At 37.3% G+C, this 60,948-nt stretch overlaps 5 protein-coding genes and 1 pseudogene across 8 annotated transcripts in view; 3 read left to right on the top strand and 3 right to left on the bottom strand.

Moving 5' to 3' along the window:
- Positions 1-1,160: 1,160 nt before the first annotated feature.
- On the top strand, positions 1,161-3,653 carry LOC131299764 (endonuclease 2-like; annotated as a pseudogene).
- Positions 3,654-4,741: 1,088 nt separating this feature from the next.
- Positions 4,742-7,948, top strand: LOC131300771 (endonuclease 2-like). Its single transcript, XM_058326751.1, has 9 exons — positions 4,742-4,899; positions 4,985-5,159; positions 5,806-5,907; positions 6,382-6,437; positions 6,530-6,613; positions 6,691-6,783; positions 6,887-6,954; positions 7,517-7,590; positions 7,684-7,948. Exons 1-9 carry the CDS (start codon positions 4,789-4,791, stop codon positions 7,776-7,778), a joined length of 858 nt encoding a protein of 285 aa, XP_058182734.1. The 5' UTR covers positions 4,742-4,788; the 3' UTR covers positions 7,779-7,948.
- LOC131300772 (universal stress protein A-like protein) lies at positions 7,945-12,335 on the bottom strand. 4 transcript variants are annotated; one of them, XM_058326756.1, is made up of 5 exons: positions 11,906-12,281; positions 11,212-11,303; positions 9,577-9,695; positions 8,762-8,808; positions 8,270-8,339 (listed from the first exon to the last, which is right to left on the bottom strand). In XM_058326756.1, the coding sequence occupies exons 1-4, from the start codon at positions 12,123-12,125 to the stop codon at positions 8,772-8,774; spliced, it is 468 nt and encodes a 155-aa protein (XP_058182739.1). In that variant the 5' UTR covers positions 12,126-12,281; the 3' UTR covers positions 8,270-8,339; positions 8,762-8,771. The 4 variants fall into 4 exon arrangements, with proteins under 4 accessions (XP_058182738.1, XP_058182740.1, XP_058182737.1 ...); XM_058326755.1 differs by lacking the exon at positions 8,762-8,808 and having other exon boundaries at positions 7,945-8,350; positions 11,906-12,335; XM_058326757.1 differs by lacking the exon at positions 8,762-8,808 and having other exon boundaries at positions 7,945-8,339; positions 9,567-9,695.
- Positions 12,336-27,273: 14,938 nt separating this feature from the next.
- Positions 27,274-33,302, bottom strand: LOC131301643 (acyl-acyl carrier protein thioesterase TE3, chloroplastic-like). The gene is made up of 5 exons (XM_058328018.1): positions 33,051-33,302; positions 32,499-32,599; positions 30,023-30,132; positions 28,057-28,152; positions 27,274-27,961 (listed from the first exon to the last, which is right to left on the bottom strand). The coding sequence occupies exons 1-5, from the start codon at positions 33,260-33,262 to the stop codon at positions 27,848-27,850; spliced, it is 633 nt and encodes a 210-aa protein (XP_058184001.1). The 5' UTR covers positions 33,263-33,302; the 3' UTR covers positions 27,274-27,847.
- Positions 33,303-42,059: 8,757 nt separating this feature from the next.
- Positions 42,060-45,675, bottom strand: LOC131300870 (transcription factor BEE 3-like). Its single transcript, XM_058326880.1, has 6 exons — positions 45,227-45,675; positions 44,970-45,089; positions 44,694-44,759; positions 44,493-44,561; positions 44,138-44,215; positions 42,060-42,513 (listed from the first exon to the last, which is right to left on the bottom strand). The coding sequence occupies exons 1-6, from the start codon at positions 45,575-45,577 to the stop codon at positions 42,361-42,363; spliced, it is 837 nt and encodes a 278-aa protein (XP_058182863.1). The 5' UTR covers positions 45,578-45,675; the 3' UTR covers positions 42,060-42,360.
- A 14,041-nt stretch (positions 45,676-59,716) lies between these two features.
- Positions 59,717-60,948, top strand: part of LOC131301710 (transcription factor MYB62-like) — a 5,134-nt gene continuing 3,902 nt past the window's right edge. Inside the window, exon 1 of the mRNA XM_058328099.1 lies at positions 59,717-59,878. The gene's annotated coding sequence lies outside the window, so the exon portion shown is untranslated. The remainder of the gene's footprint in view (positions 59,879-60,948) is intronic.

Genomic DNA, 60,948 nt, shown 5'->3' with positions numbered 1-60,948 from the left:
AGTTTTGATCTATAGGCCTTTATTCGATAGGCCACGTATGTCCAACATGATCCGTTTCTGGTATCAATTGATTGCCCAATTGAGTTGGGGGCATAAATCTTTACACCGTAAAAGGTTATTACCCGTCGATATCGACAGAGGGGTGATTTAAAACTAGTTAAATTATTCACTTGGGTTATGTTAGCCCTTCACCCAAATGAATAAGGGGGGCATTGTTTACACCATATTTCACCGCCTGTCGATGATCGACCAAAATGTGGCAATTATGAGAATGCTTCATATTTTATTATTATTAAGTATTCATATTAATATTAGAACTAATATTAGTATTCCTTTTATTATTTTTATTTGCATGCAGGACACTTGGCTTGCTCCTACACATGTGAAAGTTAAAAGGACACTTGTCATGCTTCTACACATTTGAAAGGAAGTGGGAAGTTATTTTGACAAGTGGAAGCAAAAGATTGAATGAAGACTAGTGGAGAAGTTAGGAAGTTATTTCCTACGTTTGTTGTTTTCTATAAATAGTCTTTTAAGACTTCATTGTAATTCCTCTCCAACAAATCAAAGTCTATCTTTATTTGTCTTAATTTTTGGCACTACTAACCCATTCGGGCTATAATTAGGCGCAGGAGTAGAATTTCATATTCTAAGTTTAACTTAGGATCTTCGATGTGTCGCTCACGGCGATGGATTAATCGTTGAAGATTAATGGAAGTCTCTTCCATTTGTCTTCAATTTCGTTCTTAATCTCACATTTGACTCGACTACCATTTCTCTTTCGGTGAAGTCCTGAAATATGGCGTGGAACCACGGATCCGTCTTGTGGAGACATAGCCGCATTCGCCTTTATTTTTGTTGTTGGCATTGTTTCCCGAAATCTTTGTCGATTTCGATCGAGGGAAAAATTGGTAAACAATTGGGCAAGATGGATTTGTGACATATATGTACCGTACTATATATTGACCGAAAGAAAGCTAAATCATCAACTAAATATGTAAACGGTTGGAAAAAGTCCTGTATATTGGCTAGCTTAGTTAAGGTAACTATAGAATGCAAGATTGCAATATAAGATGGTTTGCTCATTCAAACATGAAAATATATACTATAAACGGAGTCCGTCTCCTCTCCAATCATTGGAGAGAAAACTCAACGTACCCATGAATGCTTTGGGTTTACCGGTACTATTCTATAATGTTATAGTTGATCATTAAATTAAATCATACCGTTGTGGTATATTCTTCTCCTTTTTAAGAATAATAAAACAGCCGTAATAACCACCAACGCCGTCGGTTGAGCTAATATTATGCCATTTTAAGTTCCTTCCTTTCGCAAACTCCTACCCAGAAAGCCTGTGATTGGTTTTTAAAAGAACCGTTCTGTTCAAACAGTTCACACCAACCATTTCATATTATGGTCGTTCATGTGGCTTGCCAATGTTGCCTATAAGTAGTAACTCAAAAAAACCTCTAGCTAGGTACTTGAGACAAGCCAAATGGAGTCCAACAAAGTTCACATTGCAATAGCCATTGTTTCAATGTTAGTCTTCTCTCCAGTTGCTCATAGTTGGGGTGTTGATGCGCATCTCGCTATTTGCAGGATTGCCCAGGTGATGATCTCTCTCTCTCTCTCTCTCTCTCTCTCTCTCTCAATTTGTTATTCGTGTGCGTGTGATTGTGGTTGTTAACTTGCAGTCACGGTTAAGTGAAGCCGCTGCAGCTGCTGTGAACGCGCTTCTGCCAGAGTCGGCAAACGGTGATTTAGGAAGCGAATGTTCATGGGCAGACGATGTCCGGTATCGATATCCATGGTCACCTCCCCTTCATTTCATCAATAACCCCAATGGTCTCTGCTCCTACGATTACAACAGTTAGTACCTTACCCCCATTACCATCTCTAAATACCTAACAGTACATTCATCAAAATACATCGATCCGAATCTCGTTAAAAATCACTATAGCCCCAATGATAATGATGAGATTATGCCGTCTTAATAAGTTGGAATTCTGATGAACTGAGGATTGCATGGATGAAAATGGAGTCATGGACAGGTGTTCCGCAGGGCCATCAACAATTACACTAGCCAGCTCCTCACCTATGGCTCTTCTTCCTCTCAATGTAAAAACCCTTGTAACCAAACATTCCACTACCCTCCTTTTTTTTGTCTGCATATCTATTCAATTTTCGCTACCCCCGAATTTGAATTCTGGCTCTATCCTCTGTGTGTGTGTATATTGTGTCTAATATGTGCCTTTCAGATATTTTTAACGCTAGGTGATCTAATAAACGTTGAACACATGAATATCAGATAATCTCACAGACGCACTGCTTTTCCTTTCTCATTTCATGGGAGATATTCATCAGGTATACTATATCGGATGTGTGCGCGTTTGTGTGCATGTTGTACTTGTATATACAGTAAAGTCTATTTTCTGATCACATCACTAAATTTATCTTCTTGTTTTAACGTTTCTTTTGAATGAAGCCTCTACATACGGGATTTACTTCAGACTTGGGAGGCAACACAATTGACATCTATTGGTACGACACGAAAACAGTTCTGCACCATGTAAGTTTACATTATGAAATCAGTGGGCTAGTTAATTTCACATAAGAGACGGTGTTCTCATGTTTTAAAAGCATGCAGGCCTGGGATACCAACATTATCGAGACCGCCGAAACAACACTGTTCAACTCAACCCCAGAAGGATTGATTGCTGCAATCCAAGCGAATATTACGGTAATACTTGCATCTGCAACTACACGATAACATGAACATAACTAGTCTTTTTTGATGTTCTTTCGCCTTCGTTTCTGAAAATTTTCCCTTTTCTCTCACGACAGGGTGAATGGGCAGATCAAATCACGGCATGGGAGACATGCAGCAATAACATGACAGCGTGCCCGGACACGTATGTTTACTGCTAAACAAGAAAAACTTTATGTCCAGAAAAACTAAGAAAATAGTACCTGAAGACAATTAAATGGCGGCTACTTATGCAAACCGTGTTCCAAAAACATCCCATTTACTACTAATCTTCTCACTCTTAGTCCAATGAGATTAATTTGTCTACGAGATTATATAACGTACCCTTACTATACTTGTCCACAAACAATTGTAGCTTAAACCAAATTGGACTCCTCTCTTTAAAATTCTTGCAGATATGCATCTGAGGGAATTCAAGCAGCCTGTGATTGGGCATACAAGGGTGTAAGTGAACATTCAGACCTAGGAGGCAAGTGACAAAAATTGCTTTTCTTATGTCGATACTCATGCAATGAATTTTCAAAATTTCAAACATGATTTTTTAGTAGCCTGATCAAATTTGCTTTACAGATGACTACTTCTAGTCTCGTATACCAATTGTAACGTGGCGGTTAGCTCAAGGAGGAGTTCGGTTGGCAGCCACTCTTAACCGTATATTAGATTGAATACCGTTCCACTTCATGTTTCCAGGAAAAAGTAGAGACATCTCGAGGCTGCAAACATGGTTGAAGTGTGGATTGTAACCATATACTTTCTGATATATAGGTGCTCTGTGTGTTTCTACTGAAAGGCATTTGTCCTGTACTATGGTATTGTGTAACATGTGTTGTGTTAAAATTTATTGGCGTTTCTCGCTTGTGTACTTGAAATAGTATTTGAGATCTTTAAATTGTGCCAGAAAATTAAACATTACTGAAAGATATAAAACATTATTGAAACAATGTTCGAGATCTCTAAATTGGATTCGGAAACCACAATATAACCGTTCCGTTTTTTTTTTTTTCTTTCTCCAACCATAAAAATATGGACAAAGTCCACTTTGACCCCACGTGACTTGGGTCATCTGCGGATACATGCACCCCCTATGGTGTAAAAGTATTCAGTAACACCCATGTGGTTTGAGAATTATCTAGCTAATTGCGATGTACATGATTTACTAACCCATTAAAGACCCAACTCATGTACACCTTGTGAAACTCACCCAAATCCACCACACCACAACCTTTTTGTCGGAAGGTAATGGTAACAAACGGTACTTCAATTCGGTCATTTCTTAGTTCAAGCGATTTTGAAAGGAAATTGACGAACTTTATTATCGGCCAACTTAAAATATGTAGGGACAAGTCAAATAAAACACTAATGCTTTGGTAATCATGTCTGAGTATCACATTTTTCGGCACCACCACTGTATTCGTAGAATGTGCCTCATTTGTTATGTAGTAGAGCACATTCTACCAATGCACTGATAACACTTCACATGGTATCCAAAATATGATACACATTATCAGCATAGCATTACTCCAGATAAAAGAAGGAAATCCTTGCACAAGCATTGATGTTATGATAGCTTTCGTAAAAAAAAGGTAAATTCATTAAGGAATTAGTAACTTTTAGATTTCCTTCTCAATAACATCTAGATTGTCATCAAGCAAACTAATAGACGTTACAAATTAACAACGCCGTTTGAGCTGTATTACCCCATAATCAAGTTCCTTTCCTTTACAATCAAGTACCAAAAAAGCAAAAATTGCAAGTCACTTTTTGGAAGGAAAAAAAAAAAAAAAAGATCCCCGAATTATCCTTGTCCTATGCAGCTTCTCATTACAAAATTCGGAGTAACAAAATGTGGATGTGGCCAAATCATGCCCACCCTGTGATTGGATATTCACAGAACCGTTTTCTTCAAACAGTTCACAGCAACCCAGCGTCAAATGTTAAAGGTACCTTGTCCATTTCCTAATTCGGCTGTTCCCACGCCTTATATAATGAGATGCATTATTGTTACTTGAGAGAGCCACAAAATGGAGGGCTACAGAGTATGTGTTCTTGCAGTTGTTTCGGTGCTAATATTCTCTCCGGTTGCTCATACTTGGGGGGTTGATGGGCATCTCACAGTTTGCAGGATTGCCCAGGTGATGGTCTCAACTTGCTCTCTCTCTCTCTCTCTCTCTCTCTCTCTCTACAAGTTTGTGTTCTTGTGGTTATGGGTTGTTGCAGTCGCGGTTGAGCGAAGCAGCGGCAGATGCTGTGACGAAGCTGTTGCCGGAGTCGGCGGAGGGTGATCTAGGGAGTGAATGTTCATGGGCAGACCGTGTCAAGTTCCGGTATCACTGGTCATCTGCTCTTCATTACATTGATACCCCTGATGATCTCTGCACCTTCCAGTACAATAGTTAGTACCTATTTCCCTTTGTATCTCCATTACTCTGTCCTTCCCGTGCCAATGCTACGAAAATGCGTATAATTTTGGGTATAAAGAAATTTAAAAAAAAATGCACGAAAGTGTTATCTTTTATCCGGAACCTGTACTATTTTCGCGGAGGACTAACTATGCCGGACGGGTGAGTAATACCTATGTTTCCTCTAGTTTTTGAGAGAAATTGAATTAATGCTTTAATTTTCCCCTAAATCAGTCCACACAATACAACATCAAGAGATTCAGTGGTACATGTTCCATTCACATGAAAACTGGTTAGGCTAGAAAAGGTGGAAAATAGTTCCAATGTATTTAAGTCTTTAAAAAGCAACTGCATTTATTCAAGGATTTTATAGCCTAAATAACCAAAGGGCTTTTCAAGTTTTAAGATTGCGTTTTATAAAAATTTCGGCTATTTCAGGTTTGAAATATCCGGAGAGATCTTCATCATCAATGTAAATTTCCATTTTATTTGCCGGGGTTATGAACCCAAACAACTTAATTAGATGGAACGCAGAAAATAAAGAGAAAGTATAATTGTCTCTTTATCCAAACATCAATGTAGCTAGTAGTCAGCATAGGCCCAATAATGATGATTAGATTATGTTTCCTTTGTTGACAGGGGATTGCAAGGATGAAGATGGAGTGATGGACAGGTGTGTAGCAGGGGCAATCAACAATTACACTAGCCAGCTGCTCACCTATGGGAATGCTCCCTCCGAATGTAAAAAAATACCCTTTAAATCAAACAATCATCATAGTATCTGCAGTCTTAATTTCGTTGTTATGTTGATTTAGTTTTCTTGTTTTGTATTTTTCATTTGGGCATGTACCTCTTAACTGCTTCATCTTTGCTTTGCATATACATTTTGATCAAAGGTTTTGAATCCCATACCGTACTGGCCGTACGTACGTACCGGTTTGACCAAATTCAGTACCCTACGCTTCTAATTTCGTTCCGGCTCAAATACCGGCCGATACCAGGCTTACCAGTGAATACCGAACAGCACCGCTAAATACCGAACAGCACCAGACTACGTCTTTGTTTTTTCCTTCTAGCACCGGTCACCATCTTTTATCCATGCATACACTATAGCTATGCACAGATGGGTAGATATATACTACCAGAACACTATGCCTCGCATATTCTTCTAAGGTTCAATGATCTAATGAACAAACACTGAACTTGTACATACAGATAACCTCACAGAAGCTTTGCTCTTCCTTTCTCACTTCATGGGAGATATTCATCAGGTATATATGGGATGCATGTCTAAGATGAAGCTTTGTTGTATTTTCCTCTGATCAAAATCAGTGAAATTCTTATCCTTTTTCTGTGAATGAAGCCACTGCATGTAGGATTTACTTCCGACAGGGGAGGCAACACAATTGACATCCATTGGTATCGAACGAAAACGGTTCTTCACCATGTAAGGACTTATTTAATGAATCAACCGGCTAGTTTTTTATAACAAACAGACGGTTTTCTCATATGTTAAGCATACAGGTCTGGGATACCAGCATGATTGAGACCTCCGAAACGCGATCATACGATTCAAACCCAGATGGACTCATAGCAGCAATCCAAGCAAATATTACGGTATGCATATGTCTACAACTATTCAATGACTTAGATATACTTGGCCTCTTTTATATTTGTTCGCATTCATGTCTTATGATGCGCCCCTTTTCTCTCATGACAGGGTGAATGGGCAGATCAAGTCAAGGCATGGGAGACCTGCGGCAGTAATGTCACAACATGTCCAAAAACGTATGATTCCTACTAGTACATAAGAAAATTTTGAGCAACTTCACTGGTGATTTCATTTTCAAAAACTGTTGTATGTCAAGAAAAACAGAGAATACAGTAACTTAAATACAATTGATACAAATTTAAAACCTCATGCAAACAGTGTTCGAAAACATCCCATTTTTTTAGGAAGCACCGATTTCTTTTTGGGCCAGATGATAGAATGTTAAGGGTTAGTTGTTAGTGGTTATAACAGGAGTCCAACACTCCTCCATGAGGACTTGACTCCCATTGTAATGAACCAATCACACTAAGTGTGGTGTTCCAGGAAGGACCGTCAAGATGTTTCTTTTCGATTTACAAGTTCAAGATCAAATGTCGAAACAAACCCCTTCAGATACTTGACTTGCAAACTACAAAACCAAGAAGAATGGTAGAACCATTTCGGTTAGGATTTGGTTAGAATCATCTCAATTTTAATTCGATGAAGATCAATTCTACGGGATTATATACGCTTTACTATTTGTCCAGCAAACAGTTGTGACCTAAACCAAATAGGATCATCCCTTTCAAATCCTTGCAGATATGCATCTGAGGGAATTAAAGCAGCCTGTGATTGGGCATACAAGGGTGTTAGTGAAGATTCAGTACTACAAGGCAAGTAATAACTTCACTTTTCTTTTGTTGACAGTCTTGAAAGAAATTTCAAATCTCTTAAACAGGATTAGTAACCTCAAACTTGCTTCACAGATGACTACTTTGACTCTCGTATACCAATCGTCACGTGGCGGTTAGCTCAAGGAGGAGTTCGGTTGGCAGCGACTCTTAACCGTATATTCGGTTGAATAACAGATTCAGTTCTCGCATCGAGGGAAAACTCGAGAAATCCTAAGGCTGTAAACATCATTAAACTATGGATTCATTGGATTGTAAGCATTACTGTGATCTACATTTAAAGTTCTTGAATTACTTTTAATAGAGAAATTTTTGCTCCTCTGGCAAACCAAAATCTCAGGAAAAATATACTGACATAAGGAAACTTTCATTCGCTCCATATTTACAGATAGACACACAGTGATATGACTTGCCACGGAAAACTGCAATATAAGCAGTTCCCTTGCTATTCACAGAAAAAACTGGCTTGGTGATAATAAAAGCAAGCCAAATTCAGCATTACATAAAACACCTTGTATATGTATGTATACATCTATTGATCATGCAAACATCTTTTTTCCTACACAATTTACAATTTGAACTTCATCAAACAACAGCTAATTGTCTGAACCAAACCTGTCACATACACCAATAATACTTGGTAGTAGTTATATTGTTGTACTTTCACTCTGGTTTCTTCACAACGAGAACGGGGCACTTGGCATTACGAACACAATAGTTGCTCATGCTCCCTAAGAAAAACCTGCATCAAGAGATTCGGATTAGGAATTTCTGGGATTGTTGTATCGGACTACAACAATAAATAGCACGCCATGCACAAAATGTTCATCTTGGAAACAAGTATAAAAGAGTGCATCTGAATGCTAACGTCCTTAGTATTCACATACAAGTTCAGACAGCCAACAGGAAGAGTGAGGAATATATTGCAGAAGTGAAGCAGCAAAACATATAGGAATATATAAGCAAGCAAATTTTTCAGAGACAGTAGCAAGGCGAAGAAAGCTTCGGTAGTTTTCTCAATCGCACATCTATTATTGCTGAATTCCAACTTCCAATTGTTGGATCGTTTAAGTTATCTATCTGCTGAAGCTAGTGTACACAACTTCCACAAGGCAAGTTGTAGTATGAATTCCATTCGTTTAAGCATTTTCACCTCCAATATCCTACGTCTGTAAAATCGTAGTCAGCTCAGCTACTTTTCTTTTGTCAGTGGATAGAGCATAGATGAATACATTAGTGAATACGTCTGAAAATACTACAACCGTAAAGGACTTAATGAAAACCAACGGTGATTCTAATCTTATGTATGAAGATTCTCGGAAAGAATATTCTATACATACGCCTATGTATCAGAGTACCACAAAGACTAGCCAATGTCACTTGTGAGCCCTTGGTCCACATAAAGGTGAGGTCATATCAAGCATCCACATCTTACTTTCTGAGTGAAGTTAAAGTAAACTAGAACGCCATCCATTTGTCATCTTAATTGTCCGATCAAGCTAATTATCAAAAAAGTCAAACTGGGGCCTGCAACGGGCCCACGAAGACAAACTGGACTGTCCAAGAGCCTGTGACGGGCCCACAAAGACAAACTGGACTGTCCAATCTACTGAGCTCGATTATCATATGGATTCAGCTTCTCTGTAGTCAACTGTAGAGAAGGATGTGCGGTTCAATTTAAACCGTTCATATCGACAATCAATTGTTCAAATTCGTTGAATCTTTTACCGGTAAAAGATTGAAAACAAATCTGAACTATTAAAAACACTGTCAGACAGTTGCGATCACTTGCACTGCACCTCTACAATCCAAACCTGATTCTTATCGTATCACAACTTCCTCAAGCAAACTTCTAGCGAGGACTGTGAAGTATTGATAATGCACATGCAACAGACTGTAGGTGCAAGCGGCAGGAGTGATATACATATCACATTTTTTTTTCTAAAAAGTCGAAGAACAGAAATGAACCTTTGGATCTTTCCAAGCTCGGTATCACCTAAAACCAGGAGGTCAATATTGTGCTTTTGAGCTGCATCGCATATGGCCTGTTTAGGATCTCCAAGCTGTGCAATTGTCTCTGCATTTACCTGTCGAAAAGAAGACAATGAAAGTATGCTAAGGAAAAACAAAGCAGTAATTGAAAGTAATGTAGATAAAGCCAGCAATCGCAGAGTTGTGATCGTTTAGCACCTTAGGGTGTGAATAGGCCAAACTCAAAACTAAATACCTACTTTAAATTGCCAATGGATTATTTAAGTTCAATTTGACATATCAATGATGATGTAAGAATGGACAATTCATGTAAATGGGAATTCTAAAGAATCGAGGAGAAACCTCCCCAAGGGCAAAAGAACATGCTCCCAACAGCCCAAAGAGATCTACTGTTGAATCAGAAGTTGCAAAACTAAAGACACGAGGAATAACAACCCTTGTCCGGTATTACCATAAACTGAAATCCTTCTTCACATGCCCACCAGTTTGACATCCATGATCCACCCCCAAGTCACTCTGAAGAAGTTAACCTCCTTTAGCAGAATCACACCGCAAAGTTAGTTGCCTCGATCTCCATTCTTCAACAACCCTTTTTCAAATGACCGTTTTTGGGGGATGATACAATTCATGCGTGGGGTTTTAAAACAAAAAGTTAAAAAATCTTATTAAACAAAGCTCCCGAAAATTTATTCCTAGATTGAAAAGAACTTGAACTCCTTGAACAGAAAGACAAACCAACTCTAGAGCACTCAAGAAAGCTTACAAAGGTTGTTTATGTAATACTTGAACCTCATGAAAAGTGGAACCAGTTTATACATGCATTAGGAATTGCAAGTAGATCATAAAACCAGATACTGCAAATACTCTCACTCACTTAGTCCAGTCTACCACGTCCACTGCAATTTATAACAGATGCCAATGAGACACGGTCATAAACCGTACAAAGTGAGTTGAGGCTCACAGTTTCTGTTGCCTATCAGCCTATGAAATAACACATGCAGAAAGTATGATTAAAAGGTCACTATGGCACTAGTGAAATTGGAAGTTCATGAAAAGGTAGTTATGAATAGATCTAAAAGCGTACTAATTGCAAGAACATGGATTCCACTCAATAAGCAACTCAAGAAAAGCAGCTTGGTACGTGGATTCCACTCGATAAGCAACTCAAGAAAAGCAGCTTGGTTGGCCACCCTTGCACAATTCCAAATGGGAGGTTAGGGATCAACCTAGCTGAAAGCAAAGATTGATTATTTCTTCTCCTCAAAGGGGGTTCTTTGTTTACTTGTCCCCTTAACGAGGGGCTATTAGTACGACTTACTATGATTGTGGGCTTTGATGTAATTTAGATACTTGTATTCTCCACCGTTTGTAATTGTAAAACAAAAAAAGAAAACAAGAACTTGAGACTCTTTAAGGCTAGACCTTATGGGATTTCTCTTTGCATCTATAACGCCAAAAAAAAAAATTGTAAATGCTATAAATATATGGATGAAATTGCATGTACCATGACTAATAAAACCGACTAAGCTCCTTAAAAAAAAAAAAAAAAAAAAAGAGATAAAATAGAGTAAGCAAATACTCTGTCAAATAAAGATGGAAAAATGTTCATACCCCATGAGTGGTACAGATGCTCTTAGCTTTCTCCAAAATCCCCATTTGAACCACCTTGTTTTGTTCTTGGACACAATACGCGTACTCTGAAGCTGACATTGAAGATTTGTGTGAGTAGAAATTCTCATTTCCCAACAGTTACATATTCCTAATAAAATTAAGCCGAACCAATGGAAAGGGATAGACCAATAGTAGATTTCATGTATCGATCAGTCATAGTTTTGTCATAAACAGCCTAATTTTTTTGTTTTCACTTTAGGCTCCCAAAAAGTCACGTATCAATTACAAAAGTCACAAAAACAAAAACAAAGAGAAATGATTTTGCCACATCTATTTTTGTTTGTTAACGTCACTCTCCTGTAAACTCCCCCCATGCGTATTTTTACCAAAAATATATTTGCAGAAAAGTGGCTTTAACAAAAAAAATGAGTGGCAAAATCCAAAACAAACCACCAATCATCTCAAAATTAGGAGGATGGGGAAAAAAAATCTTCCAAATTAGGTAATCACATCAGTCACATATTCCTTTACACTTTGATTCGTACGCCTATCATATAAAGACCCAAACCCAATTGGCCCTTTGGATTAAATCAAGAATTTCAACACGTGTATATGCATATGCACACGTACCTATATCTGGAGAGAGAGAGAGAGAGAGAGAGAGAGAGAGAGAGAGAGAGAGAGAGGGCATTACTGGCTGAGACGGGGCAGTAAACGCGAGCAGAGCCAAGAGAGGCAGCAAACACATTGCTGGTCACCGGAAAGGGATGGGCCATGAATATGAGGAGGGGGCTGCCGGAGGCGGCGATCGAGTCCCTGAGATTCTTGAGGACCCACATGAGGGCGTGGTAACTGGACTCGCTCTCGTCAATCGCCACCATCACCTTCTTCCCATTCTCCGCCGGTACTGCCATTTTCCCCCAGCAGTTTCTTTTCGATTCAAAGCTGTCTGCTACTCTGCTTTCAAAACAAAAAACAAAACACAGAAATCAATTAGTTAGACGCTCACAAGGACGAGAGTATGTGAGTACTGATGAGTTTTCTGGTCCAACGTTAACATCTAGATTCAGACGAAAGAACAACGATACCTAACTGTTTCGAGACAACTAACAGATATCGCACATAACTGCTTCTTTGAAAAGCGAAACCTTTTTTATAGACCACTGACACGAGTGAGGTTATGTAACTAGGGTTAGGTCAACAGTAACGAGTGAGGTTAAGTAACCCGGGGTATCTACAAATTGATATTCGCGCTCTACCCACTCTCTTTATGAAGTTACTAGTACTTTTATGTTAAAATTGGAGCGTCGTCATCAGTAAAAAGTGTAGCGCTAAAATCAGTTTCTATTTTATATTCGGGGTTTTATGAGATAAGTAGGCAAATTTATAAAAATGATCCTCCTAGTTTTATCCAAGTCTTATTTTCATTCTCCAAGTATCAATTACAATTCTTTTGACATTCAAGTTTGGTTTTCGTACTAAATTGGTCCAATTGATAACTTCTATTAGCCAAACTGGACGAAAAAAATCATATTGATAGCAGTTTGGATGTTGCAGTTCGTACCAAGTTGGTCCAATTGATGATTTCTGCTCTCAATTTGATTTTTTCGGTCCAGTTTGACTGACTGACGTTATCAATTGGACAAACTTGGAACTAAAACCAAACTTGAAGGTCAAAAGGATTACAATTGATATTTTGGAGGACAAAAATGAGACTAGGATGAAATTAGGAAGATCATTTTTATAAATTTTTCATATGTCCGATTAAGCTAATTTTTTTACGTAGACATATAACTTTTCAGGCCCTATAAGATGAACGGTTCAAATTAGTGTAATGAATGCTCAATAAGGCCCACAATAGGTGGCATAATTTGAAAAGAATTTAATTCTCTTATTTGATTAACTAATCGTTATTGTTAACGCCACTTATATATATATATATATATATATAGCAAAACAAAACCAAAAAAAAAAGAAGAAAAAGAAAAAGAAGATTATGATGATGATGATGATTAGAAGAAGATTCGAAGAAGTAGAATCTCGAAATATCCCTTTTAAAATGGTAAATACGCCCTTCGTCCCAATAAATTTGGCACTTTAACTATTCCAGCCTTTTAAAAAAAATTAACTATATTTTTTAATTCGTAATATTTTTTATAAGCAATACAAATCTTATTTGATATATTTTAATTTGTTTTATTAAACAAAGTTTAAAAAATCGCCTAAAACATTATGGATTGAAAAATGTGTGCAATTTAAAAATGACACGTATTCCTGAAAATATCAAACCTTATGAGACGGAGGGAGTATAAAAAATTAAAAATATATATGATAAGAGTAAATTCTTTTGGTTGCTTGCTCCCTTAGGTTTTGACATTTGAACCACTATGTGCTTCTGGTAGTTGTGGAAAAATACCGGCCAGTCAAAAGCCTCCGCATTAAGCAACTGTCGGGTTCCCTGCTAGTGCTGGGGGAGACTAACACTTATATTTTATTCCTTTTTCTAAACCAAAAAATTATGAAAATGCCAAAGACAGCGGATAAGGTGTCCAGGAACTCTTTTTTCGAACTGCGAAAAAAAAAGAAATGTACTATCAATCAAATGCAAAGATATACTACTTAGGCTCCGTTCCAGAAAGCAGAATAAGTACTTATTTTTTAATAAAACAATTTCAAGCTCAAAAATAATGGGCTTATTAAAATCTAAAACTATGTAATATGAATCTTGTTTAAGAGATCTCAATTAGATCTTTAATACGGTGCAAAAAAAATTAAAAATTTATTTTTCGTTTACATTATTTTTTAGTTTGAAAATATAAAATAAGTACTTATTTTTTAAGAAGGTGTTCTGGAACGGGCTCTTAATACTAGATTACAGGGACAAGAGCGTAATAGCGTATAAGCATCATGACAGGATAATAACCTCCCAACTATGTGACGCCCTAACTCCGTGACAATTATATGATACTCAAGTCCGGAAAGGTTAGTTATACATGGTTGTCAAATAATCAGGCTCCGTTCCGGAATAAAAAATAAGTCCTTATTTTTTAAAAAGGCAATTTCAAGCTTAAAAATTATGAGCTTATTGAAATATAAAAATATGTAATATGGATCTTATTTGAAAGATCTCGATGAGATCTTTTATACGATGCAAAAAAAAAATTAAAAAAATATTTTTCATTTATTTTATTTTTAAATTTGAAAATATGAAATAAGCTGTTTATTTTTTAAGAAGATTTATGGGATGGGGTCTCAATCAAACAACCAGAAGAAAAACAGAACTCACAAAATGAACCGACAGAGATTAATTTGTCCAGCCCTGAACAAAACAAAACAAAATTGCCCCACAACAATTTCCGCCTAAACCAAAAGAGTTCTGCTACACACACAGCAGATCTGTGCATAAATTGTGCACAAATTTCGTTGTGGGGCATACTATGGGTCCCACACAAATCATCCGAGTCGTTCATTAAATGTAAAATATTTTTTCAAGGGTCCACGTAAAAAATAAGTTCAATCCGATACCTATAGATACTTCATCCAACCATCTAACTTTTCATTAGCTTATTTTTTACGTGGACCCTTGAAAAAATGTTTTACATTTAATGAACGGCTCGGATGATTTTTGTGAGATCCGTGGTGGGCTCCACAATAAAATCTGTGCACAGATCTACTGTGTGGGTAGACTTTCTGAAACCAAAACTGCCCCTAGCTAGCACGGCAGAAACAGGCCAAAATATTGCTGCAAATAAAACAGCAACAGGAGGAGGATTCAACTGTTCTGGAACCATAACTTCGTCACACACCACCATCTCATAAGCAGCAGCAGAATCACATTGCAGTGAACAAGATATGACCAAATCTGTGTGATAGATATGAGAATACGAAAATGCTAACTCCGCACTCACTTACACACTCCTATTCATAATAGAAGTGGGGTCAATACACATTGAATGTGTAGTGTATGCTGATTCTATTCCTATTATGAATGAAAATATGTAAATGGGTATATATTTAGACGTGGAGGTTGAATGATTGGTGGGAATAATGACCGGCATCCACCACCATCTGCAAGACAGAGAGAAACCTATACGGCACAGGAAGGAAGTGACCGAAAAGCCAAAAACGACAGAAGCCCCCAATGACATACCACCCAACCAACTCTCTCCGTTCCGCAACTTTAAATAAGTACTTATTTTTTAAAAAAATAATTTTAAGCTCAAAAATAATATATTTTTCATAAATAATTTTTCTATCAATATGGATCTTATTTGATAGATCTCATCAAGATCTTTTATACAGTGCAAAAAAAATTAAAAAATTATTTTTCATTTACATTATTTTTTAATTTGAAAATGTAAAATAAGTTACTTATTTTTTAAGAAAGTTTCTGGAACGAGGTCTTAAGGAGATCACTTTTACACGTGAACCGTGGGCCCACAAGGAGCATTGTGTTTGCTTCTTTTTTTTTGAAAGCATTTTTCAAAATATTTTTCATATTTTCAATAATTTCTCTCCCTATTTCTTTTCATTTACTATTCCTACTACTTTTTCTAAGAATGTTCCAAACAAAGCACAAGCTTCATTTTTTCAAAGAAAAATTAGCTCCTTTTCAGCATAAGTAACTGGTACGTTGCATAATTCAGTAACATTGACTTTATTCACTTGGGTTGGTTGGGTTTCTAAGAATGGAAAATCCTATATGTACCGACCAAAAGTGCAGGGAAACCGTACCGACGGCCGTGCGTGGCCGTCTCCGGCCACCGGACGACCGATCCGAGCCGTCCAAAATTTAAAAAAAAAAAACGAGGGGCCCAACGTGAGAATCAACGGCATCCGATGTGTGTAAGGTGCTTGATCTAGACACCCTATTTTTCGTGTATATATACTCGGATCGGCCGTCCGGTGGTCGGAGACGGCCGCGCACGGCCGTCGGTATGTAAATATCGGTGCAAATAGCACCACTCTTCTAGAATCACTCCTTCTCTCTCACATATTCTAATAGATCTTCACTTATTACTTTAATCTCCCTATTGATCTATATATTTTCTCATAGAAAACTAATTTTTGCATTCTAATTTTTTATTGATAGCACTCTACTTTTAAAATAAAGTTATTAATAACTTCATGAACTAAGTGGAACGCCATTAATAAAAAAGTAGAGCGCGAAAATCAAAATCTTTTCTCATATTGTTAAAAAACCTATTTCAAAAGCTAGCTTTACCAGACAACCTCTATATTTTGTTGACATAGCAGCGGCAGTGTGCACGGATACCAAATTCATAACATTATGTTCTGTTGACATAGTTCAGCGGCAGTGTGCACGGTCTGATGCGTGTGTGTCTAGTCCAAACTTTTTCATGACGATTTTTTAAAATATTAAAAAAAAAAACAGTTTTCCTTCAAGCATTAATTGGTGTTTCCTTGTACGTTTTCAAACTCCAACCCAAACCACGAAGTAAACATATAAAAAATTCTTGACCAAAAAAAAAAAAAAAAAACATATAAAAAATTCGGTGGCTTTATCGATTTTGTTTCCTGGTATTGCAACTTTATTTCTTTTCCCTACATTTTTTAAGCTCGATATATAACATTTAAAATATATATATATATATATATATATATATATATATATATATATATTATATTTGATCTTGCAATTATTCCAAGTCGGGAAGAACCTTATCTTGTTATTTCCCTTTGCATTAATTTGCTTATAAACACATGTAGGCGCCCATGCTTTTTATGACTCAATTAAGCTGGTGGGACATCGTACGCACACCTCAACTAATTTCGTGAATTTCTTTAATCAATTCCATCATATATTAGCATGACGTCCATTTAAAACCGGAGCAAAGCTCTCATGTTTCAATCAAAGTCAAACAAATATTTAGGCAGACGTGAAACCAAACTAGATGAGTGAGAAAGCAAAGTTAATTGGTCATAGAACTTTTGGCAAGCAAAGAATAAAAAAGAAAGAAAAGTATAATATTATACTACTACTCCATATTAGAAGGTTGCAACAGAATGAATTTGCTTTATTTTTGTAATAAATAAATATTTTTCTGGGCTTCATTGCGACAGGTTCAGGACCAAACGCTTAATTAGACTCCTTCAAATACTCCAAAATGTAAGTAGTTACTGTAATTGTTTAGGATTATCTCTTTTGAAAAACATACGTAAATGGACGTTGCACTAACAAATAATATTATTTACAAAAGAAATTGAGGTCGATGACTCCTTTGGAAAAATGAGGTGGAAAGCATCGGAGAAGAGAATTGATAATTTTGTTTTCAAGTCTTAGATTATTCAATGACTTCAACATCAACGATCAAGTGTTAAAATAGTGAAATTTGTTTGAACCGAGTACTCCTGAACTGATACTTTTCCCTACCAGAAACTAACGGAATCTTACGGCAAGGACACATTGACATTTCACCGGGAATGTGAGGGCTGGAAAGGTGAAATTGAAAGTGTAAGGGACAAAGTGACACTACATTTAAAGTGCAGGGGTGCAAAATGAACAAAAAATGAATAGGCTCGATCCATATTTCGTGCAAGTTATCCACCGTACTTCCTTTCAAGCCTTTATTTTCATGAAACTATGAAAGTAATGTGTGGCCTTGGTCCCCTGAGATTTAGGTTGTGCTATCGGATTCAATTGTGGTTCGACTATATGGCTGTTACTCGGTTATAAAAAAAAAAGAAGAAGTGTGGCCTCATAACATTTCTTATCCCCATACTTTATATTTGTAATTTTAATTTTAAGTATATGAATCCATAACGTCCAGATTTTGGAAAATTCCCCTTGATCCCTCAATCCAGACATAGTTTCTGTGGATTAACGGTTGCATGTAATGAGAGAAAGATTCAACAATGGCTTGACTTCATCTCTTTTTTCTTTTTCCTACAGCCAACTTGGCTGTTCAGGTCAACTTATGCGCACCCCGATTATCCCCTCTGATGCAGGGAAGCGTATGATCAAACAGAACTATTTGCACAAGCAAACCATGGACAAATATGGACAAGAGGTATTCCCTCTATGAACACACAATATGAAATAAATCTCGATTTTCTTTATTTCAATAACAACCACCCTGCCTTAATTAAGGCTTACAATGATACTAATCGGGCAAAGAAACCCTAAACCAACTAGAAAACTAATAAACTTGCTAATCGAGTCTAAATTAAAGAAATTTAAAAAATTACCAAAAATTAAAAATAAATTGCAGAATCAAATACTAGTTGAAATAAGAAAACTGCAAAAACAAGCGGCAACCAATTAAAATGGAGTTTCCTACTCAATGTTATAAGCAAATCAATTATTTTATACATCACTCTCTTCAATTCCTTCAATTCGGTTAAAGACAAAACACCCACGTCAGGACTAAGAAAATTTAGAAGATCAAATTTCTCTCTTGTAGCTTGACTTGAAGAGGTTGCTTCAGATGTCCGGGTTTAACTTTATCCCTTTTAATTGCTACTTGAATTACACCTCTTAGCGTTAAAGTCGTGACTTCTGAGGCCCGCATTCACCTCCAATAAGAAAGCTTTGTCGGTGTCAATGGGTTGGAGTTGATTAGAGTTTTTTATACTGTGTTAATTAAGCTCTTTAATTAATTTTTCAAAAGCGGTCGCAATCAGGGGAATTGAAAAAATAACCACCACCGTACCCTTTCAACCAACTGTATTTTCTTTCGTTTTCTTCATTGCGGGGTCCACACCATTATCTTTTTTTTTCTTTTTTTATAACCGAGGAATAGTCTTACAGTCAAATCACAATTGGACCCGACTGCGCAATCCAAACCTCGGGGGAGCTAACGCGGCCACACCAGTCACGGTCCCCCACTTACTATCAGGATACTCACCCGGTAGAAAATCTAACCCCTGACCAAATGGAGTACTTCCAAAGTCAATTATTCACCCTTACCACTGGGGCAACTCCTGAGTGTGTTCCGCACCATTATCTTACTCTTAAAGTCCACTCTCAAACAGTATTACTAGTAGTTTAAGCCCTCACACTTTAGTCTTTTTCCAAAGTGTAACGTTTCAGTTACCACTGAATTAACTACTCTATCTTTTTCTGGTGAATGCTTAATTAACTATGGTTGCTCTACTAACAAGAAAAAGAAAAGAGGTTGCTTCTTTAGTTGGGGATGGAATCAATTTTGACAGGCATTTGATTGGACAAGTCACGAGTGCAAGTTTGATATGAAAGGAGGGGTCTAGTCTAGTGGGAAAATATCAAAGGGGTGGTTAGAGATTTGGAGGTGTACGTTTGGCTCTAGGATTACCATAGTCCATAGATATCAAATCAAGGTTAACCAGTGATGAATTCATCCGCATTCCCTACCACACTTGTGTTGGTGCAAAAATTGGAACCTTCAAAATCTGGAGCCTTCTGAAACTTGAACAAACTGATGGAAACCGCTTCGAGTCACGTTACGTCGTCGCTTTCCGAAAACAGTATTCGCCTCCACCAATAGGTGTGCACCGGGTTACAGCGAATCTGTTCTGAGGATAAAACGAAACCCGATCAATGATCTTCTGCCTGCGTCCGCACAAACGAAGGACAGACAGAATACCAAGCCTATGAGAATCAATTGAACCAAGTACTGTTAATTCCGTTTCTGCAGAATAACGGAATAACAGTATAGAAAACAACGAGACAGAAAAGCAGGAGAGTTTCTGGATATTTTATTGGTGTGTCAAATGAATTAACCAATGGCCTATTTATAGACTTATAGGCACCCTTACGTGAAAGGTTGTGTCTTTTGTAAACACACATTAGAAAGGGTATGTCTTTTGGAGACAATTAATTATGAGAAAGGATCATGCCTTTTAGTAGGCACCCTTTCATGCAAATAATTAATTAGGAAGAGTCATGCCTCATGGAGGCACCTCCATGTATCACATCCCTTCCTAACAATCACACCCCATTTTAATAGTCACACCCTAAGTTAATAGGTGTAATAACTATTCACGTAAAGTCATACCCCATGTGAAAAGGTGTCGCACCTTTTCACGAATAACCTCCCGCAACCTTTTATTTTGAAAAACTCCAACAATCCCCCACCATTTTCGAAATAGAGAAAAAGTTTTCTTGGTTCCTTTGAAAAGACTTGTGCATCAATGAAGGTGTCTCACGACTTGAACCATTCACCTAGTGAAAACACATCAAAGTTAGTCGGAAAGCATAGTAGACTTGTCTTTGAACTAGCGATCCTTAAATGACCAACCGGACGCGTCTCACGCACGCATCTTGTTTGACTCAAGTATTCAAATTTGCCGACACGTGGTTTGGCCATGTGTCTTTATCCTGAATTTCATGAGCGCTCTAGAGTCCTAGCCCTTGAACCCATAGAAGGCGGCACCACCTTCACACTCATATAGGTAGACTTTGAAAGTGCCCCTGTAACTACAGCACTTGAAACCTAACAAACCGTTAGAAGTCTATTAAAAGCTAAGTAGCTTAACCTCCATGTTTACATTACAGGTACCAAGCATTTACCATGGGATGGATAAAATCGGAAAATGCTTGCAATCACAACTTATGGTGTACTTTGCTCATTGAACCCAAGACTTGATGTTATTCAAGCGTTGAGTCGAGTTTCCACCAAGAGTGATTAAATTTCAATGGGCTTGAGTCTCATCCCCTGTGATGTTCTCCACATCAAATCCCTTGCAAGACCTTTTGTTAAAGGATCAGCCAAGTTTTGACTTGATTTTACATAATCAATGGTTATCACCCCATCTGTAATCAAGTTCCTCACATAGCTATGTCGAAGTCCTATATGCCTGGACTTTCTATTATACACATGGCTATAAGCCCGTGATAGAGTCGACTGACTATCACAATGCAAAGATATAGGTGGCATAGGTTTTGGCCACATGGGTATCTCCCACAACATACTTCTCAGCCACTCTGCCTCTTTGCTCCCTGCTGCTAGTGCTACAAACTCAGCTGCCATAGTTGAGTCTGTAATGAGACTTTGTTTCTTAGATCCCCAAGAAACTGCTCCTCCACCAAGTGTGAAGACCCATCCACTTGTTGACAAGTGATCTTCATTCTCGGCTATCCAACTAGCATCAGTATATCCTTCTAGAACCGAAGGATAACCACTATAAACCATCCCATAGTCTATAGTTTTCTTTAGATACCTCAATACCCGATTAACTGCGTGCCAATGGACATCGCTTGGATTATGTGTGTACCTACTTAGTTTCCCCACAGCGTATGCAATATCTGGTCTTGTGCAAGTCATGGAATACATCAAGCTTCCTATCACTCTAGAATATTCTAGTTGTGAAATTGCTCTACCAGTATTAGGATACAACTTAACATGTGGATCAAATGGTGTAGAAATCGGCGTGCAATCAAAGTGATTAAACTTCTTTAGAACTTTCTCAATGTAATGAGACTGACTAAGGATTAAATTTCCTTTTTGTCTCTTAATTCTGATTCCCAGAATTACATCAGCAACACTCATATCCTTCATACTAAAACTAGATGAAAGGATATCCTTTGTACTTTGAATGCTTTCTAGATCAGTCCCAAAGATAAGCATATCATCCACGTACAAACATATGATTACACCTTGATTACCACTAAATTTACTATATACACATTTATCAGACTGGTGTATCCTAAACCCGTTTGATACAATCACCTTATCAAACTTTTCATGCAACTGTTTAGGTGCTTGTTTAAGTCCGTAAAGAGACTTAACAAGTTTGCATACTTTGTTTTCTTGACCTTGCACAACAAAACCCTCCGGTTGCTCCATATAAATCTCTTCATCCAACTCACCATTTAGGAATGCAGTCTTAACATCCATTTGGTGAATCTCAAGTTTATAAATGGAAGTCAACGCAATTAGTACTCTAATTGTAGAGATCCTTGCCACCGGAGCATAAGTATCGAAATAATCAATACCTTCTTTTTGCGTAAAGCCCTTGGCAACCAACCGTGCCTTGAACTTGTCGATTGTACCATCGACCCTCATTTTCTTCTTGAAAATCCATTTGCAGCCAATGGCTTTGGAACCCGGAGGCAAATCAGCAAGAACCCAGGTATTATTACCCATAATAGAATCCATTTCATCCTGGATTGCTTCTTTCCAGAAAGCATAATCTTGTGATTTCATAGCCTCCCCGATGGTCAAGGGATCCGATTCCACATGAAGCGAAATCATGAAATGATTATCTGCAATCTTTCTAGTTCCTTCAACTAGATAAACTATGAAGTCAGGACCAAATGACTTAGCAACTCGAGCCCTTTTGCTTCTCCTAAGTCCGTCATGTTCCGTAGGTTCCGCCTCTATATCAGACTCCAGAGAGTCTGGCTCATTCTCTTGATTAGGCACCTTTGGAATAGATACGAACCTATTCTCATAAAATACTGCATCACGTGATTCAATAATGGTGTTTACTCCAACTGAATCATTTGGCTCAGAAACCAGAAACCGATATGCTTTACTATGTAAAGCATAACCAATGAATATGCATTCAATTCCTTTTTCACCCAACTTCTTCCTTTTGGGTTTCGGCAATCTAACGATTGCTCTACATCCCCAAGTTTTGAAATAACTTAGGTTCGGTTTCTTTCTTTTCCATAACTCATAAGGAGTTATATTAGACTTTTTGAGAGGCACCCTATTCAAAATATAAGTAGCAGTAAGTATGGCTTCGCCCCACATACCACTACTTAATCCTGAATTGCTAAGCATAGCATTAACCATCTCAGTCAAAGTCCGATTCTTTCTTTCAGCAACTCCATTTTGCTGTGGAGTATAAGGTGCAGTTTTCTCATGAATGATCCCAACTGATTCACAGTAATCAGGGAAATGGTATTCACCACCCCTATCAGACCTTAAACGTTTTATCTTTGTTCCACATTGATTTTCAACTTCGGTTTTAAAAGCAATAAACTTCTCAAGAACTTCATCTTTTGAATGCAATAGATACACATAGCAATATTTGGAATAGTCATCTATGAAAGTTACAAAATATTCCTTACCTCCTCTAGTTGGAGTGCTATGCATGTCACACACATCACTATGAACAAGTTCTAATAGAGTAGTTGTTCTTTCAATTTTAGGAAATGGAACTCTGGTTATTTTAGTAAGTGGACACACTTTGCATTTATCAACCATATCAACATCATATTTAGGTATCAAATCTAATTTAACCATAGTATCCATTTTCCTAGTATTAACATGCCCCAACCGATTATGCCATAAAGAAAGAGAGTCAATCAAGTAAGCAGAAATAGCAACTGTGTTATTAATGTTAAGCTTGAACATGCCCTCGTACAAATAGCCTTTCCCAACAAAAGTACCACTCTTAGACAGAACAAATTTGCCTGACTCAAACACTAACTTGAAACCATGCTTATTAAGCAGGCTTCCAGATACAAGGTTTTTCCTAACTTCTGGTACATAGTAAACATCAGTCAGAGTCAGAATCTTTCCAGAAGTGAACTCTAAGTCCACTTTTCCTTTGCCTTTGATAAGAGCAGTTGATGAATTACCCATGTAAAGAACTGTACCATCTTCAACCTCTTATCATTGCACACATGCTTTGTAGCCCCTGAGTCGATCCACCAGTTATCAGCATCCTCGAGAACATTAATCTCGGATATTACAGCCACAAAGTTATTCTTTGAACTCGATGCCCCTGGATCATTCTTCTTGTTGGACTTGCAGTCCTTCTTAAAGTGCCCTGGCTGACCGCAACGCCAACATACAACTTTTGGCTTTTTCCCTTTTGGTTCATCACCACGGTCATCGCCCTTTCGGGCTTTCTGCTTCTGTTTACCTTTACCCTTGTTGGTACTCTTTCCTCCCTCCACTACATGGATCTTGGAAATATTATCTCCAAGTTCCTCCTTTTCTTGACGCTTTGACTCTTCCTCCACCCGAAGATGGACAGCCAATTGTTCCAGCGTAAGATCTTCAGTTTTGTGTTTAAGAGTTTTCTTATACTCTTTCCAGGAGGGAGGAAGTTTATCAATCACAGATGACACTATGATCGATTCATCCATGTTCATGTTCTTAACCTTAAACTGATTTAAGATATGCTGAATTTCATGCAACTGATCAATCACAGACTTGTTATCAATCATTTTGTAGTTCATAAATTGACTGACCAGAAATTTCTTACTTGTTGCATCTTCAGTCAAATACCTCCCTTCCAAGGAATCCCACATCTCCTTTGCAGTCTCCGTATCCGAATACACATCGAACAAAGCATCCGAAAGTGCATTCAGAATATGACCTTTGCAAATGTAGTCATCACTTTCAAACTTCTTCCTCACACGAGCCTCCTCCAATGTTTCATCTTCATTCTCCTCCGGAAAGGGGTTGGTGAGAACATACACGACTTTGAGGTCGTAAGCAAAAAATGCAACTTCTTTTGCCAACGTCTGAAGTTACCGCCATCAAACTTGTCCAATTTCACGAAATCTTGTGTCAACGCTCGCAACGATTTTGAAGCCATGGTAGAATACTGTTTTCGATTATTGGTGCAAAAATTGGAACCTTCAAAATCTGGAGCCTTCTGAAACTTGAACAAACTGATGGAAACCGCTTCGAGTCACGTTACGTCGTCGCTTTCCGAAAACAGTATTCGCCCCCACCAATAGGTGTGCACTGGGTTACAGCGAATCTGTTCTGAGGATAAAACGAAGCCCGATCAATGATCTTCTGCCTGCGTCCGCACAAACGAAGGACAGACAGAATACCGAGCCTATGAGAATCAATTGAACCAAGAACTGTTAATTCCGTTTCTGCAGAATAACGGAATAACAGTATAGAAAACAACGAGACAGAAAAGCAGGAGAGTTTCTGGATATTTTATTGGTGTGTCAAATGAATTAACCAATGGCCTATTTATAGACTTATAGGCACCCTTACGTGAAAGGTTGTGTCTTTTGTAAACACACATTAGAAAGGGTATGTCTTTTGGAGACAATTAATTATGAGAAAGGATCATGCCTTTTAGTAGGCACCCTTTCATGCAAATAATTAATTAGGAAGAGTCATGCCTCATGGAGGCACCTCCATGTATCACATCCCTTCCTAACAATCACACCCCATTCTAATAGTCACACCCTAAGTTAATAGGTGTAATAACGATTCACGTAAAATCATACCCCATGTGAAAAGGTGTTGCACCTTTTCACGAATAACCTCCCGCAACCTTTTATTTTGAAAAACTCCAACAACTTGTTCAGAATGAACAAATTCATAGATAAATAAAGAGTGAATACAAGAAATAATAGATTACAGCCCCAAATACAGAATACAAAGTCAGCAAGAACTGGAAGATTACAAGGTAAATAACGGAACACAACAAACATAATTGAGATAGGCAACTTTCAAAGCAAAAAAAGAACCATTGAGAAGATTAACTGTTGTCGAATGGATAGGTTATATCTGCTTCAGAATGAATCCCATAAGATACAACAAATCTTACCAAAAATATGCCTGATGGATTCTGATACGATCACATGGAGTTATACTGCAAATGTGGACTGACTAGGCAAGAAAGCAGAAATCGAAAAACAAGGGGGCTGCAATTGCTAGGAACTCCTTAATACTCCTCAACTGTTGGAAAAGAGAAGAATCATTAGTGTGAATGCTTATATGCAACATATGCTTTTTAATAGCCTAACTCACTGCCTCAATTATAGGAATAATAAAAAGCGCAATGCGTGGCCTTTGTGAAATGGAGCTTCTAAGAATAGAGACCACAAGCCTAGAGTTAACCATAAAGGTTACTCCCACACCAAATTTCTTGAGTTGCATATTAAAAGCATTGGCACAAAAAATATCCAAAACAAGCTCTTCACTAGAGCAAGGACATGGATGGGTTTACATGGAATATGAAGGCTGACATATGAGGGGACACATGAGAAGAGCTTGTTGTCCCAGGAGGTGCCACTAGAAAGCGAGCTCGTTAGAGATAAGCTGGCTGGCTTAAGAGATGCAAAGGCTTCAACTATGGATTGACTCAATTATTTTTCATGAATAATGACTTGGTGGGGGGTGAAGATTCGGATTCGAAAGCAGCCTTGTTTCTAGCCAGCAAAATACACCATAAAATGCAAGAGATTTTTGAAAAAAAGTTTGCGATTTTCCAGTGCCATGATGTGACCAATATGATGCAACCATCCTAGCCAAAAGGAAATAAGAGTGGTTAGGAGTTGACAGAATGCAAATCCCTAAATCTGCTCCAAACCAAATAGGCCTCACAACTAGAGTGGTTAGGTCTAGTTAATTTGGGATAATCTAGAAGTTGGATATTCAGAGAAAAAAAATTCCCAATTTTCCAATATTAGCAGTTATTATTACTAGATAAACACATTTAGAAGTGCAAAGCGGCAATATTTTTAAACTTGGGGGCGAGAGTGTACTGGATTATTTCGATTTGGTAGTTAGCCAAGAACGTTGACTATGCCGGAAATTTTGAGAACCATGGGATGAGCTTATTTCAAAGAAGAGATATGGCAGGGGCGCTCAATAGGAGGGAAGTTTAGTTCATTAAGATTTGTTTCATATTATGTTGTCACGGGCAATTACTAGTCCATGCATATGATAGATTTTGATATAACAGATAAATGTGAAGCCACGGTGAATTCTAGTTACGAACCACGATTCTATAAGGCTCTCAAATTGCAACCAAAAAAAAAAAAAAATCAATAAATCGATCGAGCATAGATTTTAGTTACACAAATATTTAAATTATCAAAAGCAATTTATACACGGGGTTAGTGTGTCCAGAATTATATGCATGAGATTCAATAAACATCTTCAATTCATCGTATTTTCTTTTCCATAGTAAGATTGATCATATGATCTTCGCCGTAATTATAAGCCGAAGCCTGTAAATACTTATTATTATTCTTGTGTGATTCAGCTGTGTTTTGTGCTCATTTTCGTAATCTGTCACAAGACACACTCCACAGGGCTCCGGAAATGCAGTTCAATAACTGATTGGATATGAATTTTGGTTCCACAATGTTTCAGCTTCCACCCAACTCAACCACAGAGGGAAAACAATCCAAAACATTGCCTCTCATTATCTGCTACGTCCAGAAAATTACAAGCTTGTAAAGTCAACAAAGTAATACGAGCTATTTCTACAAACTGTTTTTTCTTCCCCCCCCGCTAAGGAAAAAGGATAGATGAGGGGGCCACCAGGCTTAGCTAACCTCCTCGGGCGTGACCGACCGTAGGGACTCCAAACCCGTGGCGGGGACCCTTGAAGGAGACCCGAAACCCATGGTTACACACTGCCCCAAGGGCCAAGGCCGAACAAGACAATAAGCAGATCATAGGATTCAAACGGGAGCGAGGGGCCGTCGGCACACCTGGAACCCATGACCACATGAGAGCCAAACCCAATGGAGTAATCCATATTGCCATCTTGGCTACCACCCGGGGTGGTTGATTTCTATGGGTTCAGTTTTCCAATTAATACCACATCAGACGGTTTTTATATTAAGTCAAACTTAAAGAAAACTGGGGAATCTAGAAGTAACATTTTCTATTTCAATGTAGTTGATTTGAAAGGTATTCCGAGTATTCAGCGAAATACTAGCTCTTTTTGTTGAATTCCCACACCAGAGAAGTCATTCCTCGTGACGAAGAAACTGAACAAACTTTGATCTGATCTCCGGAGGAATACGGACAGGACGGTAGTTCTTGTCGAGCCAAACAGCTGTGCCCCTTGCTTCCAGAATGGGCTGTTGCAACCACAAACATGGAGGCCATTAGCGTTGTCTCGATAAGTTTTTCTTTCGAAAAAAGAAAAACTAAGTATATGACAAGAATAAGAAACCTCTTCATTCGGTAGCTTGAAGATTAAGTGTTCGAAGAATAGTCGAGCAGCCGAAGAGTCGGATATCCTTACCTTGACAACAAACCTGTCTCCACTCTGGTTGCACAAGGAACATGTGAGTCGAAAGAACCAAAAAGACTGCCAAATCCACTAACCCAGGGCTATGAAAATACAAATAAAACAAAAACTGTTCACACAATCTCTCATCACGTACACACGTTTCAAATAAATTGAAAGTTAAAAAAGCTCAAGGAAATAGTCTCCATACATACCTTTTCAACATACGCGTGGGAGAAAGTCAATACTTTATCCTGCTTTTGTGGCAGATCTCACAATTTTTATATGATGTTTAAGCAAATATTACACTAAAATGTATCTTAGAATCAAGTATGGACGCTTATAAGAAGATGGTGTCCTGTGTAGGGCACTCGTCGTGTCTTATTCTTCCATTATATTTTAGGAACCGGGCATTCATTGATACTAGGGGATTTAAGCGTTATTGTTTCACAATCTTGGGTAAAACTCAAACCCAATAGCTAGCTATTGTAGTGAGGGCAGTGGCCGATACACAGTGAGACCACCTTGCAATTTTCAATAATTTCAATCTTAACCCCAATTATAAAGGCCATGACAATTTGTATCCAAAAATTATACACATTTTCCCCACTTGCATCCCTAATATCTTTGTAAAGTTTTTTTTATGTAGTTGTTTTCCATAAAGACTCATTATCTATATGTATATTGTAGCAAATTTTAAGTTTTAAGTTCATTTCTTTCATATTATGGTTTGAAAACTATTAAAGTAAAAGATAGAAAATTCTAAGACCATGAACTAAATTTCTGGCTACGCCATTGAGTAAGGGTGCCTTCATGTTTTTTTACTTCGCATTACTTTGTTACCCAGGAGCATCCTATGGTACCTAACTTTGATAGCATGTTACACGGTCTTGTGTAGAACTGAACTCCAAAAGCTAGCTATTGAAGTGAGGGTGACCTCACACTTATCTACTTCATATTACTTTGGTACCCAGGTGATGTGGGACTTCGCTTCACAGTTACATGGAACTCATTACAAGATACTACTTTGGAATGGAGAGAAGGTGCAACATATGAGTCAACTCGAAGAAGAGGAAACACAAAAACCCTTGCCAAAAGAATATTGGGTAAGGGTTAGGTTAGACCAATATTGTCCCCGACTTTACCTGATTGTGCAATAGACAAGGTCCAACGGCCATGCCGGACAGGGAAGACAAGACAGCTAACTTTGAGAGCTGTGCTACGAGTCACCTAAAGGGATCATGGTTTTGGCCAATAACAAATTGGGACTTGGCCAAAATTAAATGTGACACAATGTTAAAATAAGACCCCATGTATATTCATACCTACTCCTATGCTGTGTCAGATACTTAGATTATGTGTTACCGTATGTGCAATGATTGGTGGAACAACTTCTAAGAAAACATGTTTGTGCTACGTATTTTACTATATTAGTTTGGATGAAAAGCAATTAACTATTTCAATGATGTATTGGTGTAATAGCTTTTTTAAAGTCAACTAGTACTACATTGCATTTTCAACGACTTACTGGTGTAATGACTTTGTAAATGTCAACTAGTAGTACTTCTCATTTTTTGAATCAAGAAGTTCTAGGAACGGCGTACAAAACATACATAACACAGATTATTTCACTTCTCTTAGGTTTGTTGCGTCCTGCATTTTCCGAAAATTGTAGCATGGTTGTGTATGTCGTGTCGCGTGATTGTGTCCGTGCCCATGCTACTTAGTCTTTCACTATTTCAAGTCAAACTGCATGCTTATGGCTATAAGGAGCCATTCATTCAACCTCAATTCAATTGGTTACAAGCATTCACGAGGTATGTTAGACTGGAAATAGATGCAAACCATGGAGTAACAATTTGGATATGATATGAGGCAGCAGTTATGAATGAGAAGATGAACATCATACTCGTAATGGTCCAAGGAACTTGAGTGACAGCTCTGACAGTGCTAAGGCATCACCATTGCGGGCTATTGCATCTGCGCTCACACCAATCTTTTCCAACAGTTCATGGCGACCTGTTGAAATTATTGAACGTTATGATGAATCTATTTCAACCAAGCATCAAGAACAAAATTGACAAGCTCATTCCCATTCCCCTAGCATGTGATTCAACTATGATATCACCGCACTGTGCAATCATGCATATACCAGAAAGAAACCAAACTGAGTGAGAAAAATACGGGATTTACCCTTGGCTATGTTGTAGATCAGTAGATCCAGAACGTACCAAAGAAAGGAGAAAAAACAAAAAAAATAACATAGCAAAGTTTTGCACTGAGACTATTCAGCATACTTTCACTATCAGATTTTAGTCAACAAAGGCTCCACATTTTGGTTCTTTTATTATCTCACGATGGTCTCCAGGGTCTTGTCCAACTAATGACCACATACGTCTAGTCCTCCCTCCCACATATATGAGGTGATTACAAGCTCTAAGCTCTATAGGTAGCCTCTCAAGGTTTAGCGAGGAAACTATATTTCAATCCTTGGCATTTAAACAAACAAAATAAAGGGTTTCAATTTTCTTGGACATGATAACTTCTTGTCCGTTGTGTAGTACTGTCTTGATGCTTTGGATTCTGAAGTAAATACATTTTAAAGAGCACATAAATTCAATCAGGTCTCCAGGTTTGCCCTCTCCTTGATGCATTCTAGCTTTGATTTGAGGGTATGATTCTACGGCATAATATGTCCCTTGAGTTCCTCAACTTTTTAAGGTATAGGAGGGCTGCTATATCAGTGGCAAACTTTTTGAGAGAAACCAACTTGTGCTTATACTGCCAAAAGTTAGGTCTGCCTCCAGCCCTCCCCACCCATACCCCAATTGATTGGGATTTCATGGGTACTGTTATTGTTGTATCACAATCTCTTGTCCCTTAAATAACGATTTTCTTATACAAATAGTCATGCCCACAACACATGGGACTTCTATTCTCATAGGCTCTGCTAAGGCTTCTACCAAGATCCGGAAGAACTTGCTCCAATGGTTGACATCATGTCTCGACTACATAATGCCTTCCTTTCTCTTGAGATGTTCTTCGTAAGTAGATAGACTTATGTAGATATACCAAGATCAAATAAATGTCGATAGGTTTCCAACTAACGTAATATCGATTCATCGAATGATTCATCAAAGTTTTATTTTTTGAAGTCAAATGCATGGCTCGAGTTGAAGTTCTAACCTTTATTTCTCTTGGCCCCAAACACACATGCATGCAGAAGAACATTATAAAATTTTGAAGAAACCAAAAGAAATACATCCATCCATCCTATGACTATGATGCCACACAATTCATTGGAGATAGCAGCAATCATTAATTGAAATACAATTCCAACGACTTACAAAGCTTATCAGTTCGCACTTCGCAGGATGTCCAGAAATTCAAAATGGTAACAAGGGAATATAATGAAGTTTCCTCCATAATACATTTGCAATTAGCAGAGCTTCAGTGCTCAATAATGATAAAGAGAATCAAGAGTAGGGGACAGTGCTAAATCCCGCCAGCCTGGTTAGCATCATTGATACCAGAAAGCGTTGTAGAGTAATGTAACAAGTTCCGCGTAGTTTGGGTCCTAAGCTCCTTTTCAGGAGCTTCGAAAATGGCTGAGGCTAAGGACGGGCTAAGATGCATAGTCCCATTTAGGCTGTAACAAAATTAAATTATGATGTGATTAGATCCACATAGGCTTTAACATGCATTGTGACTATCCACCTTTACTCCTTCAGAGAAGGAGGAGTTGCCTAGAAACTAGATATTGGGTAGGCGTAACTTTTCTCTGTTGTGCATATTTTGTACACTACAAAGTTGGAGCATATGCCATAGATTGACCTTTACCTGATTGAGGTCCATCTAGAGCAACTTGTATGCTCATACTGTAACAAAGATACTAGCGGAATAAAATAATGGGGTACTTGAAGAAGTCGATAAACAAGCAAGCATGATATACGGATCAGGGTAACGCCTCAACACAAGCTCAAAGATAGTAAAAAAAACAAACAGAATTCCAGATTGAGAGAACCTAAGGTTTAAACGTGGCAGATGCCATAAACAAGGTGGAAAAATGGCAGAAAGACATCCCTCAATCCTATCTCGACGGTAATATAGGCGCTAAAATGCGAATAACACCAAGTTTCCAAAGTAGAGGCAAATTACACGAGTTCAACAAGTATCAGTGCACAACAAAAACGGTATAGTTTCCTTCAAAATAACACATAATGCACATCATATAAGGCAAGAGGTTGAGAAAGGCCTGATAATTATTCAAAAAAATAAACACAAATCTCCCCAACAACGATGTTGTTAGCAACAGGATGTTGGGAGGGTTACGTTGGTTGGTTAAATTGAACTATGGCACGACAGCTCAGTACAAACGGTCTCACCATGTTGGCAGTAACTTGCATAGATAGCATTGTTTACAACACCATATTGATCCAATTCGTAATCCCGGACTTTGAGCTCGACATCATGAAATTCTCTCATTCTGCCAAGCAAGAAAATACAAAAGGGCTTATTAAGCTTTAATCTCTGATATTCTCCTAATATCTAATCTACTTCGTACAACTGCACCAAATGATCCTAAAGCTTCCATCAGATCTCCACTGGATACCCAAACACGTGAAGAGATACAAGCCCAAAAGTCCAGTTCATGCTAAAACTGAGGTGCCCAAAAAGACAACAACTGAAATCAAATTTGGGGTATCATAACAGACATACTAGTCCACACAATTCAGCCCAAGATAGAAAGTAGGACCCAAAATGTATTGCCAGTTTGCCACACAGGCACACAGCCTTTATAACACTAACCCACCACGTTATGCAACAAATTGACAAGATATGTCCAATTGAAAACCCAAAACCCCATGAATTTTTCACTAACGATGCAAAAAAAAAATCTCTATAAGAATGGAAATTGGAGAGTTAGACGAGATTACCCTTTGCCAGCTTTGAAGTCGAATGCCAATGAACTACTGATCCTGGAAGAGGGAATGGGTGGCCGGAGGACCAGCGGCAAGAGCGGCCGGCGGTGGTGCAGCGGCGGTGATGGCCGGAAATTTGGTGACGGACGGTGGAGATTGAGCCGAGCAGCCTTGGAAGGTGAGCTTGGAAGAGTCATTTGGGGCCGGCAGACGAGGGTTTGAACCATCTTTGGGAGAGAGCTGCTATTCCCCCCTCCCCTGACACACACCCCCCCTGCCCCCACCTCCCCTTTTCCGGAATTACCCCCGTCTCTCTCTCTCTCTCTCTCTCTCTCTCTCTCTCTCTCTCTCTCTCTCTTTTCTTTCTTTACAGTTTCTTTCTTTCTTTCTTTTTTTTCCTTTTCCAGTTTGATTTTTTTTTTCATTTTATTTCTTTTTCTTTCTTTCTAGTTTGAATTTTTTTTTCTCTTTAATAATAGGTTCAAGTCTAACTCTAGGCTTTATAAAGTAATTATGAAAAAAAAAAGTGTTTCAATTGATCATGTTTATACGACTGTTTTATTTTTCTTTTTTTGTCCTTTATAGATTAAAAAATATAGTTACGAAAATAAGTGTTTCAATTTCCAAATATTTCATCCTAAATGGTCGTAGTAAATTTTTTAATACACTTATTTTTTTAACTATTTTTTAATATATAAACGGTGTAAAAAATAAATGTTTCAATTTTCAATCCATGTTACTAATCAAACTATTATTTCATACATTTAAAAAATTTGTTCTTTCTTTCTTACACAATAGGTTCAAGTCTAATTCTAGATTTTTTAAAGTAATTGAGAGAGAAAAAAAAAGTGTTTCAATTGATCATGTTTATTCGACTATTTTTTTTCTCCTTTATAGATTAAAAAATATAGTTACAAAAATAAGTGTTCCAATTTTCAATCCGTTTGAACCGGTGCAAAGTTGTTATTTTTCTGATCATTTCATCTTAAATGGTCGTAATAAATTTTTGATTCTAAAGCCTTTCAATGGACATCCTAAGAGAGTCTTAGAACTAAAAAATAAGTCTTAGGATGTTTTGTTGAAAGACCTTGAAAAGATATGAGTAATTAAATAAAGAAATAAATTAAAATAATATGATTAGAATAAAAAAATCTTCACACCCGTTCAAACGCATTAAAAATTGAAGCATTTAATTTTTTAACCATATTTTTTAATATATATAAACGGTCTAAAAAATTAAGTGCTTAAATTTTCACTCCGTTTGAATCGGTGCAAAAATCTTGTCAATATAATCAGAATAACAAAATCTTTGCACCGATTCAAACGGAGTGAAAATTTGAGCACTTAATTTTTTTACCCTTTATATATTAAAAAATATGGTTAAAAAATTAAATACTTCAATTTTTAATGCGTTTGAATGGGTGTGAAGATCTTTTTATTTTGATCATATTATTCTAAAGAGACATAATCAAATTTTGTCTCTAAGGCTCTCATAATTACGTTTCTGCTCCATAGGATTGCAAATTGATGGTGAGAATTTTTTTTAACCCAAACGTTGCCGTTTAGGGACTATCAGAGCCCAGGCCAATTAAAATGGCGGAGAGAGGTAATTAAAATGGCGGAGAGAGGTAATTAAAAGGGCTGAGGGAGGGTAAAAGCGGAAAAAGGGCGTGGGACCGGGAGGGGTGTGGTGTCAGGGGGGGTGGGAAAAGCAATTTACTTCATGTTTTGGGTACAGAGTCGACTGAATTTTTTCAGAGCAAAGCGCGCGGGGCCCACTCTCTGACGTACGGATGATAATAATTTAAAAAAATCAAGTAGATTCATGAAAAATAAGCTCATTTAGATATGTATAAGTACTCGATTTATTTTTTTATTTTTTTATTTAAATTTCGGATTTGAAATCTGAATGAAAAAGAAAATTGAATCAAGCACCTACATATATGAAATTGAGCTGATTTTTCTCCGACCCATCCAATTTTTTTTAAATTATTAAACGGATCGAATTATCCGTGCAATACCCAAAGTAGGGTCCGCGTGTCCGCGGATATCTGTCAATATGTGGGTGATCGGTCCCAAGCGTTTTCGAAAACGGATGACCTAAATTTGAGTTTTATATTTATCAATAATTTTAAGTTCGTTTCAGGAATAATAATAATAATATTTAAAAATAATAATGTGATTTTGATACTTCATTTTTAGCTAATAGCACTCCACTTTTTGTTTTGTTTTCTCATATGATCAACACACAAAGTAAAGTGCTAATGGTTAAAACTGAAGTGCCAAAATCAATTTTATTTCAAAAATCCGTAAACTTAATAATCGGATCTTAAATAATTGAGAACTTAGATCAGCTCAATGGTTGTGCATGTAACATTAATTTATAACTAGACTAGAGTTTTCAATTCTAACAGCATCGATACTGGTAACAATCATCGAATTATCCTTCTAACATCAGAATTCTATTAAGAGAAAGGATGACGGCTTATTTGATTGAAGTCTTCGGAATTTATTCTATTGTTTAAGGTATTGTTCGGCTAAATAAGTCAATTTTTTTGTTTTTATTTAAAAAAAATTATATTTTGGTTGTATAATTTTTTACTTTTTAAATTTATTACGTCATGACGAAGCAATAATTCCGAGCAAGAGTCGTATGTTGATGGTTTCCGAAATTTATTCTATCAATTCATTGACCAACCCCTAATTCTCCTTTGTTGATGGTTTACGAAATTTATTCTATCAATTTTTTCCGGAGGAAAAGTCATTAGGCCCCATTCCGGAAACCTTCTTAAAAAATAAATACTTATTTTAAAACTTTTCAAAGAAAAATAAGAAGGGTCATTCCACAAAATCCAAATAAAAAGTTTATTTCACATTTTCAAACTCAAAAATAATGTAAATGAAAAAAAATTCAATTTTTTTGCACCGTATTAAATATCTCAATGAAATCTATCAAACAATATCTATATTGATAAGAAAATTATTTGCGTAAGCACATGATTTTTTAGCTTGAAATTGCCTTCTTAAAAAATAAGGAGTTGTGCTATGAGTAATGGGCGCCGATGAGGAAAATCGTACCGACGGCCGCGCCGGGCCATCTCCGGCCACCGGACGGCTTATCCAAGCCGTCCAAAAATTCTATATAAAAAAAACCGAGGGGGCCTGTGCGAGAATCAACGGCATCTGAGGTGTGTAGGGTGCTTGATCCGAGCATCCATTTTTCGTGTGAAATCATATACCTTCTGATTGGTACCTATATAAATTTTGAAAAAATAAGTACATTCTTCTTATTTTTGTGGAACAAATCTTATTATTGAACAAAAAATAAGTTCTCATTCACGGGCCCTAAGTATATTTTACTTTATGTATGAACCCTGCAAACCACACATACATCTGTGCACAAATTGTGCACAAATTTTGTTGTGTGGTCCATCACGAGTCCCACCCAAATGATTCAAGCAGTTCATTAGATGTAAAATATTTTTTCAAGAGTCTCCATTAAAAATTAGCTCAATCTAATACATATAAATGCTCGATCCAATCATCTAAATTTGTATTCAAATTTTCGAGTAATGAAAAGTTAGATGATTAGATCAAGTACTTATAGGTATTGGATTGAACTGATTTTTAGTGGGGACCCTTGAAAAAATATTTACATTTAATGAACGGCTCGGATCGTTTGTGTGGGACCCGTGGTGAACCTCACAACAAAATCTGTGCACAGAGATTGTCTGCGTGGACAGATTTACGCTTTATGTATTGTACAGATGAATCTGTCTAGATATTAATGAACTTAAAAGCATGTTCAAGTCTGTCGAGTCTATTTGCGAAGAAGTTCTAATCAAGTAGTTCATCACGATATAAACTCAAGTAGTGCCCCACCATAAACAAGCTCAGAAAAAACTAAGGGAAGTTAACAGTATAAAGGGTGTACCATATGCATTTATTTTATGATTTATTTATAACATTTTGGTGTGTTTCGTAATTTTTATTCTAGAATTCATAACCTTTCAGCAGTACAATTTGTAACATTTTCATTATGATTCATAACATTTTGGTGTATCTTGTAACCTTTATACGATTCGTAATTTTTTAACAATACGATTCGTAACATTTTCTCTATAATTCATAACATTTTGGAGGTATATATAATATACACTAAAATAATAGGTGTGTATTATAATCTTTCCCAAAAAAAAGGGTTAAATATCTACTTCCCCCTCAAACTATTCTGATTTTAGTTACTTCCCCCTCCAACTACCAATTGAAGTTACTTCCCCCTCCAACTTCCAAAACGTTAGCCACTACATCCAATCCCCCATTTCCATCCAAGAATTGGACGGAAAACTCAACACTTAACTCCAACCGGTATCATTGAAGGCTATTTATGTCTTTTACCTACCAATATATGTATATGTATGTATACCCTTTCTTCTGCTTTCCCTGTAACTCACAAATTGTTAATAACTCTTTAGATCTTGGTGACCCCATCTTGAAGATCTTCATGGAGGGGATAAAAGGTCAGTTTTTCCTATTCCAGCTGGTCGTGTTGGATCTTTACTTCCTCTGCCTATATTTCCATTTTCTTTTTAGGCTGTGCGTGGATATTGCACTTGTGAAGGGAAATAAAAGATATGGGGTTCTACTTCTTTGTCTTTTTTTTTCTTCTTTTTTTTTTGTTCCGCGTAATGAAGTAGAATCCCTAACCTTCTCTTGCCCCTCTATTCTCTCTCCAAATCAAATGTCCGTATGTAGCCTTAAGCTGTATTTGGATCACCGATTTGTTGAAGGGTTTATGGAAGAAGAAAGATAATTGACAATGAAGTAATAGAACCCAGGTTTTCCTACCCATTTCCCGTTCCTTTCTTGAATCTTTCAAAGAATCCATAATCAAGCACAGACATTGATCGCAATTTTGTTTTCCCTTGTCCTTCTTGTTGAAAATTCTGTTTATGCAGACCCAAGAGAGAGGATGACATTAGAGCCTTCTTCTGCTTCAACACACACACACACACACACACACACACACACACACACACATATATATATATACATATATTGGTAGGTAAAAGACATAAATAGCCTTCAATGATACCAGTTAGGGTTAGGTGTTAGGTTTTCCGTCCAATCCTTGGATAGAAATGGGGGATTGGATGTAGTGGCTAACGTTTTGGAAGTTGGAGGGGAAAGTAACTTTAATTGGTAGTTGGAGGGGGAAGTAACTAAAATCAGAATAGTTTGAGGGGGAAGTAGATATTTAACCCCCAAAAAAACTATCACGTTTTTTTTTATAGCGTGTCAATTGAACATTTCAACACCAAAAAACAAACACACACACACGTTTTGGACGAATATTTCGTCTGCAGATTGAGTTCATTGTTTTTGGCAAGACAATTCATGATGGCTTTCTCAAATTTGTAACTTTTGGAAATTCATTGGTGCATTCATATTTGGTTGGAGTCTATTTGATTATCTAGGTATTCGTTGTATTTTATTTTTAACTAGCACTTTAAGTCTTTTGAGAATACAGATTCTAGGCATGAATCTACGACAAATTATGAGTGTTGATGTTTGCATTGGGCTCAATGTCTTGGCTAGTGATTGATGTAGAGTGGGTCGTGTCCACATTCCTTAAGCGATTGAATCGAGCACAACCCAAAGCAAACTGGAGGCAGAGCGACAGTGGCAGAATGACCCGTGAGCCGTAAGGTTAAAGCGGAACAGTCCAATGATCAATACGCATTTCCTTCGAAAAATGATCAACGATGGTTTTCAGTCGTTTGATGATGTTTAGCCTTCCGAAAGGCCTATTTTGCAATTTATAGTAATATTTGGATTGCTAATATATTTCTTCCTAGTATTTGATTTTCTATTCAAAGTAGAATTTTTCGTTTTTGGTAATTTTCATATTTTCTGCAATTAGGATTTGATTCTCAGTCCTAATTTCTCCTAAGTTGTTTAGGGATTCTATCACCCTATTTATATTCATTGTAAGGCTTAGGGCACAACAGTTGTTTATTGAATTAAAGGAAAATAGAGATTTATCTTTATATCGTTTGTTCAAAGAGGCAGTACATCTGGCTCAAACATTGTTCATGTTTTCTTTTTGCAGTTAATTTTGTAAAAGGAGGTTGCGCTATATCAGTTAGGGTGAAAGACATTCTCATTTTATATTTAGATGATTAGTTTGATTTTGTCCAAAATATTTGTAATGAACTCTGTTATGTGCCTTTGAGTTGTTATTAATATACTCTTCTCCATTTTGTAATAAAAACAATAAGGATGGTAATTTGAACTGAACCGATGGATACCCAAATCGTAACCTAAGTTTTTCCCCGAACTATAACCGAAATTTTACCCGTGGGTATGGATATGGGTGAGGCACAGGATAACCAAATAGGTATCGGTTCGGTTCTGGTTCAGCTTATACCCGAACCAAACCGTAACAAAACCAAACCGAAATAAGTTATTTACAAAAATACCCCTGTATATGTATATATAGATATATACACACACACGCACACATACATACATAAATGTTTTAGGGTTTTGTTTCGTTTCACTCCAGCTCTCCACTTCTCAGAGACAGATTTGTGCAGCGATCTCTCTCTCTCTCTCTCTCTCTCTCTCTCTCTGTAGTCTCAAGTCTGTTCGTTTGAACTCACATTGTGTCCACTCTTGTTTTCGTTTCAGAGAGGCGTCTGGCAAGACTCGAAGCAGCAATCCCGATCTGAGGTCTCTCCTCTCTCTTTCTCTGTTTGTTTGTCTATCTCCCTGTTCGTCTCAAACTTCGTATATCTCTAGACTTTCATCATCTTTGTTTCACAGGTATCGATTTGAAGCAAAAGCAGTTGACTGACTCAACTCTCTCATCCTCATCGACCATCCTCTTTGGATTGAGGTTTTTTTTTTTTTTAAATTATTGGGGTATAAAATGGTAAAATTGATTTTGTTACCAAATTTGGTTACCCATTCAGTTCGGTAATTACCCGATATCCGTTTGGTTCAGATTTGGTTACCCACTTCCCTTCCCATTCGGTCATTGGGGCAGATTCGGGGTGGGTATTCAGTTCGGGTATCGGGAACGGAAAACCCAATATCCAGCCCAAACGTCCCGTATGCCATCCCCAAAAAATTACAACAAAAACACGTCATGGGCCGTCATTTTCCCAACAAAAAAGTTGTATGGGAAAATCATTGACGAAACAGCGGCCCACGACTATCCCTTGAATGACCCATGGGCCTTTCGACAACTCATGGTTGGACAGTGGATTGGATATGATTTGGACCTGTTTACATTGATATCATTTGGGCCCACATGATGTAGTCAACAATGCAATGCTGAACCCTACGTCACAGATTCCTTTGGAGGACTCTCCTCCTCGTACTCTCAGTCTTCGCTTTAGTTTATGTTTTCAATTATCGGTTTCACGATTTCTCAGTAATTTTAGATGTTTTCTAAGGCGGCTTCCATACTCATGTTTCTATTTACATGCATCAATTGTGTGGCTTATATTGAACCTCACGACTATAAAATAGCCTTGGCTGTTTATGTAAAATCGTAGATTAGGTTTATGTACAAATATTTGTATGCAAGAATCGTCCGATGCACGTGAACTCTACAAAAATAATAAAAGGTTCGCAAGTATCGGACAGATTTGAACACATTTGTGTACAAACATCTACTGTAAACCTAAAGTAGCTTAGATCTAATAAGAGGATAAAGATGAATCAACGTTAGACTTTGAATTTCAGAACCGATGAATCTGGCTATATTAATTACCAAATCACGGGGAAGTTGAAACGGCAAAACGGAGGTTTCCTATTTGTTCATATATAGCATGAAGAATAAACATGGTTTTCGTTATGGCTTCCATTTTATCTTATTCTTATATATGGATTTCCATCAACTTTCTTTTTCTTTTCTTTTTTTCAGTTTGTCTCGGAGAAACAAACGATTAATCAATATTAAAAAGTACGACGAAAAACACAACTTGGCGAAGATTAATTTAAGTCAAACACACACTGACATTAGATGTGACCGGCATAAACTCCAAGCTGTGTTAGACAAAAGTCCTACAATTATTTCTTAGCTGTGTTGACGTCGAACGGGCCCTCAATTTTGGACTCCTTAATGCGCATGCATGCATGCATGGAAGAATGAGAGCTTCAAATTGAGGAGAAATTTTTCAGTGCCAGGTGGATAAATCTCACATGCATGGTGCCTGTTCGGCACATTCGGGCTGTTCAACGCATTTTTGAACGATTCAGATTGAAACTTTCTCCCTCCGCTCACCCCACCACTCTCTCTCTCCAAATCGAGCCATCCAAAACCACAATGGATGGCCCGGATATGCAGAGTGGAAACCACGTGGTCCCGACCCGGCACTGAAAAATTACTCGAAATAACGAGTCAATGGTTAAGATTTGGTAATGGAAATGGTCAAATGGCCCCATCATTGTAATATCAAGCTGTCTACAGCTTCTTTAGTAATTGGGCTCCCATCTCAATCATGCAAGGATATATCCATTGCACCTTCCTAATTCAATAGCTACCATGCACTTAATTCTCACTCTTTCAAGATCTGAATGTATCGCCAGCAACACCTCTTGCATATCCAATCTATTCACCGATGATTACTGTGGGACACTTGATTGATTTGAATGCATATATACATATATATAGGCCGATGATCATGAATCAACTTGAAATTATACATATATATAGGTTGATGATCATGAATCTAGTTGAAATGACACCTTATCCACCCCATTTTGTTCTAGTTATAAGACATGAAGAAGAACATCGATCGATCCCACATTACTTATTTGCCCATAGTGTGTTAGTGAGAGTCGAACTCTAGACATGAACCAAGTCATTAGCACTACACTAACCCTACTCGAACGAGACCCCAAATCCAAATTCTAGTCCACTTTGTTGCATAATTTAGAAGCGGAAAGGAAAAAACAAAAAAACTCAAAAGCACGAGACTCGTAACACCTTGTAACATACAGAAGAGTTAAGAAGATAGTTCACAATGAAAACACATATGCAACTACATAAAACCCCAAGAGAATAAATAGTGATTGTAAATAAGTACATTTAATAGTAGATGTTATTTGTATGAGATGTTTGATTGGGGAATTATACATTATCTCCGCATACTTCTTCCTTTTTTTTCTTATATATCGAAAGTAAATAGTTTTCGGTCTTTGTTTTCGGATATGTATATCCGCGTACTTCAATCTATAGGATATATTGGGAATATGTATAAATGTATGGGTATATATAGAAAGTGATGTAGTATAGAATTAGCAAAAAACTTTAGGTCAAAGAAGGCCATGCTGAAGCAGGAAAGTAATTAGAGAAGGCTCCTCCTTCTTCTCCAGCACCTCCACCTCCATACCCTTGATGATGATGATGATGATCTCCTCCTACCACCCGCTCCATCACTTGTGCCTCGTACCCATTTGTCCCCTGCATTAATTCAACATTACCCACCACTCAAACATCACTCTCAATTGAAGTTTTTGTTTCAAATTAGGCGTTGAAAACTCAGACAGGCCCCCCCAAAACTCAGGATGCATATATGCATCTATATAGAATAGCGATCGGTGCACACGCCATGCGTGTGCTTTTGCCATTGCCTCGTAAAATCTCCAATTATTTTTTGGAGCCCTGGAGAATTTGATAAAGAAATGTTTGGTACATGAAACCACAATCTGATAGATATACATTGAAATAGGTAAATCTTATAGAGATAAAAATTAAAATGAATTGAATCTTCAATTCAATTCATTTATTAATATAATTGCATTATTTTGCATTAAGTTATATAAATTATAATTATAAATCTTTGATCTAGAATCAAAAACAGATATTAATAAAAAGGTATTTTATGTTGTGACTTGGAATAGGGAACTGCAGCTGCTTGGGAGTGGAAGGTTACATGGATTATGTCTTTACATTTTTGTCCTTACAATTACTGAAGGCACATGCAAATAGTGTATAAATTTTTGTATTTCTATTGTCCAACTAGGGAAAAGAAAAATGTGAGCCAGTTTTATTATTATTATTTTTTCCATACCAAAGAGGGACTCTCGATCCCTTTGTTGATACATAGAATAGATAATATATCGTAAATACTGGTAGGTCACATGATACCTTCTTACAAATTTTAACTCTCAAAATGCATAGCAACCCCTCAAGCCTGCCTCGATTTTTGAGTATTTGTTACACATTTACCAATGCAAAGAAAGGTAGCAGAAAAAAAGAGAGGAACATTCAAAATGATAGATATATAGTCATGTAACCTTAATTTTGAATTATTAAGGCCCCGTTCCAGAAACCTTCTTAAAAAATAAGCAGTTTATTTCACATTTTCAAACTAAAAAATAATGTAAATGAAAAATAATTTTTTAATTTTTTTTGCATCGTATAAAAGATCTCAATGAGATCTTTCAAACAAGATCCATAGTGCATATTTTTAGATTTCAATAAGCCCCTCATTTTTGAACTTGAAATTGCCTTCTTAAAAAATAAGGGCTTTTTTTGAGTACCGGAACGGGGCCTAAGTAATACACAAGGAAAGAACGAAAAACTTTCAGATGATGTTGATTTAGGTATGTGTCTCAACAATTAACAATCTCTATTTTTCTATCACATGATTGGGTTTTGAACTCTAGCCATGCTGCATCTCATTTCCTAATCAATGGTGCTTTTCCCCTTCTCGATGCCCATTATTGATCGAGTTTCTTCAATGAATGTTTTTTTTCCGATTAATTTTTTTTAAACATCTAAATTGAAAGAAAATAATCTCTAACCATATTTCCCATCATCAATCTGCAGGCGCTCTATCACAATCGCAGTGCGCTTCCTATAATTTTCTTTGTTTGATCTCTTATCATGTTGAAATTACATGTAATATCATCATCTCTTTTTGCGTCCCTAATTGGGGTTTCATATGTTTTATAACTATTTTGCACTTATGATGCCCCCAACATTTTTATATGGTCATGCCAAGTTGCCAACTATTTCTTGATTGGCAAATCAAGAAAACTAAAATCCACAATTTCATTATTACTTTGAGAAGAGTACGTACCTGCATTGTTTCCAGAGCATCCATCTCAGAGTTGAAGTCGTAGAACAAACTTGCTGCTGAAAGCTTCATTGACAGAAACTAAGAGAGAAGGAGTGTGAGTGTAAGCTATGAACCCTACCAAAAAAATATTACTATATTTTTTGTAGCAAGTGTTACAACACCACCACTTTTGTGTTTAAGGTATGAATACTTGTCGCATGAATTCAAACTATAACCACAAACTCTCATTAAAAACAATGGGTTCACGCCCAAAAAGAGAAATGTGGTCACCATAATATTACTGGTTTATTTTAGCATTGCCTTTCTTTAGTGCAAGCTAATTTAAGATAAATTTGTATAATTAATCAGAACTAACCTCAATTTGGTTTTGCAAAGATCTAACATAATTGGTAATCACATCCAACATTACCGCCATTCCCATTGTCTGCAAATCCATAAGAACAACAATAATAACAACAACAATGACAATAACACGAGTATAATAACACCAGAGATCGATGTTAACGACAAGGATTGCTTGAAAAAATTGAAATAAAAGGCATGAGATCAATCTTACCTTGTAACATCCTGGAACCAGGTCTTGCAAGCTCCTCAATTTTTCGTTTATTTTCTCTCTCCTTTGCTAATTAAGAACAAAAGCAATTACAATTTTTAGCAAAGCCAAAGGTTGAATATTGTTTCTAATTTCATGTCCACGAAGGTAGCAATTTTTTCTCTTAAAAGCAAGAAAACTTCTTCTGAAAAAATAACAAGAAATGCCATGGTGATAGGTTGTATTTCATTTCTCAAGTACTTGGGATGGAGGAAAAACATTTGCAATTTACAAACTTACCCTTTCTGCCAGACTGTGACTATCAGTAGCTTGGCCTCTCTTTGCTCTCACATGAACAACTTCTCTAGGGGTCTTCACTTCTCTTTCATTGCTTCTCTTCCTCTTTTTTCCTCCATATCTCTGCAAACATAAATCCAACCAAAAAGATACTATTAGTAAGGGAAAAAGAAAGAATCCCCTATCTATCTCCGTTTGTGTCTCGAACGATTAGATAGAGGCAACGAATATATTTGTTCTCGTAGAACGACATTACGTACGTAGTTTTTCTTGCCCTGATCAGATGTTCCACAAACTTGGCGAGAGGAGATCCCGAGAGCATCCGTTTGAGACAACTCTTTCGCGCTCTTGCCTTGGCGGCTCGGACCTTCGGTTGATGGCATGAAATTGTCGACCGGCTCGTAAAACGCCCCATCGGAGTGGAAAGAGTTTGGAATATTATCACCCATGAAATTACTGGTCATAGGATCCAACAAGCCCGCGTATCCTTGAACATTTGAGTGGAGATTCTCAAATGGGCCCAAGTTGTTCAGCAGTTCCATGTTTGAGTTCATGAGAGAGATGTTATTCGAAGGTTTAGGGTTTTGGAAATCTACATTGAAATCTGCCATGGATCAGGGATGTTGATCACTCGTTCAGAAGCTGCTCTCCTACGCAAATGGGTTTTTTGTAAGTGGCGCAAATGGGTTCTGAGACTAATAAGTTGGTTAGGTTATTATATGTACCTAAAAATCTTTCGAGAAATTATTCGGTAATATGAGAGAACCGACCATTTAACAATCATGCACGCATTCTTATGGAGTTACTTACTAAATATGTGCACTCCATATAAATATGTGTAATTTTGGAGTGGTCCGGAACACCATGACAGTACTCCCGGACTACCACTGAATAATTACTCGAAAGATCTTGGGTTCGGATTTGATGGTTAGGTTATGGTCTTTCAACTTTACATTTGTCGAATTAAATTTTTGGGAGAAAAGTAAGAGTTTGGGACAGACACGTGCCAGTTCCATATTGTGTGGTGGTGAGTACTTGGTGGGTCCACATTCATTTTGATATATCCGGTGGTTGGGACCACCAAGGGCTTTTTGGTTAAAAGTATGGGGTGAAAACTGAGGATATGCATTGAAGAAATGTGTTTGAGATTATGTTGAAGGTTTTGAAATTAATTGAAATGTGTGCAAGTTGTTCCGTTAATTGTTTCATTGATAAAAAAAATGGGAATACACAAGATAATCACCTAGAAGTAACGTCTAGCCAAAGAATACGCCTCTACATTCGCACTTCTATTCTTAAAAAAATAAACACTTACACTGATTAAAAACCCAAAAAACTGTTCCAACGAGGCCAACAAGCCTATCAATCTGATTCGTCATTGGATTGCCTACATCACCGTCTTCCTTTGTCAGAGAACCATAGTTGTTCTTCATATCATACAATTCGATGGGTATAGCTATGATTGTAAGTAAATCAGTGAATTGTTTGATCGATTCACCTAAAATTTCCACAATTCAGTTTTGACTATTAATTTGTTTACTTTTTTGTTGTTGAAAAGTGTTCATCTTATCTTTTAAGATCTTTAATATTGTTTTATGTCAGCTTTTATCTATGTTTCTCCTTATGTAGTATATTATTGGTAATAAGAAAGGGAGATTTATCAGAGTGGATAGAAAATGGCAAAGAGAAATGAAATACAACCACTCTCTAAATCTTCTAAAGGTTTGTTTTGTACTTTTAAATCTTTTTCTCATAGAGGACGATAAGTAGGATTTACAATTCCTCGTTTCTTGGAAGTTGTCATAGAAACAACTTATTTATTACTCCACATATTATCTTTTTTTTCCTCGAAAAATATGAAGATATTATTTAAAAGGAACAATGGTCCAAAGACCTAACATCAATAAGGGCAAGATTAGCTAAGTAATGGGGAACAGAACCCCCCTGCTTAGCCAACAAATGAGCTACCTATAATAAGACCGTTTAACATATTTAAAACGACAAGAGGAAAATAATGGAAGAAGCTCTAAACAATCTAAGAGAATAGAGCTACAATCGGAGAAGGATTTTCCCGCTTGAGTGAGTGCTTGAACAATCTGAAGAGAATCGCCTTCAATAATAATGCTAGAAAAGCCTTTGTTCGCAGCAATAACCAAAGCTTCACGAAAACCTAACTCTTCAGTAGCTCTCGGAGAGAAAAAACCAAGGAATGTAATAGATACCGTACCCAAGATATGGCTTGAATGATAACGAGCCACAATCCCAACACCAACAAGACCATTTTTCCTACCAACAGGGCCATCAACATTGAACTTAATAACACCAGCAGGCGGCAAATGCCACAAAGGAGGAGATGTCATGGAAGAGGTCGCAGAGGAGGAGCGAGAAGAAGCTACTGCATCCTTAAATTCCAAACAGAGCTCAGAAGCCTTCTCCAAAATCTTGACACTATCCCAACCTTGGCCTTCAAAATGGGCTCTGTTGCGGTCTTTCCACAAGAACCAGCAGATAGATGCAAAAGCGCACCTCTATCGACATCACCAACATTTAATTGAAACGAACTTGAAATACAGCACCATCAATCACAAAAGTTAACTGATTCCATGAAGTGTTAGCCAAAGACAATACCACACGAATGTTTGGTTGTTTGATGACAGGACTAAAGGTTTCTGTAAAATCAAGACCCTCAAACAGTTGATTTCCATTTGCAACTAGTCTGGCTTTATATCTAGCTATTGAACCATCAAAATGCCTCTTAATCTTAAAAATCCATTGGCAACCAATAACATTAGCATTAGAAGGAGGTGGGACAAGAGACCATGTACCCTGCTTAACCAAGGCACCAAACTCTTCAGCCATTGCTTGCTGCCAAACTGGATATTTGATTGCCTCATAAAAGGAAGAAGGTTCAGCTATGGGTTGATCAGAAGGAGCAAAAACATTTAAGCTCAATTGATGCTTGGGCTTAAAGATACCATTTTTAGATCTGGTGTTCATAGAATGACCAGTAGTAGCAGACTGTAAAGGTATCACTGTAGGTGTTGGTATTCTCATGTCCAGTTGCTAAACAGGTTCAAAAGCTGCAGAATTAAAAACTATAGGATTTGAAAAAGAAGAAATAGGTGATGACACTACAGTAGAAGGAGGAACAGGAACAGAAACAGTAACTGGAATAGGAGAAGATTGAGAAGGAAACACAAGTACAGGAATTAAGGGTAAGGTGGCAGAAGATGGAGCAGGTGCAGTGATAGGAACAGGAACAGAAATGACTAAATCACTAAAATCAGCAAGAGGCATATCAAGACCAGAAGAAACAGAGGCAGAATGAGATTGATTAGCATCTGATGTAGTTATATGAGATAAGGATTCATAAGGAAACTCTGATTCAACAAACTTCACATGTCTAGAAATGTACACTTTAGTGCTTACGGGATCATAACACCTATACCCTTTAGTATGATCACAGTATCCCAGAAACACACAAATTTTGGGAAAGAATGTAGAGAGAGAAACGAAGAAAGCTTTTCATTACTCAATTGTTCGATGTGAACCCTGGGTTACAAGAGGGCTTATATACTAACTGCCCTTTACTAATTACATCTCTTAACCGAATCAAGAAAGCTAATCCTGCTGACTAATCAAGATTCTTTTCTAACTAAACAATAAGCCGAAACTGAAAACTGTTATGCTGAGCTGGCAGCTAGGTTGCAAACAAACACTGCCTTATCTTTAGTGGCTTTGGCTAACACTCCCCTGCAAACTCATGGGGGTGGAAACCACCATGAGTTTGGATTTTAAAAGATGAAATCTATCCACAGTCAAAGTCTTAGTAAAAATATTAGCTACTTGAGCAGAAGAACCAATGTGATGAATTGAGATCAGTTTACTGAGAACCTTCTTGCGGATGAAATGGTAATCAACTTCGACATGTTTTGTGCGTGCATGAAAAATAGGATTGGCAGCTAGGTTGCGAACAAACACTGCCTTATCTTTAGTGGCTTTAAAGATAAGGCAGTGTTTGTTCGCAACTTAGCTACCAGCTCAGCATAACAGTTTTCTTATAATGGTTTACAACCCAGACCTGCATCATCTAGACCATTTTTTGCTGGATATGTTGGTCAAATTCCTACTTAGAATGTGGATCCTTCTTTTGCTACATGCACCTGCAGTATTCAGTGGCTATTCTGGTTCGGCTTCTTCCTTTCCTCCTACACCACAACAATGGTACTTTGATAGTGGGGCTACAAATCATGTGACACACAATCTTCAGAACATTCAGAATCGTCAAGCTTCTCGCATGCCTGATGGGGTTCTTGTTGGTAATGGTAATTCTCTTCCAGTGGCTCACACAGGTAAGGGTTTGTTGCCCACTCCTCATGCTCAGTTTCTTCTCTCACATATTTTGCATACTCCTAGTGTAACTCATAATCTCATCTCTGTTTATCAATTCTCTAAAGACAACAATTGCTCTCTTATTTTTGATTCCACTGGTCTCGTCATTTAGGACAAGACAACCCACAAAATTCTCTACAAGGGGCCATGCAATCAGGGCCTATATCCTATTCTGAACTTCTCTGAGTCCAGCTTTGTTCCTACAGCTCTTCACAGTTCCAGTGATACTGTTATGATGTGGCACAACAGGCTTGGTCATCCTAGTCTTTCTCTTTTTCAATCTCTAATAAAGCAATACTCTCTTCCTGTTTCAAAACCTTTGGAAGTTAATTGCTCTTGTTGTAATAAGGCCAAGAGTCACAAGTTACAATTTCCTTTTTCTGTTTCTCACACCACTGCACCTTTTCAGTTGGTTCATATGGATGTCTGGGGACCATCACCTATTCCTTCACATAAAGGATTTAAATACTATCTTCTGGTTATAGATGATTTCACTCGCTATTCTTGGTTATTTCCTTTACATTACAAGTCACAAGTGAAACATACCATAGCAGAATTTAAAGCTTTTGTGTTCACTCAGTTTAATATCACCATACAAACTGTTAGAAGTAATAATGGGGGTGAGTTTATCAATCTTTTCTTGCGTCATTTGTTCTTCTCTGCCGGTATAATTCATCAAACCACTTGTCCTCATACTCCGGAACAAAATGGAGTAGTTGAGAGAAAGCATAGACATCTTATCGAAACCACTGTTACTCTTCTCTTACAAAGTAAGCTTCCAGTTCAATTTTGGCTAGAAGCCTTAACCACAGCAGTTTATTTGACTAATAGATTGCCTCATACTTCTCTCAATTTTCAAGTCCCTTACACACTCTTGTTTCATGTTAACCCTAATTACTTGTTCTTGAAACCTTTTAGTTGTACTTGTTATCCTTGGCTAACATGAAGAAGAGATAGAAGAAGCAAAAGGGGATTTACACCACACTTCTCTTGATAATTAAATTGGAAGAGCATATGTTCCAAAGTCTCAATTTTGGAATGGTATCTAGGACGTACAATAAGGAGAGACCTCAATGTTCTTTCGATGTAAATTATCGAGGACTGCAATAGCATTATGGAAGCAACGCCACAAGAACATCTTAATTTTATTCGGGATCAACAAGGACCATAGAGATGTCCAGTAAGAATCTAATGAAGTCCCTGAACTTGGTTCACCTCGCTCGCGAGAGTGATTAGGAGCAATACTCATACAAGCCAGGTGGCATGGTATGCCGATTTAACCGAGAATTTTCCATTACCAGTAAAGTGCCACACACAGTGATTACCAATCCCTTGAGAGCTAACAGGGATTGAAACAATCGATTCCTCATCAATCTCCAAGAAGAGTGATTTAATAAGAGAGATATTCCAATTATGAGTGTCGGCATTGATAAGATGTGAGACAAGACAAACCTGATCATGGGGAGAATCTGATGGCAGTGGAGGGCTAAGAACCTTGAATGTGAGAGTGCGGGGGAGGTCCAAATATTATCAAATCATCATAGATGCTTTTTATTGATTTAAGTCTAAAATTTTCATTATAGCATATATTTTTGTTATTCTAATCAATAAGTATATATTTCCATGCAGTATAGAAATTAAGATCGAATCAGGATAATTCACGATTTGATTCGATTCACAATTCAAAAAAAGAGCATTTCGATTCTCAATTTGATGATGACAGGGAACCTGCTGGGAAGCACCACCACTGTCGTGATCATAACCGTCATTTCGGTGATGACGAGGGAGCCAAGAGGAAATATCATGAAGAAAATCTCAGATATCATGATATCGAGAGAAAAAATCCTCACTATAAAGAAGGCTTTATGTAAAATAAGAAAACCCATCATGAAGGAAAGAAACACAAGTCAAGGCAAAGCCCTTCCCTCCCGCCACCACATGAAGCTGGTGAAAACCCTAGGCGGAGGGAGGGCAAAGAAGAAAGGCTAGGGTTGTTTAGAGAGATGAGAGATGCTTTGGGTTAGAGAGAACACCATCTCTTATTTGTTGAGTACCTATGTTGATATTTTTCAGTGTAGACCAGGGTCCCTATATATAGTGCATCATTGCATTATAGGGATGTAGATTTGGTCATCGATTTTGATTATCAATGGTTTGAATTTTATTTCGGCAATTAGCAGCAAGTATTTGTAGAAGCGAGATGAAATCTGGACAATGTTTGTCGAGATGGATGGCTCGAAGTGCACACCCTAGGAGATGATTTCTGCTAGGCCTTCCATGTATGAGAAGCAAAAATTCCAAGATCAAAGATTCGGTAGCCATATTAGACTTGTCTAAAAGCACGAGTACACAAAATTGCTCACGAATTTGTGTATCTGGTTCCGTACGTTTAGTACTTGTTGTGATTGCACACATTCCATCCCGCAATACTTCATCGTCCAATTATACAATAGAAACAATAGTGAATTTTTCTTCCATGTCCATAGTGGTATTGGAGCATGGATGCCCACATAAATATGATCCTTTAGATTGAAAAATAAATAAATCTCAACCATTAGATCATAATCACTTACAAAAACAATGTGGTTTTATGATTTTTTCAAAAATAAATTCAATTAGAATGGAAAAAATGAAGGTTAAATATCTATGCTGAGGTGAAGGATATTATATGGTATTTGGATAGATATAGTATATCTGTCTACCTAGGAGAACTCATTCGGTTCTCCTGAGGTACTACCATGTGGTGCCTTAGGCCTGGTATTATAACACAAATGTGGGGTCTGACGAATCATGTGGAGGTGCCTAGAGTACTGAATAATTTTTCATCTACCAAGTATATAGTTTTTTTTATTTCGGTAAAAGAAATGAATTTAGTAATCTTTCAATTAGTAATACAAAGTTTAAATGGGACAAAGACATGACGGTATCACGACGAAAAACATGTGTCCCTTCGAGGTTGTCTACCTAGTATAATATGTAAATGAACATGTACAATCTATATACATATGATCGACATCTATGTAATTAGCTAAAATAGATAAGGGTAAAATAGTTATAAAAGAAAAGTAAATGAAGCGTATAATTACGTAAGGTTAATTAATATAGTTGAAAAGGTGAAGGATAAAATGCTCATCAAAAGTTCACAATCCAAAATTATAATTCAAAAGTAGCTCTGGAGCTATTTTTGGGATTGTGTCTCCTCATGCCTGTTTTGAGAAGTGATTTTGACAGAATTCAACTTCAGAATCTGTACCAAAAACTTCGAAAATTTAGAATCAAAAATCAGAATCAAGTAAAAGAAGCTACACGAAACACCCGCTATATAGTTTTTTTTTTGTGTGTGTGTGTGTGTGTAAACTACCCAGTTACTGTTACTAGAGCTGCTCACAATATTTGATTTCTCTTTCTCTTTATGCATTTTGGATTTTTCTCCCTCTCCCTTCATCTTTATCAATAATAATAATTTTTTTTTATGACCAGCCTCTTTATCAATTAATGATGAATCCCCCTTTATTTGGGCATATAAATTAATTGTAAAGAGTCCTTAGATTTTGTTTCACAAATTAAGGTCTTTGTGTCTGTACAAAATGAAGAACAGCTCTGACTCAAAGCTACCACATTTCAAGAATCAGTTTCCCACTTCGGAATATCTAATCCCCACATTCAAATCTACATAAGGTCTTGCTTGGCTCTAAGGGTAAGGAGTTTTGGAAACTTAGAAAACAGTGAAATCTTGTCATTTATGATGAAATCTTCACATAGAAGTAAAAACAAAAGAAAGAAAATCTTAAAATCACCCCATACTTCTCGTGTCCTCTGCATCATCTAACAGAATCTCCAACCTTTGCATCATACTCATAGACTATAAATTTTTTCGAAAATGGCAGGATTGCAGACCATGCGAAATCAACACTTTAACGTCGTTTCAAACGCAGCTCTTTGGAGCTCGCCGTGCCTTCAAAATTGACTGTTTGCTTGCCCACATTGGATTCAAACGCTCCTGCTGGAGCTTTCTAAGCGTGTGTTTTTTTTTTTTTTTTTGGGTGCTTCGGAAAGTCGATTCGAAGTGTGTTTAACCTGTCATAATAAATTGATCACGGATAAGCGGCGTATTAATCGTACCTTTTTTTTCTATTTCGAACCACCCTAGAAATTAAGATAGGTAGAGGGTACGTGGTTAATTCTTAGATTAAAAATTAATCTCCCAGTATTAATAGTGATGCGTGAGAGATTCGAGTACTGCCACCGTCCCTTTTCGATCTTTTTTTGTTCAACTGTACATCACAAATGGTTTGTCTTTTCCTTGGTGACATTTGGTTAGGTTGAACCTTGAAACTTTGCATGCATGTCCACACCCTTTGCTACCAAAATTTATAGTGAAAAATATCACTACTTCAATGGAATTATTATCTTTGTTAGCATAGTACTAAACAGAGTCAAAACCTAAATGAAAGAACTAGATTAGAGTCCAAAATTTCTGCAATAGCTATACAAAGATCGCTCATGCTATCGATGTATTTCACCATTTTTTAAATCGGAAAGGATAATGGTACAGATTTTATATTTGTACCAATGCATACATATCCTTTTTGGGCCCATTTCGGGTCCCAAAAAAATAATCTCAACCGCTCATTTTATTTAAAATATTTTGCTTACGATTCTTACAAAAAATAAGCTCAATCCGATATTGGTATGTTTCGTAAACGCCCTAACAGATACCGGATTGAGCTTATTTTTGTAGGGACTATAAATAAATATTTTAAATAAAATGAGCGGCTCCGATCATATTTTTGGGATCCGAAATGAGCCTAAAAAAGGTATGTATGTGCTGGTACAGATATGATATCGATACCAGTAGCACCTCTCTTTGTCAATCAATGAAATTAGTGATTTGCCGTGATATGGTAGGATTAGGGCTTACAAAATCCAAGTGAACAGGTAGCCGTGGACATAACTTAATAAAAAAAAGTAAGATTCATGTAACCAACCCAATTAATAAGGACACAAGGCTCCGTTTGGTTTTGGCTTGGTCCATTAAATTAGTTATTCTGTACATACACAATGCATTGCCAAAGTAAAATCAAGCAGTCGTCTGTCTCATTTGACCTCAGATAGAGATTACGAATCTAAAACTTTCTCCAAGGTCGTTCATCCACCAAAGCACAACGGAGCTCAAACAACTTTCAAACGAGGTGAGCTTAACTTGTTCATGAACTACTCCCTTTGTTCGGAAAACAATTACATGCATGCATGTATATTCACCCGGGAAGTGATTTTAACACTCCATTTTTATTCATTGGCACTCCCTATTTTGTCTTTTATTCATGTGGAATTATTAAACTATCCTTACCTCTTGAGTCACATTTTCTACTTGAATGGCAAATGGATAATTTCAAGTGAGTGAAGACAAAAAAAAAAAAAAAAAGGGGACTCCCAATAGAGAAGGGGAGTGCTAAAATCATTTTCCTATTTATCCGTATCGAATAAGCTCCTTTTCGAGCGCACCTCATAAAAACGAATACCTAAAGTCTGTGCACCCAAATATAGAAAAATCAACAATCTTTTCTATTTTTTTTCCAAATTTGAATAATTGACTTATGTTGTTACGCAAAAAAGAGATTGCGATCAATTAATCATGCAATTTAGGTATTGACTAATTGCGGGAGGTTAAAGTGCTTAATTGCCCGCACAAGCTGGACACAATCGAGCGAAGACTTGAAGATGTTGGTGGATTCATACGAGATTTAAGCTCTTGAAAATGACTTAGTCCTGTAATTGGGTTAGAAGTTCACTACCAGCTATTAAAAGAAGAAAACTTGCTAAAATGGGTCATTACCAACAAAAGTCATGCAAAAAGGATCTTACCATTTCGGCTTACCTAATAATGTAGTAATGATGGATCGATCGATCCAGAATAAGATTTTCTAGTCTAGGTAGCTAGATAAATCTTATACTTGTGACGTTTTCGCTATAGCTACTTCTGGTTATAAGTATTTTTCTTGATACGACAATGCTCGATGCAAGTTGCGATAGTCTAATTGTCGTACGTTGAAAACCTTTTTATTGGGAGCTTGGGGATGTTTCTGGTGCGGGAGTAGAAAAATGTGTCGGTCATACAAGTAACATTCTTCCTATGCAACGAATTTTTATTTCTATTTTCATTTTTATTTACTTGCGATGTGTAGAGAAGAATTTGTCAAAGGAAAACATGGGATTAGGCGTGCTTAGTCCATTCCCAAGCGCCTAATCCCCGAACGAAACGGGGCCTAATGCCCTATTATTTTCTTTGGATTGGGTTATTGTTGGTTGGTCATCACATTGGGAGAGTAGGAGCAAATAATCGTGTTCAGCTGACCCAATATTCCCTGGGCCGGCCCAATACTTCTGGGTTAGGTTGATGGACCTTGAGATTTGGGGGAAGAACAGGGGATTTCTCATCTCAGTGGTAAAAGTCCGTCTTTCTTTAATTTTACTACGTGAAGTGATTTTTGCACACCCCAAATTGTTAACCGCACTCTCAAGAGAACTGCGAAAATCAATTCTATATTGATTTTCGCACTCCCCTTGGGAGTACGGTTAACAATTTGGGAAGTGCAAAAATCACTCCCCCTTTAGTATCTCTTTCCCAGTCCCGCTCTTTAATTGGATTTAGAAATACCATATCTCAAAAAACTCTACAGAGTTCTTTTCAAAAATGAACTACTAAAATGAGACATAGCGAAATGAGTACGAGTTGGGCATCCATCAGGTCGACTAGGCCTCATGCCTGGCCTTTACTACAGTTAATGTATACATATTTTATGTGCGTTGAAGCCTATCTAATTAATGGTAGTTTTACAAAAGAGCTAAAAATGTTAAAAGTGCTAAAAATCCTATAATATTAAAGGGGCTAAAGTGCTTTTTTAAAAAGAGAAAATGAGTGGGCTTTTAGCCGTAAAAAAGTAGCCTGGGCTACTTTTGGGAAATTCAGGAGACTTTAACTCTTAAAATTGGTATTCGCGCTCCACTTTTTACTGATGGCGCTTCAATTTTAACGTAAAGTTACTAATAACTTCATGAAACAAAGTGGAACGCTATCAGTAAAAAGTGGAGTGTGAATATCAATTTCCCCTGATAATCTCAATTACAATTGTAGAAAATTCTCATCTCTCAAGCCTGTATTACTTTGCCATTTATTTAAAGAAAGACCCAAAAGACTTGGGTATCTGTCTTTGAATTGAGTGCATACATACAAGTAGATATATAGTATTTCTTTGTTACGGTAAAGACCAAAAATCTTCGACAAGGTGCAACTTCTTCAACATGCAAGAGCAATCAGTCCAGCCGACTGTGTTTGAATGTGTATTTACAAGCCCCATTCTGCTATCTAGTAAAAGGCCTAAAAATTCAAGCCGGCCACAACCTTAGGCACTTAAAATATGCAATATTAAAGAATCTGGCTTTTCTGCAATTGTGCAGTCCCATTTCGACCGTTTATTTTAGTAATCAATAGTCCGAATTCAACAGAGGAGGCATGCAGTTCTTGGAGAGCCATGGGTGAATCAACTAGTCGGTGTTTACTCTGACCTGGAGAGCTCTACTTTTCTTTAGTTGTTTCTTAGTTGTTGTGGTTTTTTTTTTTTTTTTCAGATTTCAACTGCGCTCTTTGTTTACTCAGGGTTTGAGCTCGGGGTCCGTTGGAATTCTCTACTATTTGGACCTAGATTGGTTCATAACCTTAGCGTTTCGTCGGTCTTGCTTCTGCAGGGAGTGCCTGTGTCAAAGTGTTGATAGTTTTGGTTCATTCTTGCATCATTATTGGAATCTGTATTGCTTTCGGGCTTTAACATGATATGATATGAAATTGACTGTTTCAAAAAAAAAAAAGTAGTCCGAATTCTTAAAAAACTCTTTTTCGGGAGAAACTACTTCTCCGAGGAAGACTCTTTCAATAAAGTTTAACCATTAAAAACACTTATGGATGGCTTAGATTACATACTCTTCCAATAAATTAACCATTAAAAACATTTATGGATGGCTGAGATTACATAGACCTCTTTACGGTCCAAACATAGACTGCAGAGAAGCCTAATTCCATCTAAAACCCTCGAAAAGAGTAATAGGAGGAAAAAAAAAAACAAGAAACCCCTTTTTTCTCATCTTCTCCTTACAAATTTGTGTTTCTCTCTGGCTATTGTTTCACCATGGTGGCAAAGTAAGCTATTCTACTCCCTTTGGTTATTATTTTGGCTCTTGTTTTACTATTTTCCTTTGAGGCAATTCTTACCGTTTTGGTCATTTCATGAAGCCCTATGGGGTTTGTTAGACCTAATTCAGCTTGGATTGTCACTTTAATGACTATGTCGGCCGAAACTCAACTACGCAATTAGAGAACCACATAAAAATCTCTTTGCACTTTCTAGTTGTGTTCTTTCCTTGATTGTACGTAAGCATCAAAAGTGGTACTAACTCCTTATGGATATACTATATGTCCTGAGGACCATATCATCATCGCCTCTTTCTCCAAGTGGAGCTCTCGGGATGCAATCTCACAACCAGTCCCCCACCTCGCAACTGATACGAAGAGCATAAGTTCAGCACAAATTTTCTGTCACGTTATAGTCACAATTATGTAGGAATGTGTACTGTGAAAGAGAATTTTTGCACACCTCCTCTGGGCCACATGGGTAGTTTCAACTTTTTTAGCTTCCAAAAATGAGATAAATGACAGAGCATCCATGGCCACTATACAAACTCAATTGTGGAAACCTCTACATCCTTTACAATCAAGATGAACAACTCTCCGCACACATAGTACAAGCACTACTCTTCCTTCCCATCAAATAATTGATTCCCATTCTTAAATTTCTCTTTTGAACCTATCCAAACCCTATCCCCGACCACTCCCACTATTGTGAGAACTTTGTAGTTCTTCTTCCACTATACGTGAAATCGATCCCTCCTAAAGAGGGAGTCCCACGTCGGCTATGAACCGAAAGTGGGAGTGACATATAAAATAATGTACGTCCCACCGGTTAATTACTATTAACTTGAGTTATTATCTTTTGAGTCACATGAATAAGGCTAAGGGTTAGCAAGTCTGCTGTTACAGATCGTTGCACTATATGTTTAGCTCATCACCTTGTGCAAGTGATCTAGATAGAAATAGCCACTAGCTAGGTTTATTACCCTTGAACCCAATTCCAGTCATCGGTGGTCTTTCTAATTTTCATGTCAGTAGGCTATTAACAAAATATGGGAGTAAATTAATAGGACTTAACCGATCAAAAAAAAGTTTAAGAGGACATAAAGCTAAGAGGAAGGTGTTCATTTGAACTTAATTCTCAATACCAACTTCATTTCCGTGCGCTAATAACAAAACATGTGAGTAAAGAGGACTTAAAACTAAGATCGAGGAAGGGGTTTATTTGCCAACCTTTAGTTGCCGAATGTTTTCTTGAAGCGTGGCTTGGAGCAAACGCCATCGATCTGTCTTTAGCAACTTAATGTGAAGGAATTGGATCCTGTCCAATCCTTGATTGGAGTGACGGGACAGTCCAAATCCGAATCGCTTGTTGTCACAATTATACCAATTTATAGTATAGATTTGAGCTGTACCGTTCACTTTAAAACTTTGACCGGGGAGAATCTCAACCTTAATGTGAAGCCTACCAATTCCACGTTTAGTCAGCTCTAAACTTTGACCAGGGAGAATCTCAACCCTAATGTGAATAATGTGAAGCCTACCAATCCCATGTTTGGTCAGCTCTAAACTTTGATTGGGGAGAATCTCAACTCTAATGTGAAGTTTACCAATCCCACGTTTAGTCAGCTCTAGTGTATTATCTAGTTGAGTAGCTAATATGTTGTCTAAGCACGTTTTTTTTTATTGACGTCAAGAACCTGTAAATAAAATAAGACATAAACTGGAGGACTTATTCCCCCTAAGAAACACCCAAAATTCAGTTTGGAGATCACAAAGTCATGTCTTGCTTTATTCCTTCCCTTTTCTTTATCACTTCCCCCGTTCTTTCCTGCCATCAATTGGTAAGAATACGTTAGAACTCATACGCTAAAAATTCAAACTAATAATTAATCGTGCCATTTTTTCCAATTATCAATCGCAATAACAGGATTTTCGATTACTTTTGGTTGGATTTCCCTCCCCTATCTCCGACTTGATGTATCTTTTGTCAAGTTTTCTGGAATAAAATGTGACTCTAGCCGATAAAGAAAAAGAGGCTTTTTGATTTCCAGTGAAGAGACACAAATGCGAAATCATGCTATATCAAAGGCTTTTGTGAATTACCCCCTAACTATTCAGAGCGCACTTGCTGATTTGACTGTCATTCTTTGCACGGTAATGCAGGTAGTCCGGGCAGCTTATGTGCACCTCGAATTAATCTCTAGAATCCTCACCCACAGCCGTTTCACATGCTTATGTGTGGGGGTGAGGTGACCTCAAGAGTTGATAACAAGGAAAATCAATCATGAGCCCTTCTAAAGAAACAAATTCTTAAGTCTCAAGCCAAAACCACCAGGTGAACCATTGAACTTTGCTTTTTACATCATTGTATGAGCCACTTCCATCAATCTACGCTGACATGAAGCAGATCATGCCAAGAGGTTATCTGGGTATTGGTTCCCCTCTAAAGTTCTGAGTTAATTGTGGGTCCACTCCCATGTGTTTTGTGCATCCTAAGATGCTCATCCAGAGAAACTTTACTACCCACATTTACCGTAATTTAAGCATGTTATGTTAGAGCATCTCCAACAATCCCCTTAAACATCTTACATCAAAAAGTTGGTTTCTTTGTTTAGGGTTTTAAGTGTTTCCAGGAGAGGAGACCCTTCAAATTAACACCAACACCATCCTCCAAATTCTTCTCTCCTTTTGAAATTTGACATACGAGTAAGCGTCCTTTGGATAATAATTTCTACTACTCCCCGTTCCGCTTTCTCAAATAAGTATATATAAAATAAGAATCCATTTTCAAGCTTAAAAATATTGGACTTAAAAAATATTTTTTAATTTTTTTTGCAGGGTTTAATAGATGTCATCAAAATCTATCATACCCCACTAACCCATAATTTCTAATAACAGAACATAGTAGCAACATACTATAGCAGGTAAATATTCCGCGATAACATGTCAATAACACATGCGCATTCAACAACTTCCAATTCAAAGATTAATAATAACACATGCACATTCACTATTCAACTGGCGTCAGTGTCCGTGTAATCAGAGTTTCTCCTACGCAATATTTTCGTAGACCATGTCACCTTTTTTATTTTCTAACGATTTCACTTTTCATATTCCAAATCAACATTTCCAAAATCATTTACACATCCAACCTCGGTTCCGCTGTCTCGAGCTCCCGAGTATCCTCACAATGGTTCCGCTATTCTAGGCTCCCATTAGCACACAATCAAATTGGCTCCTCTCCATGGATAACCAAGTCACACCTCTAATGAGACTACCAAGTCCGGCCCCATTGGCAACACATTTACACATGGGCTACCAAGTCCGGTCACATTGCGGTTACAAAAACATTTCTTTTCTTGAAAAACGTGTCATTTCATTGCTAGTACCCTACATTTCATGTTT

This window comes from Rhododendron vialii, chromosome 9a, assembly GCF_030253575.1.
Source record: "Rhododendron vialii isolate Sample 1 chromosome 9a, ASM3025357v1".
Lineage (NCBI taxonomy): Eukaryota > Viridiplantae > Streptophyta > Magnoliopsida > Ericales > Ericaceae > Rhododendron > Rhododendron vialii.
Note: the sequence above shows the minus strand (reverse complement) of the source record. Positions and strands in the feature narration are given on the sequence as shown.

Bases quoted from the DNA above. Each gene is read 5' to 3' on its own strand.
- LOC131300771 (XM_058326751.1), top strand. From the start codon at position 4,789: ATGGAGGGCTACAGAGTATGTGTTCTTGCAGTTGTTTCGGTGCTAATA. The intron at 5,160-5,805 runs GTTAGTACCTAT...CTTTGTTGACAG, and splicing joins CTGCACCTTCCAGTACAATA to GGGATTGCAAGGATGAAGAT. The intron at 6,955-7,516 runs GTATGATTCCTA...AAATCCTTGCAG, and splicing joins GTCACAACATGTCCAAAAAC to ATATGCATCTGAGGGAATTA.
- LOC131301643 (XM_058328018.1), bottom strand. From the start codon at position 33,262: ATGGTTCAAACCCTCGTCTGCCGGCCCCAAATGACTCTTCCAAGCTCA. The intron at 32,600-33,050 runs GTAATCTCGTCT...CTTGCTTGGCAG, and splicing joins GACTTCAAAGCTGGCAAAGG to AATGAGAGAATTTCATGATG. The intron at 28,153-30,022 runs GTATGATGTTCA...TTGTGCAACCAG, and splicing joins AGTTCCTTGGACCATTACGA to AGTGGAGACAGGTTTGTTGT.
- LOC131300772 (XM_058326754.1), bottom strand. From the start codon at position 12,125: ATGGCAGTACCGGCGGAGAATGGGAAGAAGGTGATGGTGGCGATTGAC. The intron at 11,304-11,905 runs GTAATGCCCTCT...CTTCAATGTCAG, and splicing joins TTACTGCCCCGTCTCAGCCA to CTTCAGAGTACGCGTATTGT. The intron at 9,696-11,211 runs GTATGAACATTT...TCTTTTCGACAG, and splicing joins GCATCTGTACCACTCATGGG to GTAAATGCAGAGACAATTGC.
- LOC131300870 (XM_058326880.1), bottom strand. From the start codon at position 45,577: ATGGCAGATTTCAATGTAGATTTCCAAAACCCTAAACCTTCGAATAAC. The intron at 45,090-45,226 runs GTACGTAATGTC...TTATGTTTGCAG, and splicing joins ATCAGGGCAAGAAAAACTAC to AGATATGGAGGAAAAAAGAG. The intron at 44,760-44,969 runs GTAAGTTTGTAA...GTTCTTAATTAG, and splicing joins GTCACAGTCTGGCAGAAAGG to CAAAGGAGAGAGAAAATAAA.